Here is a 72,089-nt window from a genome sequence, read left to right on the forward strand (position 1 = left end):
TATTCATTTTATTGTGTAGTTAAAGAATGTTACTTATGCGATGGTTAGAGAATGGAACTCTATATTGAATATGAATGGTAATGGGAAGCTCAAGTGTATTTTGTGGTAAATGATTCCATGTAGTTATCTTGTATTATACGATTCCAATGAAAAAGAGTTTAGCACTTTCTATTATTGTACTTTTATAAGTATGATAGTAGTAATCTTGATGGGATGTATTAGATTCATGATGTATTAAATGGATAATGTAGAAGTGGGGTTTAGGAATATTTGGATTTGGTGTTCTAAAATGAAATTAGAAGTTTGAGATTAATTAGGAAAATGAATGTAGTTAGATACATTGGTTATTTATGGAATCATATTATGGATGTGTGCAAGTGTTAGTAATAGCTAAGTAATAGCATGGAAGTACCCTAAAGAAATGATAGTTGTGTAATGTTATTCCCCTTGTGTAAATGATGTTAAGAATATGGTTATGCTTCAATAGTTTATGCTTTCATGTTATATCATGGTTAATGCATATGAGAAATGTTAGTTGTACTATGTTTTTTTTTCTTTTAAGCAAGTTCTGCCTAGGGGGCACTACCCATTATATTTCCAAGAGAAATTTTTTTTCAAACGGTGAAGGAGATGCCACTCCTTATACTAACATCCATATTGGATCAGTTATAAAGATACTTGATCCCATTACCTATGACCACCGGCCTATCTCCTACTTCTTCTGGAAAGAGATCATCATTTTCCTAAAGGAAAGCTCCAAACCTATCGATAATGTTTTCCTTCATTATGCCAACCTTCTTGTTTTTCCCAATTGATTGCAGATTGAAATATCCCATCATACGCCCATTTGCGGGAATGGAGACTATCCCATCCAAAGCTCTCATCACCTCCAGGTAAATCCCTTCCTCCACCGTCCTGCACAGAATACCATTTGCCGACAGAGCATCGCCCAACACCTGAATGATCGGCTGGAAAAAATATTCCATCAACCTTCCATCATGGACATGACCCCCAGACCAGTAATCTCATTGCATAATGTCAACCATGGTCTTTTTCTCCTATTCATTGGCTTTTTTGAAAAGTCACTCTGCCTACTCCTCTGGCAATTACTCCAAACCAACCACCTTGCTGCACTTACAGGCGATGCCTAAATGCTTTGCCATTTTCTTTTGTGCTAAAACAAGACCAAATAAGAGCCCATAAATAGACCTCCCCTTTGCACCCGAGTGTCAACAACACCCAAATCTATAATGCTTGGGATAATCTGATTGTCAATCTCCTTGTTCCCAAGCATACTTCCTTATGGAAATGATTTCCTCGCTCACGAGAGAACACCACTCTAGGATTCCATCACCTTTTGTCTATTACTGTCGAAAAGAGCTAATCTTATCCAATTCCAGACTTTGAGATTGAAAGCAAATCAAAGGATATGATCTCCCTTAGTCCAATTGGCATCATGTCCTCTTTGCCAAAATCTCTGGTAAGATCCTCCTCAATCCCCATGTTCGCCAGAAAGTCTGCTTCTTTGTTCCCTTCTCGATACATATGTTGAATATGGTAATCTCCTAGTGAATACAGATTTGATCACTCCATTAAGGATGACCTAAGAGTCTCCTTCAATTACGAGTTTCATGATAGTCTTTCGCCGTCTCTGCAATCAACCAGAATCCCAATAACTAGAGAAGTTAGTTGTACTATGCTGCTTAGTATATGTTAAAACAAATTATCTCTATTTGTTAGTTAGTTTGGTTATTTTCTCTAGGGTATTTTGGTGGGAATTACATACTTTCCATGAGTACAGACACCTACAAAGTAATTGTCAAACAAAACTTTTTCTAATGGATATTTTAAAAACAAATATGACATTCTTGAAAATTTAAAAGAAATTGACACAATACAGAAAAATCGTTGTATTGGAGGTTACGATATTCAAGGCATCAGTTCAATAAATCATATTCCTTTGGTTTCTTACTAAGAGATGGATATTTTAGAGGTTCCCAAGAGATGGCTTACTTCTTCATTAGTTCTAGGTGAGACAAAGTTTAATCATGATGAATTAGCTGAGGACCTATAGGTAAATATTTATTGTATGATCTTGATATGGGTCGGGCTTTTAACAAGAGTTAAGGGGAAACTAAAATCCAAAGAACTATATCTCAAATAGGTCCTAGTGCAGTATTTATACTTCAAAGAACACAATAAAAGAAATAAGAAGTTATAACAATAAATTTGAGTAATATGATACACATGCCTCAATAATTTACAAATACGATTATAACATAGATAACTTGATGAATAATAGCATTGTGTAATTATATTTCTCAATCTATCACTAGATATACATCCTACCATATATCTCCTCTAGATCTCTGCTATTTTTTAATATTTAATACAATGATATTATATACACTTCCTAAGTTGGGATATTACTCTACATAATTTGACTAAAGGTTTATTTCTATAACAAAGACCATATATAGTAGCCTAGGTCAGCTCTAGTTTTGGTCTTCTCATACTAACATAATGCTTCCTTTTGGAATAATATCTTGTCCTCAAGACATGAGGCTCAAGATAAGATTTTTAAATATCCTATCTTTAATTGCTTCAAACTACTCTACAAGCTACTCTTGGATTCTTGCATCATTGAAATATGAGCCTCTATCTAGATTATAGTTTCTTCAACCATTTTCAATATTGTTGAGGTTTGGGGTTTATGTTTCATTCCTTGTGTAGCAGCCAAAGCGCCTTATAGATGTCGTATGTGTGAATGAAAAATCCCTCAAAGCTCCTTGTTTTGATTCCTTAATTGATCCCTCTAGACTTATTGTTGTTTCTTATTAAGTGCTTCTATTTTCATTTAATTTGATCCATCCATATCCACTAAAGGATTGTATGTTATCATAGTCTAGGTGATCTAGTGCTTTAGCTAAAAAAATTATTCCTTAAAGCTATTTGTTGTTGTTGTTGTCACCCATTGTATACAAATTTGGTAGATAAAGCTCTAGTTTCTAGAGTACTTTGTCTTCAGAAATCTGAACTTCTAAATCCAACTTTGATTATGTTATGGTACTCCTCTGTGATGGGAAAAAATTAGGGTTTTCACCATTGGATGTATGAAAAGCACTAATTTACCATTACATTCAAAAGAGGGGTGGATTCAATAGATTCAATCAAAAATCAATAATGATAAGGACTGAATACTAAATGTATTCAAGGGGCTATCAATTTATTTGACCTCTTTTGTGAGTTGAAATATTGAAATTAGGTTAAACTGCTAAAAATGAAGGTAAAAGTATGGAAACACTGAGCTACAATAATCAAATTGAGACACACACCTAAATATGAGCAGTATATGCAGATTCAGACCTGATCCTCCAAAAATCCAAAAATGTCTGGATCAGATCTCCTATTACTCTTGTCCTCCTAACTTTTCACACACCAAAAAGGGTTGATCTATCTCTATAAATAATACCCATTCTGAAGATCGCAACTCCGTAACTGTTTCCTACACAGAAAAAGAAAGGGAAATAGGCTATGAATAGGGGTTTGCTTAAGTGAAACCTCGGGTTAGGAATCAACCTTCATTGAAATATTGCAAATACTGAAATAAATAATGAAAGGATATACCTAATATCTGGGATGACTGGTAATGATGCTTTGGTTCTTGAATGTAATCACATATGTTGTGTGAAATGACATGAACATAACAAAACCCTAATCACACACACATGCTTACATATGAAAGATGTAATATTTATCCATAATTGATGAATGAAGAATGTATCCTTGAAGACCTCTAGAGTGTTGGATATTGGTTGATATGTTGTCATAGATGTGTTGTCATTGATGTCAACATAATCTTCTATGTATTCCAATGTTGTAGTTTGGTTGGATGAGTTAGTTTAGCCTTTATGTTATAGATGAGGTGATGTAGATTAAAATATTTATAGTATTTTATCAGTAGATGGTTAATTCCCATTTGCAGAGGTCGGCATGATGTTTTGATTGAGTTTCATGATCCAGGATTGAGGATGTTATTCAATTGTTTGTGTTATTTGGTATTCTCGTTTACGCTCCATATTGCTCCAGAATTGCTATATATTTTGTTGTGGATATGTGGGATGTGTTCTAGATGTTGATGTTTATTCTTAGTTCGATTAGTTAATGATTTGGATATCCACAAGAAAATTTTTCAGGTTGATAGTTAGTTATGATGGTGTTCTTGAGCTCTGGTAGAGACATGATAATGATTCTTCTAATCTGAGTTGTTGTAGTTGTTGTGGTGCAATTCAAGTTGCTTGTGAATTTCTCTAGATCATGTTCTATGCGTATTGGTAGTCAGCATTGATTTTTATGCGCTTTATTGAAAATTTTCTTTGTCTGGTGGTGTTTTTCATGTTATATGACATTCTTGGTGGTTGTAGCGTGTTGTCAAAGATCGACGGTAATTGTTGGAGCTTTTGAATGTTTTCGGTATTAATTTGGGTCTAGACTATGTCTTAGCCGATATCATTTTAGTCTTCATGTATTGTTGTAGCATGTGAGGTTATTATTTAATAATTTGTATTGAGGGTTTAGCTGACCTTAAAATAAAGGTTTAGCATTTGTATAAATAAATGTAATGATCATGTAAGATGTATGTTTGCATTGTATATGTGAGTGTGTGATCAAGTAAGTGTGCAAAAAAGTGATTTGATCTTTCAGAAGTGTGAAGGAGAAGATAAGTGTTGCAGTGCAAACTGCGTGCTTAACCGAAACTGTACTTGGGCAAATGGAGATACTATTTCCATAGTTCATGTAATTTGAATTGTTGTTCGAATATTTTTGTAAGTCAATGAGACTTCCCTTAAGGTTGTAGACTTTCTGGATTTCTTATTTTGAGAAGTGAGCTCTAGGCAGTGTGCCTGAATGCATGTTCATTGCCCATTGTAACATTTTTATTTACTCCTAGCAAGGTATTATCTCATTGTGGGTAGGTTCCCACCTTGGATTTTCCCTTAATTAGGTTTTCCATGTCAAAAATCTTGGTGTTATGTTTGTTATCGATGTAGAGTTGTTTCATGCTCTAATTGTTAATTACCAGATTTGTTTCATCCTTTAAGTTGCAGTGAGTTTTGTGCAAACTGATTCACCCCCTCTCTTAGTTTTCTGCATTGTTGCCAACAATTGGTATCAGAGCTAGAGCCTCTGGAAGAAGCCTGAACGCTTGTAGTGATCCAAGATGCCAACCTTTTCTTTCAAGAAGGATAGTCCAAGATTTGATGAAATAGACTACACTCTCTGGAAAATTCAGATGCAATGTCTTTTGAGATGCATTGGAGAAGAGTACTAGAAGATTACTAAGAATGTATATAATGTTCCACAGAATGGTCCTAATACTATGGATGACATAAAGGAAGCAAAATATAATATTACAACTAAGGAAGCATTGTTGAGTGCCTTGTCAGATTCTGAGATGACTAATGTGATCAACGTAGAGATTTCTCATGAGATCAGGATAAAGTAGGAGACCTTGCATGAAGGTGATAGCGATGTGAATATTGCTAGGTTGCAAAGCTTGAAGGGTAAATATGAGAACTTAAAGATGGGTGAAGATGAGAATATTACTTCTTTTATGCAGAAAGTGAATGAGATTGTATGTGGAATCAGATATGTTGATGGAGTATAAGAATAATCTAAAATTTTTGCTAAAGTATTCAGATCCTCGCCTCCTGCTTACAAACATAAAGCTGCTACTATTGATGAGATCTGGATTGTGACAAGAGTCATGCTGATTGGTAAGTCTGCTCCTTTTGAGCTGAGTGAGTTTGGAGACTCTCTTCCTAAGACTGAATATGCATTCAAAGCTATTGTTTTTTTGGAATTAGAGATATGATTTGGGAGAAATTTATATAAGAGTATCTAGATATGATAAAGATATGGAAGATGAAGAAAGAGAGATTCAGGATCTTGAAGAACTTATTGCTAGAAGATTGCCTAAAGGTGCATAAGTATGAAGGAAACTTACCTCTTAAATTTTTTTCATGTAATATGATACGACATTTTGCATCAAGGTGTCTGAAAACTGATAGAAATCCTAGGAAGCCATTTAAGCCATATAAGCTTAAGTATTAGAAGAAGGGTTATTATGCTACTGATGAAGGTGTAATAGATGATGAGTCAGATAAGGAAAATTTAGGAGATGAATTTGTGTTCACTTCTATCAAGGAAGGTGATCCTGCAGCTATAGATTCCACAAGCTTCATCAACGAGGAGAAAGATTTGGCTACTAAATTTGAGGAGAAATATGAATGAGTAATTGATAGTGGTTACTCTTAACACATGACAGGTGATAAGAGTAAATTTGTAAATTTGAAAAAGTATAATTGTGGTATCATAAGATTTGGTGATAACAAAACTTATGTAATCACTGGTAGAGGCTCTATTTTTCTTGATGGTAATAACAATACAAATGATGTATTATATGTCGAATGTTTAAAGCATATTATTTTGAGTGTTTCTTAGATGGTTAATAAGGGATATAACATGTAATTCAAAAATGGCAAATGCGAGATCTTGAGTAGCTCTAGAAATGAGATTGCATCAAGAAAATAGACTAAAGGTAATATCTTTCACTTAAATGTTGGTGGTAAAAGTTGTTTGATTGCTTATATTGATGAAAGTTGGTTATGGCATAAAAGGATGTGTAATCTAAATTTTGATTGCATGGTTAATATAAGTTCGACTCAAGCAGTGAGAGATCTACCAAAGTTAGTAAACCCTTCTAAACTATTATGTAAGGAACGCCAGTTAGGGAAGTAGATAAGAGTTAATTATAAGAGAAAATAGTATAATTCTAATGGATTGTTGAATCTTGTGCATACCGATCTGTGTGGTCCTTCTGGAGTGAGAAACTTACAGGGTGATAGGTATTTCATGTTGTTGATTTATTATTATTCAAGAATGATGTGGGTTACTTTCTTAAGGGATAAATATGAAGCATTGGAGAACATCAAGATTTTGAAATATAGAGTTGAAAATGAGACTGGATTGAAGTTGAAAATGAGACTGGATTGAAGTTGAAAAGTCTAAGGTTTGATAGACATGGAGAATTCACTTCCAGTGAGTTTAATGCACATTGTGAAGAGCATGAAGTTAAGAGACAATTATCTGCTCCTAGGACACCACATCAGAATGGTGTTGTAGAGAGGAAGAATAGAACTGCTCAAGAAGTTGCTAGAACCATGATGATTGAAGGAAATGTTCTGCATATGTTTTGGATAGAAGTTGTGAGTACTACAGTATACACTCTTAGCTAGGTAAATGTCAAAGGTGATATTGGTATGACTCATTATGAGTTATGGTTTGGTCATCGTCCTATTGTTATATATTTCAGAATTTTTTGGTAGTAAATTCAATATCAAAAGAGATGAAGATCTTGAAAAGTTTGATGCTAGATGTGATGAAGGAATCTTTCTTGGTTATTCTACTAAAAGCAAGGCCTATTGGTGTTATAACAAAAAATTGAGAAATATTGTTGAAAGTGCTAATGTGAAGGTTGATGAAGGTAATGTAAGATAGATTAAATGTTGTGGATATGATTCTAATGGTCGGGAAGCTAGTTCAGATAAAGGAAAGCAAGTGCAAACCCAAAGTCAAGTTCAGATTGCTCTGAAAAAGCCTGAGAATGAAAGTGCAGATGTAAAAGAAAGAATTAAAGAGCTTGGAATTATAGAAAATCCTAAAACTCCTAGGTATGTGAGGTTGAATCATTTAGAAAGTCAAATTATTGGTGATAAGAATAAAGGTGTGATGACTAGAAGAAGACTAGCTAAATAAATTTGTTTGATTTCTAAGATTGAGCCCAAGAATTTTGATGAAGCTTGTAAATATGAAAATTGAATCAAGGCCATGGAAGAAGAATTGAATAAGATTGAGTAAAATAATACATGGATTCTTGCTCCTAGATAAGGATATAAATGCAATTGGAACTAAATGGGTATTTCGGAATAAGTTTAATGAACAGGGTAAAGTTGTTCGAAATAAAGATAGGATTGTGTGTAAGGGTTATTCTCAATTAGAAGAAATTGATTATGAGGAGACCTTTTATCCAGTAGCTAGAATTGAAGCTTTTAGATTATTTCTTGCCTATGATACTCAAAAATATTTCAAGATTTAGCAGATGGATGCCAAATTAACTTTTGTTAATGGTGAATTAGAAGAAGAAGTCTACATTGAGAAACCAGATGGATTTCAATTGAGAGATGAAAATGACATGGTTTTCTGGTTGAAGAAAGAATTGTATGGATTGAAGCAAGCCCCTAGAGTTTGCTATGCCAATTTGGATAAGTATTTGATGAATCTTGGATTCAATAAAGGTACTATTGATAGTAATCTGTATTTCAAGACTGATCAAAATAACATTTTGATTGTTGAAGTTTTTGTTGATGACATTATCTTTGGAGGAAATGATTGCATATGTAAGAGATTTGTTGAAAAGATGCAGAATGAATTTGAGATGTCAATGATTGGTGAACTGAAATCCTTTTTGGGATTAAATATTCCTCAGTTGGATAAAAGAATTTTTATATCTCAATATAAGTATGTGAAGGAATTGTTGAAGAAATTTTGTTTTCAAGACTCTAAACTTGTTGGTACACTGATGGTGACTATGTATAAGTTGACAAACAATGATGATTCATCGAAAGCTAATTAGATCAGATATAGATCTAAGATTGGTGGTTTGTTGTATGAATCAGACTAGACCTGATATAATGAATATTGTGTGTCTTGTTGCTAGATTTCAAGACGATCCTAAGGAATTTCATGTTATTGCTATAAAAAGAATATTCAGATATTTGAAAGGGATAATTGATTTTGGATTGTGGTATTCTAAGAATGATGACTTTACATTAAGTGTCTTTACAGATGCTGATTGGGTAAGTGATGTTGATGACCAGAAGAGTACTACTTGTGGTGCATTCTGTTCGGGTAAGAAGTTGGTTTCCTGGGTGAGTAAGAAGAAGAAAGTTATTTCCTTATCTACTGTAGAGGCTGAATACATTGTTGCTGCTAGCAATTATACTCATGTAATTTGGATGAAGCAGATGTTGAAGGATATAGGAGTTATTTATGATGAGCCTATTTCTATATACATAAGAAAATATTTTAGGTTAACAATCAATTATAATGGTGTTCTTGAGGTCCAGTAGAGAGCTGATTATGATTCTTATAATCCGAGTTGTTGCGGTTGTTATGGTATAATTCACATTTCTTGTGAATGTCTCTATTTCATGTTCTTTGCATATTGGTGGTCCGCAATTTCTTTCTATGTGCATTATTGAAGATTTTATTTGTCTGGTGGAGTTCTTCGGGTTATGTGGCATTCTTGGTGGTTGTAGCATGTTGCAGAAGATAAAGGGTAATTGTTGGATATGTTGTGTGTTTGTGGATTTGATTTTGGTCCAGACTATGTCTTAGCCGACATCATTTTGCTCCACATGTATTGTTGTAGCATGTGAGGTTATTATTTTACAATTTGTATTGAGGGTTTAGCTGACCTTGAAATAGAGGTTGAGGATTTGATTAAATAAATGTAACAATCATGTAAGATATATGTCAGTGTTGTATCTATGAGTGTGTGATCAGGTAAGTGTGCGAACAAGTGATTTAATCTTTTCAAAGTGTGAAGGAGAAGCGAAGTGTTGTAGAGAAGACTATGTGCTTAACCAAAACTCTACTCAGGCATATGGAGATGCTATTTCCATATTTCATGTAATCGGGATTGTTGTTAAAATACTTTTGTAAGTTAGTGAGACTTCATGTGAGGTAGTGAGTCTTCCCTAAAGGTTTTAGCCTTTCTGGGTTTCTTATTTTGATCAGTGAGCTCTAGGTAGTATGATTGAATGCATGTGCATTCCCCATTGTCATATTTTCATTTACTTCTAATAGGGTATTATCTCATTGTGGGTAGGTTCCCATCATGGTTTTTCCCTCAACCGGGTTTTATACATCAAAAATCTTGGTGTTATGTGTGTTATTGATGTCGAGTTGTTTCATTCTTTAACTGTTAATTATTAGATCTATTTTCTGGTTTAAGTTGCAGTGAGTTTTTGTGCTAACTGATTCACCCCACCTCTCAATTTGTTTCATTGTCACCAACATAGAGATGCTTGATGATGAGAACTTCAATTCTTGAATTCTTGGAGAGATTGATAGCTTAGAGTCCTAGAATTGCCTATGTGAAAATGAGTTGAGAGAGATGCCTTATATAGGGATTTCATAATTGAGATCACCTTTAGGCCAACCTAGAATTGATATATTTTTTGCACAAAGATGGATTTAAATATTATAATACTGCCAAAACATGATCTCAAAATTTGGGGAGAAAATGTTGGGACTAGAATGCCATGCTCTGGATCGGTCAACTTTTAAAATTTTTTTTAGGGATGCATGGTATTGTCATTACAATGTCAATCCTAGATGAGGGCGATAATTCAAGGTATTTAGATATGTGAAATCGAGCCTTGAAGGTTGAAATAGTACCTAATTAGGGCTTTAATGAATTAATTGATTAAAATGATACAATAAAAAGGGGAATGCTTAGGGTTAAGGGCCCAATTTTATGATATGTGGAGTGATAAAAGAGGACTTTGGATTTAATTAAATTAATTATTTAAATGATTAAAGGGAATTTAAAATGCAGAACGCAACTCACTAAGCCAGGTGCTATCCTAAGCATGAAATTGTATCACCCAATAAAGGTTGTACAATTTACGATGCTACATTTAGCCCCCACTTTATCGAAGTATGAGATTATGATCATACACTCGGTAAAGTAGAAAGGTGAGAGAGAGGGGAAAAATCACAAGGAGTATAAGACATCAGTAATTTTTAGGGACCAAGTCCCCAATCTTTGGATCTTAACTCACTCAAACATATGCAAGGACACACAAAAGAAAGACAAAAATAAAAGTCCAAAAATAGACAAAAATGCAAATACAGAAAAAGACACATAACAAAAGCTAAAGAACACAAAAAGACATCATGTCAAGTAGCTGAAGAGACCTCAAAAATAAAATGTCTCAACAACTAATATGATTCTTGATAAATACCATCTCACAAACATAATTGATCACATAAAAGAGAAAAGCAATAATCATCCATGAACTACAAACAGCTAAGCTATGAGCTCATGTGAAGAAGACGAGGGAGCATGGATACACACTAGATGTGCCTTTCCAAACAATCCATGAGAATAATAATGATAGAGGACATAGATACCTCACCCTTAGATGTTTAAATCTATGTGATTCATGTTTGGGAGGTGAGTGGGAATAGATGTTTGTTTTCAAGTATGAAGCACCCCATTTTTTAGTGTGCATCGGCCTATTTATGACATGTAATATAAATATAAAATGCCAAGAGGTGACTATGTGTGAAAATTACAAGGGGTGAATGTTTGAATTCCAAGAGGAAAATGTGTAAATGCCAAGAGGTGAATGACAAATACATTCTTGATTTTGAGGACATCTCATGTAAGTGTTTTTTTCCTTGAGTTTTGGTGATGTGTAACCTTGTTTAAGACATATATCAAATGTCATGTCTCGTTTAAAGTGTGAAGCATCTCATGTAAGAGTTTGTGTCCTCTAGTTTGGAGAATGAACACTCCATTTAAGACATGCAAAAATATCCCTAAGTTGATTTCTTAAGAAAGCTTAGAGACAACGATACCCAACCTTCAACACCAAGGAGATATACTTTAGGTAAAAGTGTCATAAATCAAAGATAAAGAGGGAATACTCTTATAAGAAAACATAAGATAGTTGAAAAAGAGATATCTTCCAAGAAGTGTAATGGAGATCCTTGGAGGAGAAGAGATATTTTCTCAAAAGGCATCTTCTACCAAAAGAAAGGAAGGTGAACAAAACTACATACCTTCCTCCTATTGCTAAGAGAAAGAGATTCTTGATGAAGAATGACACACTTTTGAATAAATGAGAGGGAGTCAGTCTATAGTAGATATGCATTCTAAGGACTTACACCTCTTACATAAGAGATAATCCTTGAACAAAAAATAACTTTACATAAGGAACAACATCAAATCATGAACAAACAACACTCAACAAAGGAAAAGTAGATCCTTAGAAAGGAGAGAGAAAGAGAAATCATTTCCCCTCAAGTGCAGGGACAATAAGAAGAATTACACAACTTCTAAAGAGAGATTATTCATAGAAGATGTACCATTTCAAATAAAGAATATATCCTCCAAGGGACAGACATGTACTTGCATGAAGGATATTTATTATGCAAGAAAAGAAATAAAGCTATCAACAATGAAACAAAAAAGAAGTGACAATCTTCGAAGAGAAAGAGGGAGAAGAAGAATGATAGAATCCTCTAAGAAGAGTATAGACATAAGAAAATTCACAATATACTTAGATGAAGAAATATTCAATGCAAGAAAGGCCATTAATATATGTAAAATACAACTCCAAAGAAGAGGTAATCTTCAAAGAGAGAAAGAAAGAAAGAAAGATTGTGGATTCCCCCTAAGGAGGGATTACTCATAAGATACATACCATTCCATGCAAGAAAGGATATCAAAACATTAAAAATGCAACCACTAAAGAGAATAGTGACACATGAGAGAAGAAAGAGAGAATACATTTTTCCCCCCAAGCATGGAGACAACAATAAATAAACTATTATGTTTCTCACTAAGTATGGTTGCAGCTAGAATTGTACCACCATGAATGACAATGATCCCCTAATATGTAAGCTAACAATGTAGGCTAATGCTAAAGATTTAATGCATAGTACTATGAGAGCTCACTTTGTTGATGCTAGCAAAGAGATGGTTAAGGGTACTTCAGCTTGTGTTTTATGGACTGGAAGTGAAAAATAGGTAATGGCAGGTTGTTTTGCCAAGAATATGGAGGATACTCAATGTGTTAAGGAAATATCTGACAAAAAAATTATGGACATGGAGGCCAGAATTACAAAGTGTTAGAATACCCTTAGGAGAATTATGAAACTAGTCAAAACATTGTGAAGGCTTCTGCAGACACTATGTTTACCATGGTCAGCAAGTTGGAGAAAGCTCACATGGAAAGGGTTGTTGTGGATGTGGATAAGGAGATGGCTGCTGGTGTTGATTATCTGGGTCCTTTGGGAAAGCGTACTCATTCTAGTATGAAGAACAAAGCCATTGAACTACCTCAGGACATTCTGGACTTGAAGAATGTCTCCAAGAAGATGCACCAGCTTAGTGCTAATGTTGAGGAGAACCTTAAAAATATGGATTAATCTTTTTCTATTGTTGTTTCTATGTTATAATTTTGTTGGCCTTTTGGTATTTTTGTAGGCTGAGCGGTCTTTTGTTAGTCTTCTGCTATCTCTTAGTCCTATTTGGTTGTTTTTACTATAATTTTGTTATGATTGGACTTTATTTGATATATCTTTTGTAATCTGACGTAAAGGGTTTCAGGGTCCCTTCAAAACCTGTTTAAATAGTAATAAAAAACTATGTTACATAATGAGGAGCAACATAATAGCAACTCAAATTCTATTTGAATGATCATGAACAATATTTCATGCATCATCAGTTATTACTTTTATGTTATTGTGATGATCTTCAGAGCTACAAACTTAGATTCTAGATTTTGAGACAGTCTAGAAGGAAATCTAAAAAATTGGTTATGAAGTGGGAACATCGGGATGTTGGGTACCTTGGTCCTGAGGACCGGGGTGATGGCTACCTTGGTCCTGAGGACCAAGGTTTTGGGCACCCTAGTCCTAAGGAGGACCAGAGTGTTGGGCACCCTGGCCTTGGGACAATGGTGCTAGGCACCTCAGTCCCTAGGTACTAGGCTTAAATTTATAGCTGAGAAGTGAAATGGAGTTTTCATGAAAAGGATTGTATAAGAAGTTTGTTTGTTAGTATGTCATATGAGAATGATAAGATGTAAATCCACTAGACAATGGAGGAGGGGATATTGACAAAGCAAGAGGTTGAAAATCTGGCTTTTTATGATTTTGTTTCAAACATCCTAAAACTTGTCCATTGTATCCATATGTAGGATTAGTAGAGTATTTTCTCTTAGGTGGAATTAGATTGAATTTTAAAGAGGCCCAATCAATGTCTAGTCATGTGTTAGGATAATAGTTTTGAGTATCAAATCTAGTCATCTTAGATTTTCTACAAAATGAAGGTGTGAAATCTAATGACCCCCAATCATCCTTCAAGAGTTCATCTCTAAGAATTTCTTTAGTAGGACATGGTGTATTTGTCTCAATTAAAGAGAGGATTGTAGGAACTAACAAATTATATTGTGGTTCCATTTCTATATTCTTGTCAAATTCCAAAAATTTAGGCATTTCATTTTATATATGTAAGGAACTACATGAGAATCAGGTTGACAAGTCAGCCCATCTTTAACAACAATTTTAGGTTATTCAAAAACATGAATAACATTGATTGGCTCTTTGTTAGTTTCTTCATCTTTAGGAGAGAGAGAATTGAAAACATAATGAGAAATGGTATTATCTTCTTGTTCTAAAGTATCTTCATGGAAAACCTTAGGAAAGGGACAATCATGTCTTATTAATGCTTCATCTCTAGGGGGGAGGTTATTAAAATGAATAGAAGGTAAAGTTTAATCAAGAGAATTCCCACTTATTTCAACTTCTTTTACCATAATATCATCCTCTTTCACCAAGGTATTCTCATGGGGGAGGAACATATTAAGGGAATAATCCACACCATCCTCTAATGGTTAATCCCAAATAGGGAGATCATTAATATAAGTGTTAAAAATATCATCTTGCATCAATATGTCCTCTTTAGGGAGAGAAACTTTGGGAGAGGAATCATTGAAAATCTCATAAAGGGGATTTTCATATATCTTAAATCCGTTCAACTTAAGAGCCTCTTCTTTGAAAATAAATTTGACATTTTTCCATATTAAGAAAAGGAAACTTGCAATTAAAGAAGTGAATACAATGAAATAGATTTGGAAAACACAATTGAAGAATTATGCAATCCACAAGTTAACTTTAGAATTATAAATTAAGATTTTTGTAAATTCAACCACTAAATTTATGCAATTCAAATGAGATGAAGGAGAGAAAATTAGAAATTTGAAATTTGAAATAATTAAACAATGATTTTTTTTGTAAAAATAATTGTTTAATTATTTAAGAAAATTGGTTTGTGATTCTGAAAACAAATTCATAAATAGCATGCAATCCACTTAGTAAATTTAAATTTAAAAAATAGTGTTTTGTGAAAATAACCTCTTAATTTTTAAAATTAAATTGAAATTGTAACTAAGATTGCAATTTTGAATTTGAATTAACATCAACAATCTGATCTGAAATAATTAATCCATAAATTAGACAACCCAAAAGATCAATTTTAAATTTTAAAAATTAGGGTTTTTGAAATTAACCTCTAAATTTTTTAAATTTGTTTGGAAATTAAACTTGTAAATGAAAATTTGTATTACGAAATGGGAAAACACTTAGATATGGAATAATCAATCTAAATTAAGCAATTCCCAAGCTCAATTTTAAACTTAAAAATTAGGGATTTGTTGAATTTAACCTCAAAATTTTTAAATTCACTTGGAAATTAAACTTCTAAATGAAAATTTAAATTTTAAATTTCATAAAAACTTAGATATGAGAACATAAATCAAAATTTAAGGCGTAAGGGGTTGGGTTTGATGAATACTAAGAGGGGGGGGGGGTGAATTAGTATGCCAAAAATCTTTGCACTTAAACACTTTGCTAGACTAACAGTAAATTGGTAAAACAGTTTAGCAGACAAAACAATTAGCACACATGCAAACCAAATAGCAAATAATGCATTCACCCACAAAAGCACAAACACCAGAACACAAGAGATTTTGATGTGGAAACCCAAATGGGAAAAATCACGGTGAGATGGAACTCACAAGTAACTATCTGCAGAATAGGAACCAGACCAGTTAAGGTCAGACTGGTTAAGGTCTTACAATGTTCTTTACCAGAACAGATCCTGTTAGGAATCTCAATCTCTGTTAGGAGATAAGTCTGATTAAAGACTACCTTGCTAGAGGATTTTAGATCCACAGATGTGAACCACCTTTTTAGAGGATTTACAAAAGGATTTTTGGGCCTACCCGGTTAAGGGCTACAGACTTGTTGAAGATGTGAGTAATCAACAAGTGAGTGATCTAGCTAATAGCATAGATTGCTTGGTTAGATCCTTGATAGCTCATTCCTAATGCTTTCCAGCATTACTTCAGTCTTCTACACATTTAGACTCTCTCTAACTCATCAACCACCTTAAACCCTAGCAACAACATCAACCACAACAACAACCTAAAACCCTAGACATGATGTCCTTATAAAGGAATCTGATTTCATGTCGGTCCAATAGGATTGCAATACAATTTCCTAGGTTCAATGTATCTGGACACTTTCTGGTAACATGACACAAAAAGTGTTGGCATTTTTGATGTTTATGTTGTGATTGTCATTGATGGACACACACTTGCATTGAGATCTTGTTTATATATGTATGAGTTAGTGCAAAACCGGTATTTGTTCCAACCGGTATGATGCATTATAGTCTTTAGACTATTGATATTTTGTAGAATGTGTTTACCGATCTGAAGCAGCATGTTGACCCCAAGTGGTTCGTGGATTCCAAGCAGTATGAGGGATCAAAGTGACATAACACATTTTTACCAGTTTTCATTTTTGTCAAACTTGCAACCAGCATTTTGTATGAATCGGTAATACTTTGTGATGAGTTAGCAACCAACATTTTGTGATGAGTTACCATCCACCGATTGTTTGACGGTGCCGACACTTAAATGATGCTTTTGTGTCGTGTTACCAGAACATGTCTAGATGCATTGAACCTAGGAAATTGTACTGTAATCCTATTGGACCGACATGAAATCAGATTCCTTTTATAAGGACATCATGTCTAGGGTTTTAGGTGGTTGATGATATAGTTGAAGATACAGTTGAAGGGTTTAAAAGGTGATTGATGAGATAGAGAAAGTCTGAATGGGTAGAAGACTGGAGTAATGTTGGTATGAATTAGGAACGAGCTATCAAGGATCTAACCAAGCATGCTGTGCTATTTGATAGATCATATACTTGTTGATTACTCACATCTTTGACAAGTCTATAGCCCTTAACTGGGTAGGCCCAGAAGCCTTTTGTAAATCCTCTAACAAGGTGGTTCACATCTGTGGATCTAAAATCCTCTAGCAAGGTAGTCTTTAATTGGACTTATCTCCTAATGGAGATTGAGATTCCTAATAGGATCTATTCTGGTAAAGAACATTGTAAGACCTTAACCGGTTTGACCTTAACTAGTTTGGTTCCTATTTTGCAGATAGTTACTTGTGATTTCCATCTCACCGTGGTTTTTCCCATAAATGGGTTTCCATATCAAAATCTCTTATGTTATGGTGTTTGTGCTTCTATGGGTGAATGCATTGTTTGTTATTTGGTTTGCATGTGTGCTAACTAGTTTGTCTATTAGACTATTTTACCGGTTTACTGTTAGACTAGCAAAGTGTTTTAGTGCAAATATTTTTGGCATACTAATTCACCCCCCCTCTTAGTATTCATCAAAAAGCACCGTTAAAGTGTCGGCATCGTCAAACAATCAGTGGATGGTAACTCATCATAAAATGCCGGTTGGTAACTCATCACAAAGTATTGCCAGTTCATACAAAATACCGGTTCAAGCAGAATACTGGTTGCCGGTTTGACAAAATGAAGAATGGGAAATATGTGTTCTACCTCTTTGATCCTTGTACCATTTGAGATCCTCGAACTGCTTGGGGTCAACATATCGCTTCAGATCAGTAATCACTTTTTGCAAAACACTAGTAGTCTAGGGACTATAATGCATCATACCAGTTGGAACAAGTACCGGTTGAGCTTTAACTTATACATACAAAAGGTGATCTCAAGAGAAGTTTGTGACCATCAATGACAATCACAACAACAAACATAAAAAATGCCAACAGGGTTCACCAAAATGTAATGGGTAAAATTTAGGGTTTCCACCATTAGATGTATAAAAACCACTAATTTACCATTATATTCAAAAGAGGAGTGGATCCAATAGGTTCAATAACAAAATAATATTGACAAGTACTAAATACTAATTGGATTCAAGGGGGTGTGAATTGATTTACCCTCATTTGTGGGTTGAATTACTGAAATTAGGTTCAAGTGCTGAAAATGAAGGTAAACCTGGAGAAATAGTGAGTTATAGTCATCAAATTGGGGTACACACCTGGATCTAAGAAGTATATGCATATTTAGACCTCATCCTCGAAAATGCTCGAAAAATATTGGGATCGAAGTGCATGTCGCTCTATTCCTCCAAACTTTTTACGCACTATTTTGATTCATCTCTGTAAATAATGCTATTCTAAGTATAACAACTTCGGGTATGTTTCGTGCACACAGAAAGAAAGGGAAATAGGTTGGGAATAGAGGTGTTCCTAAGTCAAACCCTAGTTTAAGAATTACATTGACTAAATATTCCAAATACTAAAATAAATATTGGAAGGATATACCTCAGTTTTGCAATGACTAATAATGATGCTTTGCTTCTTGAATGTGATCATATGTGTTATATGAAATGGCATGAAAATGACGAAACCCTAATCACACACACAAGATTGTATATGAAAGATGTAATGTTTCTCCACAATTGATGGATGAAGAATGCAACCTTGCAGACCTCTAGAGATGCTTGATGGTGAGCACTTCAATTCTTGAATGCTGGGAGAGATTGATTGCTTAGAGTTTTAGAATTTCTTAGATGAAAATGAGTTGAGAGGGATTCTTTATATAGTGATTTCATAATTCAGATAACTTTTAGGCAAACCTATAATTGATATATTTTCACACAAAGCAAAATTTAAACATTATAATACTAGAATACTCCCAAAACATGATCACGCAATTCAAAGAGAAAAAGTTGGGACAAAATGTCACGCTTTGGTCTAGCTGACTTTTTTCCAAATTTTAAGGGATGCATGGTATTGTGATTAAAAATTGAATCCTAGCTCAGTGTGACAATTTGAGGTGTTTAGATATGAAAATTCAGACCTAATTGGTGCTTTAATGAATTAATTGATTAAAAGGATAAAATAAAAGGGGGCACACTTAGGGTTAAGGGCCAAATTTATAATATGTGAAGTGATAAAAAGAAAACTTTAGATTTAATTAAATTGATTAATTAAATGCTTAAAGGGACTTTAATATGTAGAATGCAACTCACTAAGGCGGGTGCTAACCTGAGCGTGAAATTGTACCACCCAATTAAGGGTACACAATTTACAACGCTACATCTTCTATATGTACTCATCCAAATTTTTTTAGGATATCCTCTTGTGCCTCCATATTTCTACTACTACCTTTCCTACAAAAAATTCCACCAAAAAACTTAATCATTCTGCTAATAGAAGAGTTGTGTCCCTATATACATATGGAATAGCACTCGCCATACTAGGCATCACATCTCCAATATTCTCTATATTATGTATATGTTCATTTAAATTTTTTTCTCATTTTATGGCATGAAAATAATTCCCCAATGGTATCTTCTAAGGTGGAGAGATTCTAGGCATGTTGACTTGCTTCCCCATCATTGGTTATTGAAATAGTTATGGTGTTACTTTTAACTATTGATCAATTCTTTGCAAAGAATGTCTTAATTGAATTGTCCTCCTCATTCAGGATAGAGAATTTATCATTTTTGTCCTCTTGTCTTGTCTCTCCTTTTATATCTTTTTACATTTCCTTTCCTATGTACTATTCCTTCTCCTTATCTTTTGGTTTCTTCATTCTAACATCTGGATATTTTTCTTTCTATTCTATTGCCCTCTCTTTCCCCATGGCATCATTATTCTTCCCTTCTTCTGTTCCAAAGGGCATTTATTCCTTTTTAATTACCTTGTCTTCTCCTTGGGTTTTCTCTCGTGGAATATTTTGTGTTTAATTACTGGTATAATCTATCTTTATTCCTTCATTTCCTTTGTACAAATCACTAGTTTCTAGTGTTGGCCTAGTGGTGCTATCTCGTAGTGGTGGTTGGGATTCCTCATCTCTCATATCTCTAGTTCACATCATTTCTTCTTAGAGAATCCATGTAACTTCCAATGCTTCCTCCTAAATTTTTTCTTCCTCTTTTGGTTTCCCTTTCATAAATCTATCCATAATTTATTTTGATATTAGCTCTTGTGCTTGTGCCATAGAAAGTTCTCTCTTTTTCTCCTCTTTCATGTCCCAATTAATCTTTGTAATCATCTCATCTTTTATTTCTTCTTTCCTCTCGAGTGCCTTAGGCCTTTAAAATCTGATTGCTACTTCTACCTCTAGTACGAAATATTCTATTGCAACATCAATTGGCTTTGTCAAGTAATTCACATACCTTACTAGGCATTGTATGAATTTGTTTTTATTCAACTCACTCATATAATTGTATGATAAAAATAATTGTTGGATTTGTATGAATGTTTTCATTGATGTCAAACCCGGTGATCTAGTTAGGATCGGATGTGGCATAAGAAATTTTAGTATAGCAAGTTGAAAAACAGTGGAATTTAAGTATGTATATGATCGACTGGATTCATATCAATTATATCAGTCATATCAGTTGTATCGATTATATTGATATTCATATTCATCTATGGTATTTCTATCTTGAATTTTGGGAATTGTTGTGCTTGAATTTTGTTCTTACTGGTCTGTATCCCCTATTTCATCCTAGTAATTATTATTAAGGTTTATGCATAGACAAGTGAACTATGTGAAGGAAGTGTGTAGGAGTTCAAGGCCGACTTGTTTATCCTATGGGCTTCACTGACATATTATCTTAGTGTATGAGGTATACAAACACACACACACACACACACACATATATACATGCATACATAAAAGGTGTGTGATTTTATGTAAAAAACAACAAATGGAATGAAGTGTGTATGAGAAAAAAAAATAGAAAGAACAGTGTGTGTGGTATTCCTGAGTAAGAGAAGTAGGGTACGAGTGAAGGAGTGTATAGCAATGCCAAAATGTGGATACTATTGCAATAATCCTTTATGAAATTTTCTACAAGTGATTGGTTCAGTAGAGTAGTATAATAATCCTTTATTGGATCTACTGCAATTGATTGGTTCAAAAGAATGGTGCAGTAATCCCTTGTCAAACTTGCTGGAGGTGACTATGGATAGTGGTACTATGGTCCTTTACTAGATCTGCTATGATTTTTGTGAATTGTTATCTAAGCTTAATCTGGAACTGATCCCATGCATTAGGAGATTGTTGGGTGAAAATTTTTTCAACTCAAGAGAGCTTACAAAATGTGGATTTTCACCATAGTGTGCGAGACAATACTTTTCACAAGGCAAGGTATAATCTCTCCTATTTATAAGGGAAGGCTTCTCCTATTTATTACTACTAAAAACCACTAACACTTAACTAGGATCTAAAATTATGTACATTAAGATAATCAATAAGGTGTTACTTTCACCATATTCTCTTTTTTAAGAATAGGTATTCTTCCTTCATCATATCATCTTCATTCACAATAGAGGATCATTTCTTACAATAAATTTTCAAGTACAACCAAGCAGAATTAAACAAGAAGCTCATGAAATCTCAGAGACTTTCCATGACTTCCTATAAAGCTTCAAAAACAAATATGAAATATGTGTAGCTCAAAGACTTCAACATACACTTCACCTTCAATGCACAAATGTAGAAGGTAAAAGCAGCACAACGACTGTAAGTTATCTTTTTGCTTCAGTGTGACACATTAGCATCAAATGTGATAAGTAGCTCAAAGACTACAAGATCAAGATTGACAATATAAAATTGATTCTAAATACAAGAAGCAACTCAAAGACAACAAGATTGGTTTTAAATCTCTTTCAAATAGCATTGCAATACTCACAATCAACTCCGAATAATGTCATCACAATACAACTTGTTTTAACACAAATATTGAAAGAAAATTTTCTCTCTTATTGATTGCAATTTGATTTACATCTAAAAACAAAGTTTTAGAGTGCTTCCCAAATAAAGAGAGCTTTATTGCATTTTTAAAAGATTCATCAAAAAGATCAAAATAAATGATCCTTATTAAAATGAGGATCCTCATATATATAGAGGAGAGCTACAATGTGAAACTAGGAAAGTTACAACTAATTTGTGACCGAGTCAAAGGTAGAGTCTTATTTGACTTAAGACACATGCAATCCTACATGTGTACTAGTGCATACATAGAAAATCTTCATGTTGTTTCCAAGTAGCCTATATTTTAGAATCATCTGGTGTTCACAATGTTTGATGCCACTGAGGATGGTAGGAAGAATGGATATGAGTCTTTCTTTTTGGATTTCATTGTCTTTTCCCTAAACATGGATCTGACATTTGAATAGCATTGTAGCATTGGGGAAAACATCAATACTTGTAAGGGACAATTTGTCAACCATCTTGATCATTTATATTGAAGAGGATTATGCATGTGCTAAATTTGGTGCCATCAAGGTTACGAAAACCCTGATGGTGACAAATCATATATTTTAAAACATGTACATTCAACTCAATTGAAATCTCTCATATGTCCTAGACTAGGTCTTGTACAAGACTATGGCTTTTTGAGTGTAAAATTTTAGTACCACTATATAATTATTAAATAGAAAATTTGTGGCAATTTATTTTTCATAGAATTAATTTCACATGTACTTTTCTTCTAACTTGAACCTTCCTATCTTTGAAGACCAAATAGTTTTTCTCAATAATGTCATTTCTTGTGGTATTTATTATGCAATAAGTTACATTTTGAATTCATTAGTAAAAGATATATTAAATTATTGTTTAGTGAATTCTCCTCCATAATCAATCCTAGAGTTTTTAATAAAATAGAGCCTTTATTCCAACCTAAACATCAAACTTGACAAGTTGTCAAGGTTACTCTAGATTCGATCACTCTAGTCTCTAGGAAATATTCTAACAAAAAGTTAACATTTTTCTAAAAAAATTAAAGTTATTTTCCAGTAATGGTAGGGTGATAATTCCCCCACTAAGAAGATCATTATTTCACTTCTTTGGTGTGTTATTAGATGTTCTGTATGTTTTTTGTTATGTATTTAGTGGTATTGTCCTTGTCATCTATTGGGTTTTAGCGTGTTTTTCTCTTCTATGCTTTTTGGCTACGTGTGCACTCTTGATGTGCCTTGGATAGTTGATCTTTGGTGGATGTGCAAAGCTTTAGGCATATCCCATTTAAATTAATTAGAAATTTAAACTTGATAAAAAGGAAAACAATTGACGTTTTTTTATAAAATTGAATCTGGTGTTTCAAACAATCATGTACAAGTGTTGAGAAATAAAAAATAAAATGAATTATCAAATTTATTTAGTCAATATCCATACTCCCTTAATTAATAAAATTTCAATAGGGTGTTTGTATAACACTAGTATTAGAAAAATGAGGAAATTATGGAGCATTGCATTACTTAACCCTAATGACATTTTCTCCCTAAATGTTGACTCAAATTACATTTATATAAATATGTTTCATTTCATTTTCATGTTTCCATGTTCCTAAATTTGAACTACATTGGCCCCATAGAGCTATAATTTGTTGTATATCACACTATTTATGTTAGATTGTCCTTTAATATTTAATTTTGATTTTCTTGGGTTTTAGATGTAATTAGAATTTCATGTCTTATTTGTCCACTTCAAAATCCATAGTAACTTATTAACCAAATTTGAGACATAAATCAAGTTTGAACTACGATTTGTGTGCCATGTCGAACTCACTAACCTTGTCTAAATACTCAAGACTTTGAATTTTACTCAAGGATCCAACTTAATTAGATTTTGACCTAAAAATATAGTTAAACATAATATTATTAATTTATTGAGCCAACAAGTTGTAAAATTAAAGAATTGTTTAAATTTCAAATTATCTTTCAAAATCTTCTTTGGTGCAAATAACATTCAACCTTGTAGGTCCAAACTATACATAAAAATTGGGACTATGCTAATTTGTAAAAACAAGTATCATCTTCTCTTTCACATTTGTAATGAGTGCAAACCAAATAAATTTATTACCAATCACTAAAAATAAAAAATACAAAAATTATGTACATAGTAATGACCATTAAATTGTGTTTCAAGGTACATTTAATTTGAAACTATCAAACATAACTTATATTTAAATCTTATTATCTTAAGAAGAACTTGGCTAGACTCATTTAATGTCTTACTAAGAAGAAAGCTCTCTACAAAATCAAGATTTTAGGGAGCTTAATTAGGGATATAAAAACTTAAGTATTCAAGTTGCAAGAAAATTAATTTTGAGAAACATAAGGAAAAAGTAAGATAAGTGCAAGTAAATACATTACTAATAAGAGTTAGCTTAAAAAAAGTTTAAATTTTTTTTTTAATTCTAGTTGGATTGGAGTAGCATAATCATCTTGTAGTATTTGATAAGAATTTCGCAACAATGAGACTTTAGCCATTATATTTTTAAGTTGAAAAATACATAAAAATATTTATGATATTCATAAATGAACATATATTTTTCCTGTGCTTTTTATTAGAAAAAGACAGATTTATAAGCGAAAAAAAGAACACCCAAAACACAGAGATTTGTTTAAACTTTCATTCTTTTAAATTAGATCTTGATTAATACTATGCACCATATAGACAATACTATCAATAGAAGTTATGCCCTTGTCACTGCTACGAAGCCTCGTATGAAGACCAAGAAAATAACCAGAAACCATTTCATTAAACATATATTTCCATTTGTTTGTGACTGTTTCCTTGCACGATATCCTGATTGAGAAAAGTAGTAGATTTAACATTAAGAAGTTTAATTTAGGTATTTTACAAAATAACCAATCAACGCGGCATGGGGGTCGGCCACCCAAAAGCGCGTTCCATAGGTATTTCCCCGTGATCTCTAATCACTTTAGATATTAACGCTAAAAATCATTTCATATTTATGTGGTATCACCGTACATTTAAGTACTCCAAAAGAATATTTAAATCGGTTGAATATAACAATAAAGAAACAAAATTGCGCGGAACACACGAAGGAGAAGATTGTGTTGGAGCTACATAAGCAAGAAATCTTTCTCCCTTGGGATACATTTACATTAAACACCTTTGTAGATAATAGATTGCAGTTTACATTGCATAAATGGCGAAGGGCATTTATGTGTTTATGCTGTTTTTGTTGCTCACGGCTTCTTTTTCTTTTGCTGGTATTGATAATATTTATTAATACATCGTTTTATTTGTTAATATTGTGAACAACTATGTACTAATTGATTTGTAAGACGGTGATACTGATGATTACAGAGATGTGTAGAAACCTGAGTGGTGGATTTCATGGGGCATGCGTGGTGTGGAGGTGGAATGAGTGCAGTGAAGTGTGCGTAGATGTAGACCATCAACTCTTTGGAGAGTGCGACTGGTGGAATCCACATGGATTGGCTTGTTGGTGTTATCATCAATGTTAAACAAGCTGTGTATTTATTCCACTAAGTTTGTGTATTTCTTCTACGGTGGAAGATTGCTGACCCAATAAAGCTTTTATAAGCATGGTCAATAAATATGTGTTTATAATTAAAATATATTATTGTTGTGTGCTAAATACGTATTCTTAGTCTATAGACTATATATTGTGGACAGGCTTTATACAAGAGAGCATTGCCCACAGGAATTCAATGTTCTCATGCCGGCAAAATTGGTGGAAATCTCGACCATTTCGTGTGTGCATTGCTTGGCGCCCGCAAAGTTTCAATGATAATCCACATGTCAAACTGTGGAATTACCTTTGTTCTATACTGTCATAGCTGTCATAATAATGAGGCCTTTTTTAAAGACCCAAGATTTCGTTTAAAGTGTGCTCTTGCCTGTGTCCCCTCTTACAGCTGCAATTCTGGAATTCAAATCATTTCTTTATTTTTTTTTATGGAAGTTTAGATCCGTCAACACGACAGTCCAGCAAGAACATGGAGCCCTCGAACTGCTAACCCAGCAAAGACCTTCACATTTAAAAAGCTTCCAGTGACTTCTTTGTAGAGTACCATCCTTCGTGCTCAGGGGCGGCAACAGATAACAGAGTAAATTTGTTCCATTTTGGTTTAAATTTAATCCCTTGCTAGAGGTCAATTTCTTTCTTTAAAAAAAACCTCTCATTGTCACTTATTAAGAATGAACATAATTGAAAAAAACTCTTTTAGAACTGGTGGGAGCTCACCTCCAACTTAAGATCGAATCAGTTCACCCCAAGTTTGGGGAAAACATAATGAACAATTACTTAGCAACAAACTAGCACGCAACCGTTACATAGAACAGCAAATCACCAACACACATTACACAGAACAGTAAATCACCAACAGAATTCACAACAGTATCATCATATTCAACCACATAAATTCATATTTTATCTTTATTGGGTACTATCAGTTTTCTTTTTCTATTCAGGGACATCATAGTTTTATATGAACAAGTTATGGATGCAATAATGCTTGTTTTTCCTTGATTGTCATACATGTGATTATTTCCTAATAAAACATGAGAATCAGCAAGTCTTGACCAAGATTGATCTTGGTTATAGTATTTATATATTTCCTATTTTCAATAGTATGATAGTAGGGTAGTATATTTTTTTATGTATCTTGAAAGAAGCACAACGTTACAGGAGTTCATAAATGATACAATGGAAATTTCTTTCATTTTCAAGAACAAAAGAGTATTTTGATACTTAACTGAAAATTTAAGTTGCTCTCTAGTATTATCTTTATTTGGCAAAGATCTTAAATATTGTCTGATGTATTTGACTAAGTTTTAAAATAAGATCAATAGGGAAGATGGTTGCAAAAACTCAAAACTATTATTTCTATTTAAATTGGTACAATCTAAAGAAAAGTTTAAAAATCGCCCACTTTAATTTGTTTATTTTGTTATATTAATGATTGCAATAAGTGTTCCATTTTACTAATAGAAACAAACAAATTTAATATTGGGGATGTGAAATAAATAGTATATTTTTAAATGAAAATATGAACATATGAATTTATATATAAATATAAAGTATAAACATATATATTAGTATATAGGAAGGTACATTTAAATGTTAACAATATATTATTCACATTATTAAAATATAAAGATACAAACATATGAAGGACATGTTACTATATTAGAAAAATAAAAATGTAGATCACGCAAAGGATAAGAAACCACCCATAAAAAGACTTGCTTGACGGAAATTCTAGAGTGACCTATTCACCTTAAGGATTCTACAAAGCAAGACCAGTTAACATTCCCCATCTAGATGGCAAAGTACAACAACTCAAGTTAATTCCATCATGGGTTGAAGGCGCCCACCTTTTTGCTCTATGCACTTCATGAATGATAAATCTAAAAGGTCATGCATATTTAATTCTAGATTTTAATATAGTTTTACCTATTTTTATCCAGCTTTGTTGAATTCATTGAACTTTCTCAATTACTGGCATGAGTTTTCTATGAACATTAATTTCTCATTCCTTCCACTATTTATATAAAATATATATTTTTTATTTTATTTTGTGCTTATAAATTTTTGAGAATGTATCTTAATATATTTATAATGATCACTAGTTTATAATTGAATTAATTATTAAACATCTTTAAAAGATTTGAAAGTGATTTTTTTGAGTGTTAATATATAGGTTAATTAATTAAATAAAACAATTAGAACAAATCAATCTAGTTGAAATGACATTTCATATTTGTGTTGATAATATTAGGCAAATATCAAATAGAAATTATACTCATGAAATAAATAGTATGAAAATGTTGACTATCAAATATGTATGAGTGGGTATGTATTAAGTTCTTTCCATGGAATAGTATGTTCTATGAGAAAAAGTTATGAAGTTCTTGAATTATTTGTAATAGATATATAGTACATAGGAAATACTCATGTATAAAAGGAAGTAAATGACTATGACATTTATGCATACAAGTTGGCTTGGTATAAATATAGTATGGATCCATTATGATAGTTAAAGTGATCAAGAATATTCGTTCTCATGTTTAATCAAATGATATTGGAATGTAGTACCACTTTGTCAGACAAATGATTAAAAATAGATGGATATTTTAAGAAAAAAATGATAAAGAAAATAATGTTATTGATTCATTAATAAAAGATAAGAATACTAATATTTTCTTTATTTATAAAATTAATGAGCACAAGTGGCCTTAGTAATTCATAATTTGAGAGTGGTCATATTGGAAAGTAGGGCATAACCATAACTAAGTATTATATATTTTCCATGTGAAATATTTGGATGATATTAATCTTACATGTTGATTAGAATATTGTTTTGATTAAGTAAACTATCAATTTTAAAAAATGAATTAGAATTTTAGAAATTGATGGTATTTTAGGTTTTCTTCATTTTCTTGAGGTCTCTACTTAGAATCATTTTCTTAACTAAATATATTATATATTATATTTGTTTGAATCTATTATTATATTTTTGTTCAGATTTGGTATATGCACTACTTCATAAAATGTGTTACTATGCCATAAATACAATCCAATATCTTTCTTATATTTTTTAATAAATTATAGTCAATTTAAACTTAAAAAAAAAAAAGGGCTATTTTGAAGCTAAAATTCCAACCAAAGTATGCAATATTAAAATAAAAGAGATGTTATATGATATAGACAAGAATATAATATGTATATGTATGTTCTTGTGTACTTAGATATGTTTATGTCTATTTAAATATGAAACATAAATAACATTATTTTTAAAATTAGTTTTTTAATTTGTTTAAATTCAATCTTTACAGCCTCTTAAGAATCCTTAGTTGAAGAAAATAGCTCAAGAGGGAAATAGAGATAGTCAAATTTTCCTTTCATGGATTGTGTTTATTATTTTGTGCATCTAGTGCCTCTATAAACCATATTTTAAATAATATAATTAATTTTTAAAGATGAATATCCTAAAGTGTTGAAAGTAAATAGTTATCAAAGAATTTGTTAAAAATTTGTAGCTATTAATTAAAATGTCATCGAAAATCCATTTTGTTTGAAAAAAGATTCTTAATAGATTACATGTACATGAAGACAATTGTTATGAAACTACGAATTCATATTTTCTTTCAAATAAGAAAATTGCATTACCATAATAATTTTTTACTAGAATAGTTGAGAGTTTTTCTTGTTTTGCTAGAATTGCACAATGGTGGATGCTTAACATTGTTAATGAATATTATCATCTATCAACATTGATAACAATCACTTAATAGCTAAGAGTAGAATGAATGAAACACTTTAAATATTTTATACAATTATAAATTTTAATATAATTTAAAATTTACAAGCATTGAACTCTTCTATTTGAAATCATGAAACTATTTCAAAATTATATATAAATTTCACAAGATGTTTCCGTTGTATATTAATAATATAAAAAATACATATAAAACACAAAATAAAACATTGTATCCTATAATGCACGTAATATTTAGCTCCTAATACATGATATTGATTTCTCATATTATATATTTCACCCATATAATCTAAATTTCATAATTAAAATGTTGTATACAAAAAGACAAGGATGCATATATCTGTTATAATTTATAATATCAATATATGAGTTAAAATATGCTTGAAAGACAACATTTTATTCTTGACAACTAATGAAAATTTATTACACAAATTGAAGGTTATATCATTCCCACTACTAACCATCTAATAATTTTAGAAACACCAAAAAATATATGTGTTTTAAATGAAATTTTAGTTTCTAGCCAATGTTTAGCTTGAATATGCCTATTTATTAATGAACAAGAAGATGGATCCTACAAATAATGGTGAACTTTATTCAATTTTCCTCATATTATGTAAATTTTTTTGGTTTAATTTTCATTGTAGTATGGGAAATTATAACTTCTATGGAGGTTACAAATATGATCGATTGCGTGATTCTTTAGTCCATATTCTAGTGAGTTGTAGAAAATGATAGATATCGGTTATAGAAGACTAGTCAAATTATACTTGGTAGCTTCTTTTTTGAGTTGGATGTATCGCAATTCCATGAAACAATTAAGTATAATTTATAACTAGAGTTAATATATGACATAAAGCTATATGGAAATAAAAAGGTGAAAAAATATTTAAATACAATATGAAAGGAGAAATGAAGAGTATGTCTTTAGAACTAATTATTTTTCTTCAAGTTTCCATGCGGCGTGATAGACCATCTTACTTTTTTTCAAGTTTCAACATCTTATAAATGAATTTAAATTATAGGAAGTATATAATCCCTCAACCGAATTAAAACCAGCTCATGTTTGTAACTTACAATGAAATATTCCTTGCAAAAGTTCTATAAATGTAGGTGATTTTTCATTGATAGGTTTAGTTTAAGAAGAATCCTTCTTGTCCTTCATAGAATTGAAACCATAAAATAGGGTATGGAAATCTATCATTGTATATATCCAAATTACATTTCTATTATATGTGTTGGTTACAAGTCTCTTAGTTGTTAAATGATTAAGTATATACAACATATAAATTGCTATATAAAACTTTCAAATAAAAAATGGTGTGTTCAAACTATAATAGCACATATAGAGGTTGTGAAGATATGATTTACATCTATTACTTTAATTTCTATCAATTATTTTTTTCCATGAGAATACATCTCTACTTCAGGTTGTTAGCTTAAATCTTCTTTAATGTTTTCAAAAAAACCCATTTTATATGTGTTCAATAATCATTTATTCCTTTGAGAATGCATTTCTGCAATTACTAGTCTAGATACACTATATTTTCTTTTGTATTTTACATACATTATCTTGTACATATTCTCCAATCCGTGTACTCCATCGGGATACATTATTTTGAGTAATTCTGTCGAATAAGTAACTAATTACACTTAAAGAAAAAACAAACAGCAAAATATACTAATTATAGTTTAGTTTTAGAGAAAACTTTATTTTTTTCCTTTTTTACGAGTTGACATAGTCTTAAAAAATATTTGTAAGTTAAGGTACAATGGCGAAGACGAGTGGCTTTGACAGGATGAGTAGATTGGCAAGAGATCTTGGTGATTGATTATAGGGAGGTGTGGAGGTCTCAGAGCTTCAGAAAGAAGAAAAGATAGCAGAAGAGAATTGTGGAAAAAGATTACTTATTTTGCAATGGGTGTATGAAGGAGACAGGTGGGTTGATAAATGTCCGCCTATTCATCGTGTGAAAACTTGGGATGTCAAGAGGATGAGAAAAAATGTTAGGACAATTTGGTGGGGTCATGGTAGGATGGCCTCTTATTTCCCTCATATATACAACTTTTGGAAACATAGGCCCTCTAGAATGGAAAAGAAGAAGATCTTTGGAAAAAGGATGGAATGGAGAAATTTCAAATTTGGGAGAATCCCTATATATCATGGTGGTGAAAATCAGTCCAAGTTTGGTCTGCTCTGGCATAAAAATGGGCCAACGCTAAAAACTGAGAATAATGAGAGTGAACAAGACCATTGGAGAGTTGAAAAGAAGAAATACATTATGAGGGATAAAGGAATGGCCCGCAAGTCAAATTGGGAATTTCAAAAAGGTAAGCAAATCACCCCTGAATCTTAAGAAACATCTCAATCTTTCTGGTTAGAAATCAAATAAACATGTTGTAGATCAAGTAAAAGAAGTAGGATTGTTTGTATCAAATGGAGAGGGGATGGCTTCCATTTGATAAAATGGAAGTTTGGATTGTCTGAAATTATGGAAGTCGTCTCCAAATAAGGGCTTTAACCAATGGATATTTTCTCATTGAATTTTTATATAAAGAAGAAAGATGGACAATCGTCACTCATGGACCTTATATGATGGATGGATCTAATATATACATGACTGAATGGTCTGCAAAATTTGATCCATGGGAACATAAGATGGATGCTCAACCAGTTTGGATTGGGCTTTATAATTTTCCTTCAGAATATTGGGAGGAAGATATTTTCAAGGGGATTGGGAAAAAACTTTGGATTCTTATTTAGGTAGACAGAAAAATGGAATATAGAAGATTTGGAACCTATACCATATTGTGCCTTAGTATAATGCCATTTTCCCCTCTTCCTCAGGGGATTAAAATTTATACGGACTGGGGTGTCTAGAATCAAAGGGTGGAAAGGGAGGATATAATTATTGTCTATCCTACTTACAAATCAAAAGGCCATGACAAATTAAAATGTTGATCTAGAGTTAAAGTTAACTAGGTGGAAAAATACATAGAAGTAACAGATTTGCATTAAGAAAATTTCCTTTAGTGAGGATAAAGAAAACTGTCTAGATAAAGGATTGGAAGAAGATCTAGATCAGAGTCGAAAACATCTTTCTCTGAGGGAGGGAAAATCCTTTGACGGAAATATTTTAGAGCCTCACAAGAGAGGTGTCATAGATCAAGACTTGAACATATTGAAAGATCCTAAATCAAGGGAGGATTAGGCCATCAAAACTCAAGATCTCCATATAGATGTCATAAGTGAGGAAAAATAGGAAGTAATAGGAAAAAGAATAGATTGAACAACAGATGAATATGAAAGGAAGGAAGGAGGTTATGAGAATAACATTCTCTGGTCACAATCGAATTTGAAGGCTAATAATGAAAACACTTCTCTAGATTTTTAAGTGGATATGGATCTTGAGATTACTCTAGATCAAGCTATGAGAAGACTGTTAAAGATGATAGAGACTAAACCACTTGAAGAAGATACAGTTCTAGAATCTAAAATGGAAGAATTGGGCGGAGAAGAATCTAATGAAACTATGGCCTAAGAGGAAAGATTGCTATTATAGAGAGAATCTAGAATTGAAGAGCCCATAATCATAGAAAAATGGAAAAGAGGAGTAAAATCAAATAAAACAAAGCTGGCATGGTTGCTAGTGCCTCTAGATATAGGAAACTAAGATCTGTGAAGGATTTTTCCTTACCTACATGTAATGAAAATCATAACATGGAATGTTAGGGAAATCAATGCCCCTAACAAATGGTTCTTGATCAACTGTCCAATTGACTAAACTAAAGTGAATATTTTCTTGCTATGTAGGAGAAAAAAATAAAACTGGAAGAAAGCAATAACATGTTAAGTTATTGGAAATCATGGAGGGGGTATTTTTTTCGCCCTAAAGGAGCATCTAGATGACTAAGAATTATATGGAACCCACTTAAAGTGGAAGGTGTAGTGATTGGAGGTAATAGATGATGTATTATGATGGAATGTAGACTTCTACAAAGTAACATTTGATATTTTTTATCTCATCAATTTTTATGTCCTATATCAATAGTTTAGAAAAGAGAGTTGTTGATGTAGTTGTCTAAGAATATTGAGCGTTATAGATGAGAAAAGGCAGTATTGGTGGGAGACATTAATGCCATACTAAACATTCAATAAAAAATGGAAGGTTTAAGTAGAATTAAAAATGAGCATGTTGACTTCCAAACCTTCATAGATAGCAATAAACTTATGGATTTTTAGGCCAAGAATGGGACTTTCACAAAGACCAATATGAGAAAAGGTTTCACTAATATAGAAAAAATGTTAGATAGGTTTATGAGTGTGGGATGTTGTGAAAACCTAATGGAATGCAACGAAGTGCTAATTCTACTTCTTATAGGATTTAACCATTACCCTATTTAGCTAATTATTTCATAGGGGACTCCACTAGTTGGAAGCCCATTAAAGTTCAAAAGTATGTGTTTGAGGGACTCCAATTTCAAGGCTCTAGTTTCCACTTGATGGAGGGAGATTACATTTCATAATCATTGCAATATTTTCTAGCTAAAGAAGAAACTAAATTATGTCAAAAGAGAATTGAAAGAATGGAACAAAATTCACTTTAAGGATATTTTTCAAGAAAATCATAGAGTGGAGAGAAATTTAACAACTCTCAATGAATGACAGTAGAGTAGTGTGAGATGGAGAAGGCTTTGAAAGTAGAGTTGAATGAAATATTGGCAAGAGACGAATGCTGTTTGAGACCAAAATCTTGAGAGATTTGACTAAAAGAAGTGTACCTTAACACAAAGTTTTTCCACAAGTTAACAATAGCCAATAAATAAAGAGGGTATGTGCAAGATCATGGTGAGGGAAACAGGCCTATAAGTGGCAATGAAAATCAGAAAAAAAGAGTTAGGCAACTTGACGCAAAAAAATGAATAAGTTACCAACATTATTTTAAAAATATGTAAGAATAGAATCTATAAAAAAATTAATGTAGTTTCTAAGCTACTAGTTGTTTTTTAAAAATAAATAAAAAGTATATTTGATGAAAATTTAAAATTTCAATGCAATAGTATTAAAATTTCAGGAAGAAGATAAGAAGCGGGTGATCATCTGGCCATCATAACTTGATCAAAACTTTATGAAATTCACCCTATCAATTAGGCCATTAGTTAGGATATCACCACTTTTTGGCCCCTTGTGATTATGTACAATCCCAAGAAACACATTTTTTTACATTAAAAGAGAAGATGGATCAATGACTCTTTCCATGGAGGAAGTGAATACAGAGGTGGTCATGTATTTTGAGACAACATCAAATAGAGAGATTCTTCTACATAGGAGGAACAAGCATGATCTTTTGGGTGCAATATATTCTATTATCATAGAAGATCAGAACAAGATGCATAAGAAATTTTCAAAGGAAGAGGTTAAAAGGGCATTTTTTTAGATGAACTTAAATAAGGCCCATGGACCAGATGGTTTCCCAACCATTTTATTCCATTATATTTTGTAAATAATGGGAGATGACATTCACAAGGTAGTGGAAGAATTAAGAAAGATTAAGATAATTCCAAGGGCTTTAAATCACACTTTTAAAGCCTTGATCCCAAAGAGGAGGGAATTCCAATCAATGAATGATTTCATACCACTAGCTCTATGTAGTATGATGTATAAAATTATCACCAATATTATTAATAATACATTGAATAAAGATATCAAAGCAATCATATCTCAGGAAAAAATTGGTTTTGTTGGGGAGATCACTTGTGGAAGGCATTATATTAGCCCATGAAACCATCCACTGGGCAAGGAAAACAAGAGAGGCACATATAATATTGAAAATCAATATTCTTAAAGCATATTATCTAGTAGATAGGGGATTTATTATATAAGTATTAAGAAAAAATATTTTTGTGGAGATTGGATTGAATGGGTAAATAGTTGTATTTCTACTCCTAGATTCTCAATCTTTCTAAATGGTGTAGTAGGATGACATATATTAGTGGAAATGGATTAAGTATTTAGCTGGATGACATATATTAGTGGAAATGGAGATCCTTAGAGGAAATCAACAACCCAAGAGATAAAAAAGATAGATTAATGAAATTATTGAAAGATATGAGATTTATACCCACTAATATGGAAGATCCAGTAAGATGGTGTGGGTCTAAATCTAGAAATTAAAAAGTTAAATTTGTCCATGAAATTAATGAGGCATCTATAATCAAGGAAGGGAGGCCATGTAAATTATTATGAAATAAAAATTATCTTCCAAAAGCTATGGTTTTTGCTTGGCTTCCCATCCAAGACAAATTTCTTATAGATGATTGATTGAAGAAAATGAGAATTTATGGGATTGGGAGATGTATCATATCAAAAGAAGAGAGTGAATCAATAGATCATTTTTTGTTCAAATGATCTTATGATCATAAGTGTTGGAAATATTGTATAACTAAAATAAATTTCTTATTTTCTCTTCCTGAAAGTCTACTAGAATGGTTTACTATTTTGTCTACAATGTGAATAGAGGGCATCTTTAAATGTTTGTGGAAGATAATTTTGTCTATAATAATTTGAGAAATTTGGAAAGATAGAAAGTGTAGAATATTTTAGGATAAAGAGATTACAATGGAGATTATTTATTGAAAGATTAAAGACTAGATTGTGGAATTAGTGAATGAAATAGCCAAGAATCAACTAATTAATAAGAAACTATTTACTCGATAGGATAAGGAAATTGTGCTTAAATAATTTCATGGCCTTGTGGTTCCACTTATTAAAGGGGTTGGGGTAGTTAATAGCCATTCTTCCTCCAAAATGAATATCAAATGGAAAGCTCCATAGCCTAGGTGGATACAAATAAATTTTGATGGGCACCCAAAGATAATCCATGTTTGAGCAGAATGGGTTGTATTGCTAGGGATGAGAATGGCAAGTTGATTGCTGAAAAGGCGATGGCCCTAAGGGAAGATACAATAATGTGGAAAAATTTAAAGTTTCTCTTCTTAAATAGCAAATGGGGTTAGAGATGGGAGCTAAGAAATATCACTTACAAGGTGACTCTATGATAGCAATAAATGCTATTCAAAGAATCAAACACCCATTTCAAGGCTACCATATTATCTACACTCGATTAAATAAGTAATTAATAAATTTCAAGACTTTAACATATGTCAACTTAATAGGGAAGAAAATGACTCGGTACATAGTTTAGCTAAGAATGAATTTGAAATTGAAAGTAATTGAACTTTTAATTTGAAAATAGGGTGGTGAAAGCATGTCATCCTTTATCAGGATGGTCTTCTAAGGTGGCACAATTTACTTTTTGTTGTGATGAGGTGTATGGTTGGGTGACATCTTTTATTTATCCTTTTGGTCACTGAGTTGGATGAGGTAGCGATAGAAATCCTATCTTTTTGGGTGGTCGATAGGAATGATTAATTGGCATAGATACTTGAATTCATTAATGTTTGAATTTAAAATAGAAATGATAAATTTAAACCTAAAAGATGGGATATGATTTTGGTGGCATGAGATTTGCAATTAGATGAGTTGAGGGGATAGCATAGGACAGTTACGTGTCTCAAAAATCCTAAATCATTAATGGCACATCTCGTCAGGATTTCCCTTCAATAATATGGGAAGCAAGAAATATATTTTAAAATTGGCAAGATATTGTAGTAGTTTATCCATGTAAAATAATAAATTATCCTTTAAAGTAATTAGGATACAATCCTGTTAAACAACCAACCCGTGGAGAGTTGTGGGGGAGGGGGATGTGTTGGTAAGAGACATTTCTTAGGTAGTTAGATGTTGTCATTGATAGCAACTGAAGTCAGATATTCTATCCATGGTTCATGATTTTATTTTATCAGAAGTCAGATAGAGTCTTTGATAGGTTTGGTGAGATAGAATTGAGTATCTGACAATATGCAATATTTTGGTTGGTGTATCATTTCTGGTGAATATGTTCTATTGTGGTTCTAGAGGAAGATTGGCAGATGTAAGGAGTACCTTATTCCAAAGTCTCAGCCTATGGTGATGTTTGTCGTGCGACTTGGAAGATCCGGTGTCCAGATTTTCAGGATATACAGTGTGGTATAGCCAACATATTTGAGAAATCATTGTGCGGATTATATGGATCGATTTTGTTGATTATTTTTGTGATCCAGGATGTTTTTCCAACATATGGCTAGCATGTGGACAATTCTTTTTCGTCCACATATGCATTGGAGTTCGGATTGAGTTGACTTGGTATACATGTTTCATTATTTTGATAGTGTTCTTGAAGCCAATATGCAAAAGACATAATTTCATATTGCGGATATATAAGATCGATAGATATCATCATTTTATGTATTTGTGTGTATGTGAAAAGAGTGTGTGATCAATTGTGCATGGTTTCATGTGTGCAAGTGAAGGATTTCTACTCTAGAATATTGGAGAATAACACAACATAGCAGTATAGCAAAGAAGTGTGAGATCAAGAGTTTTGTGCTTAACCGGAATTGTAACTTGGCATTTGTAGATGTTATTTTTTAGTTTAGACATTCCAATTATCTTTTAAAAGATATTGTAAGGCAGTGAGCCTTCCGGGGTTGTAGCCCTTATTGGTTTGAGTAGTGATCTCTAGGTAGTGTGCCTCAATGCATGTGCATTCCTCTATTTAATATTTTTATACTTCTATAGAGTATATTGATATTGTAGGTCTCATCCCGACCATTTTTTTCCCTTAACCAGGTTCTCCACGTATAAAATCTAGTGTTATGGCGTTGATGTTAATTGCATTGTGTTTATGCATCTTTCTTTTGTTCAATTGCATTAAATCATTGAAATAACAAGTTAATAAGGTTAAAGATTGTAGAACATTGATTCACCCCCCCTCTTAGTGTTCCTTGGTTCCAACAATTGGTATGAGAGCTTAGTCCCTTAGAAGAATCCTAATAGCTTGAGGATGATTCGGGAAGGTGAATCAATGGATTATGGTATTCTTGAAAATTAACTTATTGTGGCACTTGAGGATCTTGATCAATCCCAAGCAGAGGTTCGACAAATGAAAGAAAATCTTAACGATGCTGAGAACTTCATCTATTAATTGAAGGACCAGTTAAATAGGTCTAGGGAGAAGAGAAAGGAACTTCTTGACAAGTTGAAGGAGAAAGAAAGCCAAAGCATTGATGACCAAGCCTATAAAGAGAAGACATAAGAATGTGAGAAACTCGCCAGAGATAATGAAGTCTAGAAGAATGATATGGAATATATTGTCATGAGGTTGACAAAGGAGATTGAAATAAGAAAGAAGAATGAGGAGAACCATAATCATTCCTTGAAGGAAAGATCTAGTGAATGTTGGAGACTCGACTGCAAAAATGATCAGCTGAAGCTTGAGTACTTCAATCCAAGAACAATGAGAAAGATCTCAACAAATAGATTAGCATTCTTAGGGATGCACTTGCCACTACAAATGAGTACAAAGATAAATTCAAGGGTATCTTAGCTAAGCTTGATGAGATGCTTGGAAGTCAAAAGAGAGAAAATGACAAGAAATGACTTGGATTTGAGAAAGGTGAAAGTTTGGATTTGGTCAAGGAAATCCTAAGTCACAACATCGGAAAAACGAAGCTAAAAGGTCTCTAGTATGACAATCTAATGATCATAAGTTCAATTGTAACTATTTTGTTTGCAATAAATTTGGTCATATGGATAGTCAATGCAAAATATAATGAATCAGAATGGTCCATCTTTCTTTGGTCAATGTTTCAAATGCAACAAGTATGTGCATAAGGAAAATGAATGAAAAAGTATGATGAATAACTTTCCAATTAGGAGAAATATCAGATGTTATGCATGTGGTAGATTTGGACATGGTTCTAACCAGTACAGATTAAGAGAAAATCAAGGAAACTTCAGGCCTATTCAGAGAAATGTTGTTTGTTATAATTGCAACAAATTTGGTCACATTGCAAGGTTCTGTAGAAGCAGAAATATGAATAAGAAGGGTCAAGTAGACAAGAACAAGAATGTTCAGGAAGATGTTAATGGGAAGGCTAAAGTAGAGGAGATCAAACATCAAATGAAGAATACATGGATTAAGAAGACTGATTCAAATAGTAGAAACGGGTCCGCACCTGATTTTGGTGTTGCAAATTCCTTCGTGAATTACATTGAGGCCTTTGGATTAAGGGGAGTCTTCATGTAGATATTTTCTCCCCTACCAGATGTTAGTGTCGGAAGATTGGCAGATTGTATGAAGCTATATTATGGTGGTGCATATATTTTTGAAGGATTTTTAGAAGAGTATGAGCAGATTTAAAGGTCTGCAAAAGATTTTTGTCAAGCAAGTCTGTGTATGCAGGGTATCCAAAAGTATTAGGGAAAAGTGAATTTATTACATCTAAAAGTTAGGTATGTGGAAGATAAAATGTGACTTAACCACTTCATTTCTCACTTTGTATTCAAAGAAAAGTAGAGAAGAACACTCAACAAGCATAATATTTAGAGATCAAAGAATAAAGGCGATTTCCCAAGCGAAAACCTAATTTGGTGGTTAAGGTATTTATTAGTGAACTTTGTAAAGTTTAAAACTTATAAAATGGCTGCTCTAGTATGGCAACCCTATTAGTTGTAGATATTAGTAAGTGAGATCGATTAGACTTTAAGAAACATCCATTTATATCCATGGAGGATGATCCAAAGAGTGCACTTTCATCTGTTCCACATGGTTTTTTGCATATTGAAGATATTATGGTTTACATGCACTATAACATTGAGGAGTTAGGAAGCTCTCACCTATTGAATCTCTACAACAAGTATATAATTGATAGCAATTTCAAGCTGAGACTGAAATTTCAAGTATTAGAAGAAAATGGTTTTGTTGACTTTGCAAAATTTATGATGTTTGATGAACCAAAATGGGTCTGGTATGTTCTTAGTGATGAATTCATGTGGCTAAGAAAGACTTTAAAGATCACTAAGAATGTGATTAGGGTTGTAACCGGTATGTGCTCATCCAATGAGCTAACTTCATTGAAGTCGATAAAGAACCAGATTGTCACAAATGCAACTGGATCAAAGTTCAACAAAAGAGCCATGACAATCAATGATATATTGGAGCATGATGTCATATTTACTTCACTTGTGATCAGGTACAAGATATATTATTCTAGCAAAGAGAATTTTATATCTGAAACATTAATATATGTTGTTTATGAGATAATCTGGGAGAAAAAGAAGTATGATCTTTGTGAATTCCTTCAGAGTGAGTTGATGAAGAACTTGGAAAAGATCAAGGAGGACAAGAAGATCCCATTCAAGTATGGCACCTTGATCCTGTGTTTTTTTTTCTATTTCACAAATGAAGTTTCGAGATGAGTTGGTTGACTCTAAGGGGCTTATGATAGACCCGTGGGAGTACCAAATAGAGAATTGTTATACAATGTTGGTAACACTAAGGCCCAGAAAGATTTTTTATGGGGCTATTTCAAGAATTTTTAGAGTGAAATGGATGACAGAGAAATAATCCCTAAGTCAGTGGTAGAGAAGTATCAAGATGTACCATTTGCTTCATGGTGGATACTAACCAATGTTTGATGGAGGTCGTAGAACCCAGGATGATATAGATCATGCCGATGGCTTGTGAGGTTGAGGAGAATATTCTTGAACTATATTCACAACACTTATTAAGAAAGCTAGTGGACTCCAATGAGGAGAGGTTCAAAACCTATGCTGAAAAGACCTTGAAATTAAACAAGCAATTGAAGAGGTCAAATATTTAGGGGAAAGTAACGAAGGAAGTAGAGGCCTATGCAGAGAGCATAGGGATAACCAATGATGTGGTTCGGGAAGTGAGAAAGAGAAACATTTTATCTGTAGAAGATCCTTTTAAGGAAAAGAAGGCTAAACCAAAAGTCTTTGCCCCCAAGTGCAAGAGGAAAATGAGGTCTACACACTCCTTCAGTCATTAGAAGCTTGCAAGAATAGTCAAATATCCATCGAAACTATTCAACAAGGGTGAGAAAAGGAAGAAAGAGAAGAGCACAAGAGTATATGTCTCTATGGATGATAAGGAGATAAATTCAAATGAAATTGTGAAGTAAATGAAGCAAAATGGACTAAATCTACTAAAGTTACCAAGGACAATCCCTCTGGTGATGAGAAGCCAAGAAAGAGAGGTAATCAAGAATAGACAAGGTAATCAAGCTGTATACACCTAAAAATGGTTTGAAAATAATTAATTTAATAAGCAATTATTTAATTAATCTCCCTTCCCAATTTGATTGAATTCACTAAACAATTTGATTAAATCTCTCATTCATCTACTTATTAATAAATCTAAGGATTTATTAAATGGGTTCATTTCACCCCTTTAATTAATTAATTCAAATTAATTAATTCCCTCCATCCAAAATCATTTCTTCAAATCCTTTAATTAATGAAAAAAAATCAAATTTATGAGTTGTTGATATTAATTATCCTTTTCCTACTATTTGAATTTTTAAATTCAAATTCTCCTAACTTCTACCACTCCTAAACCTAACCATTCCTAAACCTAGCCCATTCTACCTACCACCTTGTCCCCTTTCATCCAACATCTTCTATAACCTTTGTGACACTTGTCACTAAGTGTTCCCTTTCATCTAACTCCTTCTAGAAGCCTCTTGACACTTGTCGCCATAGAGATGATAGATGTTCCCTTTAATCCAACCCCCTTTCCCATCTTCCTCCAATTTAACCATTGATATCTTCAGATCAATCTTGACCGTTGATTCTTGCCACATCACCCCTAGCCTTGGAAAATCGTATAAATAGACCTCATTTTGAGCAATATGGATCCCATCTCATTCGTAGCTTAAGCATTGTTACTATAGGCATCTAGCTTCTAGTTTATCATTTCTTAGTATTGTTATCATGCTCAATCTTAGCTTAATTGCATCGTAATCTGAGTTCATTTTCTAGATCAATCATGAACTCACATAGCTTAATCATGCTATTCTTGCTAGATCATGCATTTTCAACATTCAAATCCTCCATCTAAGTGTAGTCAAGTCACTGGAATTTGCATAATCAGATCTGAGAGCATTTTTCATACTCACATTTACTAGGAGGCAATAAGTTGATTGGCTATGGTTTTTTCTTTCATTGTTTCAATTTACTAACCATTTCTTATAATGATTTATTGACTGCATTGTGTTTGCAGGTACAGGTACACTTCATAGAGCACGACGCAAGCAAGTAAGATTCATAGTTAAACCTCCTACATCATTAGATGAAATTGTGAATAAGGTTGTCAATAATGGAAATTTGAAGCCAATGTTTTATGGTATGACAATTTTGATGATAATGGAAAAATGTCTTTAAAGGAAGCTACTATTAAATATTTAAATGTGTACAGTAAAGCTCTAATAGAAATAATGTTAGAGATACCAAAAGATTTATATGATATTTTGGAAATTATAAGATAGACTGCTAAAGCTAAAACTGAAAGACTTAAGGAATATATAATAGTTAACATATGTCAAGTGATAGTAGTAGATAAAATAAAAAGGGTACTTAGGGATGCTCATCCAATTTTTAGAAGAAAAACTAGAATAAATAAGGTTATGATTGGGAAAGTAGAAGAGGTGATGAAGGACATTAAGGAAATCCTAAAGCCATTTTTGGAGAGAAATCAATATGATGTTGTCTCATCTGCCACCGCATCACAACTAGAGCAGCCCAAAGATAATCATCCTGATGTAAGTGCTTCGGTAAAGGAAGATGATAAGAAGGGAGGAAAAGGTGAAGATAAAATAGGTGATGATAATGTGAGTGAGGATACATAGAATCGTCCAGATCAACCCATGGATGCAACACCCTTAGTTGAGAATCAAGCTCTAGTGGTTGATGATGTTGGCTTTAGATGATGTAGATGATAAAAATGATGCAACAAGAGAAACTACAGATGATGTAAAAGTTTTTCTTGAAAAGGAAAAGCAAATTTTTGATGATCCAACATTGTCCCAAGGTCTGATTGACTTAGATTCTCTATATGTGAATCAAAATATAAAGCTAGAATCACTGGTACAAGCTAAGGCAAGAGAAGAGATCTTAAAATCACACATTTAGGATAGTGATATTATACGTCTTGCATTCGATATCCTAGAGAAAATAATACCTACATTTTAGAAGGATACATTTTATTCTCCTTCCGGCAAGCTAAAAATTCTAATAAATTCTGTGAGTACTCATTTTGACTCTTTAGAGAAGTCAGCTGAAGTAAAGGTCCGTAATGACTTTAATGCAAAGAGGCTTAGCACATTAAAGAGGATGCTTGATAATGATAGAGTTATATTTGATACATGTGTAAAGAGCATTCAAGATGCAATATCTAAAGGTGACAACATTTGTAAATCTTGTTTATTCTTTCAAAATTCATTGAGCATATTAAGAAGAAGTCCAAGGAGTGTGAAAATCAATTAGACAGAATATCTCAATCTGTTGATCCCTTGTAAGTTTTGGTGAGTAGTCATGACGCTCAAGTAATATCTTTACTTGAAAAAATCAAAAGTTTGAGCTATTAAAGGGAGAGGACTATTGGTAGAGTTGGTGATCTTTAGAGTCATATATCTCCTAGGTTGCACACAATTCTTAATGCATTGAAGGATGCTCAAGATGCTCAGGCCACTAGTGAACCCTTGGATATGAAGTTGGTAGAAATACAAGCTTACCTATTCAGTGGCCTCATCTCAGTGCTTGAAGGTCTTAAGAAGGGTTGGGACAATAATTTGAACTCATTGAAAAACAACTTTGTTGATATCTTGATTTTTTTGTAAGGTAGTTAGGTCTATGTATATATTCGGTCTGATAGAACTTTATCTTGAAGTTTTGGCATCTAGATCCCTACATTTTCCATTGATGTCAAAGGGGGAGTGTGGAGTAGTGACAAATATTGTATTCATCCCAATGGGAGCTCTGAAATTTTAGAATTTTGATTTTTTGAGTTTTTTAGTAGAATATTCATATTTGGGCCAACACTTAGCCATTTTTCAGCATGTTTTTCCATTAATGCCAAAGGGGGAGATTGTGGACAAAACAAACTACTCAGGTAGTCAAATTTTATCATTGATGAAAACCAAAGTTATATATTCCATCCGCAGTTCATGATTTTCTTTTATTGGAAGTCAGGTTGAGTCTTGGATAGGTCCAGTGAGATAGAATAGAGTATCTGACAACATGTAGTATTTTGTTTGGTGTTTCATTTCTAATGAATATTTTGTATTATGGAGCTAGAGGAACATTAGTAGATGTCTAGAGTACCTTATTCCAGAGTCTTATCCTCTGGAGTGATGTTTTCTAGGTGAGTTGGAAGATCTGGTGTAGAGGTTTTCAAGATGAATAGTGGTGTATAGCCGACATGTGTGAGAAATCATTGTGTGGATTATGTGGATCGATTTTGGTGATTGCTTTTTTGATCAAGGATGTTTTTCCAACATATGGGTAGTCCATGGAAAATTCTTTCTGGTACATAAATGTATTAGATTTTAGATTGAGTTGACTTGGTATACATGTTTCATTATTTGGATAGTGTACTTGAAGCCGACATGTAGAAGACATAATTTCATGTTGTGGATATATAAGACTGATGGATATGATCATTTTTGGTATCCATGTGTATGTGAAAAGAATTTGTGATTGATTGTGCCTGAATGCATGTGAATTCCCCTATGTAATATTTTTTATACTTATACATAGTATATTGATATTGTAGGTCTCATCCCCACCATGTTTTTCCCCTTAATTGGGCTTTCCATGTATAAAATATGGTGTTATGGTGCTTTTGCTAATTTCTTTGTGTTTCTATGTCTTTATTTTGTTCATTTGCATTGAGTGGTTGAAAGAACAATTTAATAAGGTTAAAAATTGCAAAACTCTGATTCAGCCCCCCCTCTTTGTGTTCCTTAATTCCAACAGGATGTAAGGGTGGGACAAGCAATATCAAGTTAAACTAATCTTAGAAAACCATAATATCTGTACAGAAAGATTGGTCCACATTGTCTAGGTCATGGGTGGGTGATACCACCTAATGACTATATAAGTTATCATGTTAAGTAAGAAACTAGTTCCAAGTGTTGGATAAAAAAGAAAAAGAAATAGCTAATATATTATGTCATATTAGCACTTTGCGCATTACATCAACACAAAATAGAAAGCAAGATTCTAAGAGTTTTTTTAATGATTACAATTCTTTCTTACATCATATTTAAAATGTTTTAAAAAAAGCCTTATGGGAGGAGAGAATTATATATATTTATCTTAGAGAGAAGTTAGAGGTAATTGCCCCTCCTAATGAGAACTAAGGTTCATGGATTTGCATTAGTCCGGTGAACTTAACAAAGATATCTTTTTACTCTGGATTGATGAGTGCAGATTCTACTCATGTGGAGTAGTCAGTGTCAATGTTGGTGGTTCAAATGTTTAGACTTTTCAGAAGAGAATCCCGATTCCTGAGCCTTTGTCATTGATGTCAAAGGGGGAGAGAAGCATGTGTTGTCATATGTGCAGAGTATGATGACATGATGATATTATATGTTGTCATTGATGTCAATATGCTAAAAAGTGAACCGGTATATTGAATTAAGCAACTTGCAAGAGAACTGGTATATGTGATGCAGGAAGAACCCATATGATGTTGTGAACTAGTATATGTGAAAAAGTGAAGTGGCATGTCTATCCTAGTGAACCAGTATGTTGGAATGTGAACTTGTATATTGAATGTTTTGTATCAAGGCTTCATATGGTATGACTACCGGCTGGTAGTCTTAGCTTCAGGATTTCTAGTTGAAGTGTTCTATGCCTATGTGATTCAACCAATGACATCGCGTGATGAGTTATCATTGTAATGAAGAACATATTGTGTTGCCATGTCAGTCTTGTGCTCGTGAAGGATCTTACATGAAGGAGATTGATCCTATCTACCTCGAGAATGTGTGAAGTCTCTGTAAATGGTGGAGAACGTGTGATGGGTTATCAGCCTCCAAGAAGCGGTGAAGAATGAATGATCGAGAATGTCTTGAGATCTATTCAAGACTATTGTAATCAATGCAACATGTTCAACAGTTAGGATTGAACTGATTGAATTGCTTAACCTAAATGTTTAGGGTTTAGGGTTTATGCTACTGACTTATCTGTTTCCTATAAGGTCGATGTTGTTTTTCATGTTGAGGTTGTTGGAAAATGTTGTGTTTGTATCTAAGTGCACAGATACATGATTCTTGCTAGACCAGATAAGAGAATACATACTTGTAGAGTGTGATTGCAGAAGGAAGGAACTAAAGCGGATCTGCATTGGAATTGAAGTATTGTTACCAGATCATTGTAATACCCATTGACCTCTAACCACTTTAACAATTGGAAAATCCCTTAACACGGTAGCTGTAACTGACTTACTGTAAAATCCTTTAACAGGGTGACTCAAAATCATTGAGTTCTTAAAATCCTCTAACCATATAACCTTTAACAAGGTTTAACCCTTAACTGGGTATTTTAGCCATCCCTTAACTAGGTGATCCCTAGCAAGATCAGTTCCTAACAGAACCTATTGTAAAAGTCTCTAACCAGACTAGGCTCCCAACAGAGCGGACTTCAAAAGGGTTCAAAGAACAGCTTATGGGTATTCATCCCCACTGTGGGTTTTCCCAGTTGGGTTTCCATGTGAAAAAATATGTGTGTTATGTGTGATGGCTTTTCATGTGATGCTTTGCTATTTTTTGTCAAGCGGTAAAGCATGTTGAACTAGTAAGTCTTTCCATTTATGTTGATATTTCACTAGTGTATGTGTATGGGTGAAGTGGAAATAAGATGTTAGATTGTGTGGAAAGCTAAGTGTTACTGGTTTAGATCCTTCATCATCTCACTGTGTTTACCCTATAGTAATCTGGTTTAGACTGGTGTTAGTGATTGTCGGTCAAGTGCACTATTTGCAGTCAAACCGGTTTAAGTAAAAGTGGTTTTTCTCCTATACTAATTCACCCCCCCTCTCAGTACTAGTTTGGTACAAAATATTCATCATATATTCATCAATCAGTATTAGAGAATCTTCCAGGTCCTCTGTGCTGTAAACTTAACCACTTGAGGTAAAGATCCTACTCTAATGATGAAGAGGGAAGGTCCAAAGCTTAATAGAGACAACTTTAAAATATGGAAGGACAGAATGAAGATATACATCAGAAGCATGGGTGCTCAACACCAGAGCTATGTTGAGAATGCATATATTATCCCCAATGGTACTCTCACCGATGATAAAAAGAGAGAGATTCGGGAGAATGGGCAAGTCATGGAAGCCCTAATCGGTAGCTTATCTGACATTGAGTTTATTGATGTTCAGGATAAAGAGAATCCTAAAGAAGTATGGGATGCCCTTGAGAATATCTATGGCGATGATGAGCATGTGAAACAAGCTAAGGAATAAAGCCTTAAGGGAAAGTTTGAAGACATGTAGATGGTTGAAGGAGAGACCATTCAACAATATGGAATAAGAATCAAAACTGTTGTTGGAGATATCAAGAGTGTAGGTGGTAAAATGGAAGAATCCACCATTGTTAGCAAAGTTTTGAGATCCTTATTACCGATCTATGCAATAATGGTTGCTGGTATTCAGGAGTTGAGGTCTATAGAAAAGACAAAGGTATCTCTAGACTCCATCATTGTAAAGTTAACAACTTATGAGCTAAATAATTATGATGGCAATATTCAGAAGACCGAATCAGCCTTTAGAGCATCTATTGCACCATCTAGAAAATTCAAAGAAGCTAGTACTCGTGGTGAACCAAGACAATGTAGAGAAATAGATGATGAGGAGATCTTGATGGAATTCGAAGCTCTTCTTGCCAAGAAATTTCCCAAGGGAACTGGTAAATACAGAGGTAAGCTTCCTTTGAAATGATTTTCTTGTATCGTAACCAGATAGGACACATTATTATAAACTGCCCTAATGGTGACAACAAGGACAAACCAGAGGGGTTCAAGAAGTTGAAAGGAGGAAACCAGAGAAACTATTTTGTAGCAGTTGATGAAGATGTCACTGATGAGGAATCAGAAGATGAAGAAAATGAAGATATTATGTTTGTAGCAGTCAAGGAAGATGTGTCAGACAAGAAGGCTCTTGTCTCCTGCTTTGATAATTCCAATGAGTGGATTATTGATAGTGGCTATTCTCACCATCTGACTGGTGATGGGAGTAAGTTTCTATCTCTAGAAGAGTATGATGGTGGTGTGGTTCGGTTTGGTAATGATGCAACATGTATGGTGAAAGGCAGAGGGTCCATCTCTCTGAATGGAAGAAGCACGCTGACAATGTGTATTGGGTAGAAGGTCTCAGACAAAACATTTTTAGTGTTGCTCAGCTGAATGATAATGGACTCACTCTAGAATTAAAAAATGGAGTGTGCAAAATCAAAGAAAAGAATCGTGAACTGATGGCTACCGATATGCAGACCAAAGGTAACCTATTTCAGCTAAATGCTAATGTCAATACATGTCTAATGGATAAGTTTGAGGATAGCTGGATATGGCATAGGAGACTTTGCCATGTAAACTTTGACAATATTGTGAAGGCCAGTAAGATCAAGGTAGTTAGAGGATGGATAAGTTTGAGGATAGCTGGATATGGCATAGGAGACTTTGCCATGTAAACTTTGACAATATTGTGAAGGCCAGTAAGATCAAGGTAGTTAGAGGATTGCCTATGCTGAGCAAACTGAAAAATCCTTTTTGCAGAGAGTGTCAGCTAGGGAAAATGTCTTCCTCAACCTTCAAAGGTAAACCTTTCACTGTAGACAATTTACTTGATCTTGTGCATATTGATTTGTGTGGTCCTATGAAAACTAGGAGTGTGCAGGGAGATAGGTATTTTATGATTCTTACTAATGATTGCTCAAAGATGATGTGGGTCACATTCTTGAAAGACAAATTTGAGGCTTTTGAAAAGTTCAAAGCCTTCAGAGCACTGGTTGAAAGAGAAAGCGGTAAGACGATTAAGTGCTTAAGAACTAATCAAGGAGGAGAATTCACTTCTGGTGAATTCAACAAATTCTGTGAAGAGAATGACATCAAGAAGAAATTGTCTGCCCCCCAGACTCCATAGCAGAATGGCCTAGCAAAGAGGAATAATCAGACTATGGTTCAAGTAGCTAGAACTATGTTGATCCAGGGGAAGGTTGTTCACACCTTTTGGAAAGAAGCAGTGAGCACTGTAGTCTACATAATGAACTGGGTACTCATAAAAAAGGGTAAGGATAAAACACCTTATGAGTATTGAACCGGTAGGACACCAGTGGTAAGCTACTTCAGAGTGTTTGGTAGTAAATGTTATATCAAGAGGAGTGAACATTAGAGCAAGTTTGATGCTAAATGTGACGAGGGAATATTCCTAGGGTATTCCACAAAGAGAAAAGCTCTCAAATGTTTCAACAATAGGACTCAGAGAATTGTTGAAAGCATCAATGATAGAGTTGATGAAACCTCTCAGAAATCTGAGGAAACCATGAGCAAGTAGGAGATGAACAGGTAGTAACCTTCTAGGAACCGGTTGCAAAATAGCCAAGCACTAGTAACAGTGCTCCTACACTGGTAGATGCTGATGCTGATGAAGATGAGGATGAAGAAGAAAAGAAAGAGGAAACAACTAAGATCATTCCTAGGTATGTAAAGTTGAATCATAATCCAAAGTAGATCATAGGAGACAGCGATGCAAGAATTATTACAAGAAGAAAAGTCAAAGAAAAATCTTGCATGATCTCTAAATTCAAGCCTAAAACATTTAGAGAGTCACATAAAGATGAAGACAGGATCAAGGCAATGGAAGAGGAACTTGACCAGATAGAAAATAATGGTACATGGTCTTTGGTACCCAGACCGGAGCATAAAAATGTCATTGGGACCAGATCAGTTTTTAGAAATAGGCTGAATGAAGATGGCTTAGTGGTTAGAAACAAAGCTAGACTAGTGTGTAAAGGATATGCTCAAGAAGAAGGAGAAGACTATGGAGAAACCTTTGCTCCAGTAGCCAGATTGGAAGGAGTTCATATGCTTCTTGCATATGCAGCATTGAAGGGATTCAAAGTATATCAAATGGATGTAAAGTCTGCATTCCTGAATGGAATACTAGAAGAGGAGGTGTACATAGAGCAACCAAATGGGTTTGCCCTATCAGAAGACAGTGACATGGTGTGTAGGCTACATAAGGCCTTGTATGGACTAAAGAAGGCACCTAGAGCATGGTATGAATGCTTGCACTCCCATCTTGTGAAGATTAGATTTGAGAGAACAAGTGAGGATAGTAATATCTACCTGAAGTCAGAAGGAGATCAGATTCTAATCTATGAGGTATTTGTTGATGACATAATTTTTGGAGGAGATGACAAGATGAGTCATGACTTTGCAGATGAGATGAAAAAAGAATTTGAGATGTCACTTATAGGGGAGATTAAGTTCTTCATTGGAATACACATTCAAAAAATGAAGGATGGAATTTTTATCACTCAGTCCAAATATGTCAAAGAGGTGTTGAAGACCTTTGGCATGGAAGATAGCAAACTGGTTGGTACACCGATGGTGACCGGTTGTAAACTATCAAAGGAGGATGACTCAGTGTTGGTAAATGAGAAAGAATACCAATCAATGATTGGTGAATTGCACTATGTAGTACATAGCAGACCAAACATTGCACATGCAGTGGGCATTACTGCACGGTTCCATAAAAGCCCACGAGAATCCCACTTGGTAGCAGTCAAGTGAATTCTGAGATATCTGAAGGGAACTATTGACTAGGGATTATGGTATCCATACAGTAATGATTTCAACATGAAAGTGTTTACAAATGCTGACTGGGCTGGTAATGTGGATGACCGGAAGAGCACAATCGGTGGTGCATTTTTTCTTGGTGGTAGACTAGTCCCATGGATGAGTAAGAAGCAGAGCTGTATCTCTTAGTCTACAACACAAGCGGAGTATGTTGTAGCATTTATGAATTGCACCCAGACAATCTGGATGAAGCATATAGTAAATGGCTTCAAAGTTCTTGTATCTGAACTGGTAATTATATTTTGTGACAACACAAGTTCCATTAACATCTCCAAGAATCTGGTTCTACATTCTAGAACCAAGTAATTTGAGCTTAAGTATCATTTCTTAAGGGAAAAGGTTCAGAACAAAGAAGTTGTATTGGAACATGTTTCTACTAAGGAGCAGTTAGTAGACATATTCACCAAGCCTCTACCGAAGCCTACCTTTACCTATTTGAGAGGTGAATTAGGGGTGCTACCCCTTCAAGAGGTGAACTAAAGGTGTGTGCTCCACATCAGTTAGGACTTACATTGATATATATTTTTCAGGATTGGTATGATGAAGGATGCTACTCCTTAGGAGGAGCAGCATACTAGAACATAAATGTATCTACCTTCACTTTGGCATTGTTTTCAAAGAGGGAGAAGATGTGAAGTGGAAAAGATATCTAAAACATTGGGGGAGAAGATGTGAAGTGGACAAATATCTTTGTATATTGCCATCAATGCCAAAGGGAGAGATTGTTGGCATATGTGCAGAGTATGATGACACGATGATATTATATGTTGTCATTGATGTCAATATGTTGAAGATTGAAGCGGTATATTAAAGTAAGGAACTTGCAAGAAAACCAATATGTGTGATGCAAGAAGAACCGATATGATGTTGTGAACCGGTATATGTGAAAAAGGGAAGCGGTATGTTGGAATGTCACCCGGTATATGGAATGTTTTGTATCAAGGCTTCATATGGTATGACTACCGGTTGGTAGTCTTAGCTTTAGGGTTTCTGGTTGAAGTGTTCTATGCCTATGTGATTCAACTAATGACATCATGTGATGAGTTAGCATTGTACTAAAGAATAGATTGTGTTGCCACGTCAGCCTTGTGCACGTGAAGGATCTTGCATGAAGGAGATTGATCCTCTCTACCTCGGTAATGTGTGAACTCTCTGTAAATGGTGGAGAACGCATTATGGGTTATCAGCCTCCAAGAAGCGGTGAAGAATGAACGATGGAGAACATCTTGAGATCTGTTCAAGACTGTTGTAATCAATGCAATATGTTCAATGGTTAGGATTGAATTGACTAAATTGCTTAACCTAAATGTTTAGGGTTTAGGGTTTATGCTACTGAGCTATCTGTTTCCTATAAGGTCGATGTTGTTTTTCATGTTGAGGTTGTTGGCAAATGTTGTATGTGTATCTAAGTGTAGAGATACGTGATTCTTGCTAACCAGATAAGAGAATAGATACCTGTAGAGTGTGATTACAGAAGGAAGGAACTAAAGCAAATCTCCATTGGCATTGAAGTGTTGTTACCAGATCATTGTAATGCCAATTGACCTCTAACCACTTCAACAGTTGGAAAATCCCTTAACAGGGTAGATTTAACTGGCTTGTTGTAAAATACTTTAACAGGGTGATGCAAAATTATTGAGTTCTTAAAATCCTCTAACTAGGTAACCTTTAACAGGGTTTAACCCCTAACTAGGTATTTTAGCCATCCCTTAACCGGGTGATCCCTAGTAGAATCGGTTCCTAACATAACCTACTATAAATGTCTCTAACCGGACTAGGCTCCCAACAGAGCGTACTTGAAAAGGGTTCAAAGAATAGATTTTGGGTATTCATCCCCATCGTGGTTTTTCCTAGTTGGGTTTCCACGTGAAAAAATATGTGTGTTATGTATGATGCCTTTTCATGTGATGCTTTTCTATTTTCTGTCAAGCAGTAAAGCATGTTGAACCAGTAAGTCTTTACATTTCTGGTGATATTTCACTAGTGTATGCATATGGGTGAAGTGGAAATAAGATGTTAGACTATATAGAAATCTTTGTGTTACTGGTTTAGATCCTTCAGCGTCTCACTGTGTTTAACTGGTAGTAATTTGGTTTAGACCATTGTTAGTGATTTCCAGTCAAGTGCACTATTTGCAGTCAAACCGATATAAGTAAAAGTGGTTTTTGCCTATATTGATTCATCCCCCCCTCTTAATACCGGTTTGGTACTAACTGTTCATCATTTATTCATCAACATGTGAAAAAACCTTGAAACATTTTGAGATTTGAGTTGTTTGTGAAAGGTGGAGCTGTTCCTTATGATTTTGAGGGAGATTGCTATGACTTGATTTATTTCTTTGCATCGATTCTTTTTTCCCAATTATATGTTATCATCAATGCCAAAGGGGGAGATTGTTGGATAATGGTTGATATGTTGTCAATGACATTTGATGTCAACTTATGTGACATATGTGGAGATTATTGATTCCCATTATTGCAGTTTGATTGGATGACTTGGTTTATCCTATGTATTTTAGATGAGTTGATGCGGTTTAAAGGGTTTCTAGTATGTTGTTTGTAGATGGTTCATTCCAATTTGCAAAGTTTTGCATGATGATTTAATCAAGTTATGAGATACAGTATTGAGGGTGTTATGTAGTTGTTCGTGTTATTTGGTATTTTGGTTTCTGCTCTGCATTGCTCTAGAATTGCTATATATTTGGTTGTGAATGTGTGGAATGTGTTCTAGATGTTTATATGTGTTCTCAGTTATCTTGGTTTATGATTTGGATATCCACAAGAGAATCTTTCAAGTTGACAGTCAGTTATGTTGATGTTCTTGAGCTCTGGTAGAGAGATGATTATGATTCTTATAATCCAATTTGTTTTGATTGTTTTGATGCAATTCACCCTTCTTGTGAATGTCTTTTGATCATTTTTTGTGCGTGCTTGTGGTCTGCATTGATTATTGTGTGTGTTTTTGAAGATTTTCCTTTCCAGTGATGTTCTCCATGTTATGTGATATTCTTGGTGGTTGTAGCATGTTGTAGTTGATCAAGGCATAATTGTTGAAGGTGTTTCATGTTTGCAAAAATGACTTGTGTCCAGACTATATCTTAGTCGACATTGTTTTGATCTACATATATTGTTTTATCATGTGAGGATATTATTTTGTAATTTTTACTGAGGGTTTAGCCAACCTTAAAATATAGGTTGAAGGGGTTGTATACATATATGTAATAATCATGTAAGATATATGTCTATGAGGTTCTTTGTTGTATATGTGAGTGAATGATCGATTTGGATGTGCAAACAAGTGATTTAATCTTTCAAAAAGAGTGGAGAAGAGAAGTGTTGTAGAGCAGTCTGTGTAGTTAACCAAAACTTTACTTAAGCATATGGAGATGCTATTTTCACATTTCATGTAATCTGTATTGTAGGCCAAATATTTTTGTAAGGCACTGAGACTTCATGTTGTTAGGGTTTCAAGCAGATCCGAAGCAAAAATGAACTAACAATTATATGCATATTTAAATACAAAAGATAAAGAAATAAAAATAGGACACAGATAACACAGATATTCAACGTGGTTCACCCAGAATGGGTTACGTCCACCATACACAGCCATCCAATCTTTCTTATTATCCAGCAAAAATAGTACATCAACCTTACAATGCCTTAAGCATCCCAGCCGCTTATAACATGCATTTTTAGGGTAACAAACAAAGTCAGCCTTTTTTAGGGTTTTATTACAATGTCGGTTTTCATCAACAAAAAATGGCAAAAAAATTTTTCTCGGGGGCTGCCGCCCCCGAACCCCTGCCCGGGGCCTGGCCCGGCCCCAGACCCCGGTGAGGATACGTGCTGAGTGTACAGTACTTTGTTGATCAGTCACCACATTTCAACAATCTCCCACTTGGAGACTGATCAGGCTCCACACCGAACAATCTCCCACTTGGAGACTCATACTAGATGACACCACTATACATGCAACATCTGTTGGATAAATCACTAGGACTTGACTGGTATAAATTCCACAATTATTAATCAAGAAGACCAATAGAAACTGATGAATAAATCAGCTTCCCTATGGAACTGCCTTTGTGAACATATCGGCAGGATTCTCACTTGTGTGAATCTTCTCAAGCCGTAACTGACCCTCCTCCAAAATAGTCTAGATGAAGTGGTACCTGAGTTGAATGTGCTTTGTCCTTGAATGAAAAGCAGAGTTCTTCGCAAGATGAATGACACTCTAGCTATCAGTATACAATGGGCTATCCTCTTGTGTCTGACCCAATTCCTTCAGAAAACATTGCAACCAAATCATCTCTTTGCTGGCTTCTGTAGCAGCAACATACTCAGCTTCAGTGGTTGAAAGTGCAACAACCTTTTGTAGCCTAGAAATCCAACTGACTGCAGTTCCCCCTACAGTAAAAACATACCCTGTAGTACTCCTCCATGAATCAATATCACCCGCCAGATCAGAGTCAACAAATCCACTTAGAGCAGCATTAGATCCTTTGAAACATAATGCCTTCATAGTAGTTCCTTTCAAATACCGAAGAATCCATTTCACGACATTCCAATGTTCCATACCCGGATTACTCATAAACTTGCTCACAACTCCCACTGCATGTGCAATATCTGGCCTTGTGCATAACATTGCATACATCAGACTGCCAACAGCTGATGAATACGGGATGTTAGATATTTTATTAACCTCTTCCTGTGCCTTTGGACACATCTGCTTAGTCAATTTGAAATGACTAGCCAAAGGTGTACTAACTGCTTTTGCATCTTGCATGTTAAATCTTTTCAACACCTTCTTTATATACTCACTTTGGGACAAATTTAAGGTTCTATTTTTCCTATCCCGTGTAATCCTCATACCGAGAATTTGCTTAGCTGCACCCAAATCCTTCATAGAAAATGACTTGGCTAATTTCTGTTTAAGATCTTTTATATGTTGCATGTTAGACCCAGCAACAAGCATGCCATCAACATAAAGCAACAGGATAATATAACTGCCATTATGAAATCTCTTAAAGTATACACAATGATCAGAATGACATCTATGATAACCGTGTTCAGCCATGAAACTATCAAATTTTAAATACCATTGTCTGGGTGCTTGCTTTAGGCCATACAGACTTTTCTTCAACCTGCACACCAAGTTCTCCTTACCTTTGACCTCATATCCCTGTGGTTGCAACATGTAAATTTCCTCCTCCAAATCTCCATGGAGAAAAGCTGTTTTGACATCTAATTGTTCAAGATGTAAATTATCTGTAGCCACAAGACTAAGTACAGTTCTAATTGAAGTCATTTTTACAATTGGAGAAAATATTTCATCATAATCTATACCCTTTTTCTGTGCAAAACCTTTTACCACAAGTCTGGCCTTATATCTTTTCTGACCTCCTTCCTCCTCCTTCAGTGGATAAACCCATTTGTTAGGCAAGGCTCTTTTTTCTGCAGGTAAAGGAACTAAGTCCCAAGTCTTATTTTTCATCAGGGAGTCCATCTCCTCTTTCATGCCTAGCTGCCACTGTTGTTTGGCATCCACCTGCATTGCTTCTTCTGGTTCACCAGAATCTGTTAATAAAATAGAATACAAAGAAGGAGAAAATATTTTAGGGGGTCTACTTGTCCTTGTAGAATGTCTAACACTTGCAGGAGTTTGTGGGACAATCTGTTGTTGCTGAGCATCAGGTACTTGTGGCATTTCATTTTCAGGAATCTCATCCAACACCACATATTCTTGTTTGTCCTATTCATGCTTCTTTTCCTGCATCTGTTCTTTATACATAACCTTCTCATTGAATATAACATCTCTACTTCTAATTATTTTTTTATTTTCAAAATCCCATAACTGATAGCCATATTCATCTATCCCATATCCAATGAAGGTACATTTCTGAGATTTAGCATCAAACTTGGTTTTGTTTTCTTTATCAACATGGACAAAAGCTTCATAACCAAAAGTTTTTAGAAAAGAATAATTTACCTTTTTACCAGTCCATGCCTCCTCTGGGATACCACCATCCAAAGGGGTTGAAGGTCCTCTATTTATCAAATAGATAGCAGTATGTACAACATCTGCCCAAAAATGTAAGGGCAATCCAGCATGCAATCTCATGCTCCTCGCACGTTCCATGATGGTCCTATTCATTCTCTCTGACACACCATTTTCCTGTGGAGTTCCTGGAACTGTCTTCTGCTTTCGAATCCCATTTAAGGAACAGTAATCTTCAAATGCTTTGTTGCAATACTCACCTCCATTATCCGATCTGAGACACTTCAACTTTTTTCCTATCTCATTCTCAACCAAAGCTTTCCATTTCTTAAAAGTTTCAAAAACATCTGATTTTTGTTTTAGGAAATATACCCATGTTTCTCTGGTTGAGTCATCAATAAAAATAACATAGTAACAAGAGCCACCAAGAGATGATACCTGAGCCGGTCCCCATTCATCTGAATGTACAAGCTCTAACTTCTCACTCTTCTTCTCTTTCCCAACCTTGAGAAATCTGACTCTTTTCTGTTTACCATAAACATAGTTTTCACAGAACTCTAAATCAATCTTCTTTAGTCCTGGCAATAGATTTTTGGAGTGAAGGATTTTCATCCCTTTCTCACTCATGTGCCCAAGCCTATGGTGCCACATTATCGAATCTGTTCTTGCAACATTTATTGTTGTTGTCCCTGCAGCAACTTTATCTGTAGCAGCTAAGGTAGAGTAAGTGTTACCAGTACACAAATATAATGTGCCTACCTTCGCACCTTTAGCTACTACTAATGATCCTTTAGTGACCTTCCACATACTGTTTGAGAAGGTAACTATGCAACCTTCACTACCTAGTTGCCCTGCAGAAATTAAATTTCTTCTTAAATTAGGAACATGTCTTACCTCCTGCAGAAACCAGTTATTACCATTCTGCAACTTGATCTTTATCTTTCCTTTTCCAACAATTTGACAGGGCTCATCATTACCCAAATATACCTATCCAAAATCACCTTGAACATAATCTAGAAAATATTTTCTATGGGGTGTAGCATGAAATGAAGCCCCAGAATCTATTACCCAGGAATCATTAACATTATCCAAACGTAAGATTAAAGCATCTTGTAAAGTATTACTTGCAATATTAGCTTCCTTACTGTCATTTTCATTTTTGTCTCCTTCTTTGTTTTTTCGAGACCAACAGTCTTTCTTTAGATGACCAGGCTTTCCGCAGTACCAGCAATCTTTCTTTCCTCTAGATTGAGAGCGTCCTTTCTTTGACTTCCCTCGTGACTTCTCATTCCTAGGGCCTTTTCCTCTTTCTTTTGATCTTCCTCTGTTATCCACATTCAAAACACTACCCGATGATGTTGGAGTCTCACCTGTGCTTTTCCTTCGCATTTCCTCACTTAGGATAACACCAACAATATCATCAAATACCAAAGTATTTTTACCAGAGATAGAGTTACTTACAGCCATAACCAAGCTATTCCAGCTTTCTAGCAAAGAACATAAAATCAAGAGAGCCCTAACCTCTTCTGCAAAGGTAATTTTTACTGAAGACAATTGACTGGTAATTGTATTAAATTCATTTAAGTGCTCCGCTACAGATCCTCCCTCACTCATTTTCAAATTAAACAAACGCTTCATAAGAAATACCTTATTCGAAGCTGAGGGTTTCTCATACAGCTTAGCCAATGTTGCCATCAAATCTACAGTCATTTTTGCTTCTGTTATATTGAATGCTATAGACGACGCAAGGCACAATCGAATGGATCCCAGTGCCTTTCTATCTAAAATGTCCCACTCTTCATCTGATATTGTGGTCGGTTTCTTTGCCTTTCCTTCCAATGGCCGCCACAAATCCTTTTGATACGGGTAATCCTCCATCTGCATTTTCCATAACTGATAATTCTGGCAATTAAACTTTTCAACCTTGAATTTGGAATCCTCCATTGCTCCCACTCAAATCTAAAAGTCCTGTCAATTTACAGAAAACCTCGCTCTGATACACCAATTGTTAGGGTTTCAAGCAGATCTGAAGCAAAAATGAACTAACAATTATATGCAGATTTAAATACAAAAGATAAAGAAATAAAAACAGGACACAGATAACACAGATATTTAACGTGGTTCACCCAAAATGGGTTATGTCCACCATACACAGCCCTCCAATCTTTCTTATTATCCAGCAAAAATAGTACATCAACCTTACAATGCCTTAAGCATCCCAGCCACTTATAACATGCGTTTTTAGGGCAACAAACAAAGTCAGCCTTTTTTAGGGTTTTATTACAATGTCGGTTTTCATCAACAAAAAACGGCAAAAAAAATTTTCTCAGGGGCTGCCGCCCCCGAACCCCTGTCCAGGGCCCGGCCCGGCCCTGGACCCCAGCGAGGATACGTGCTAAGTGTACAGTACTTTGTTGATCAGTCACCACATTTCAACACATGTAAGGTAGTGACCCTTCTCTTAAGGTTGTAGCCTTTTTGGGTTTCTTATTTTGAGTAGTGTGTGTGAATGCATGTGCATTCCCATTATAATATTCACATTATTCCTAAATGGGTATTATCTCATTGTGGGTAGGTTCTCACCATGTTTTTTCAATTAACTAGGTTTTCCATGTCAAAAATCTTGGTGTTATGTGTGTTATTGATGTGGTGTTGTTTCAAGCTTTAATGGTTAATCATCAAATCTATTTTGTAGTTGAAGTTGTTGAAGTTTTGGTGCAAACTAATTCACCCCCCCCCCTCTTAGATTGTTGCATTGTTGCCAACAAAGTACACTAACCAATCAAAATATTCCTATAAACCATATATCATACCTACCATGTATAAATCAAGGTAAGTAATATTTAATAATATTATTTACTTACCTCCACAAAATCAACCAATAGAGTAAAGGGTAGGTAAACTATATAATATATTATATTTAATATTTTAATCACTCAAACAAAAGTGAAAGAGGATTAATGCATCAAAAGCATAAAATAGGCTTTATGGGCAAATAAAATAAAAAATCCCAATAATATAATTACAATTAAATATCAAAACCTCAACTATATAAATTAAATAAGATAATCCAAGAGGCCCAATCAAATAAATAATAGATAGTAAATCAAAACTAATTAATAAATAGCAAATTAAATAAATAAATGCTAACACAATAAAATCTAATTAAATATAAAATCAACCAACATTAGAAACATTAATAAATAATAAATAATTAATAATAACCAATAAACAATAAATGAATTAATTAAATAAATCAAGATCAATTAATCACAACAATAGAAATAATATTAAATAATCATACAAATAATCAAATTATCACATAAATCAACTATAGTATTAATACTATATTAATCAAATGCCAACTAAATATTAATTACATGCTCACAACATCTCAAGCAACTTGACATAGGGTAGAACATCGACACAATATTCTAATCACCAACTTACACCACGACACAACTGACAAGGTGAACAACTTAAGCCTAGAGTGTAAGAGGGAAACACATGCCATCTTCAACAACTTTCCATTGGGATAAGAAACACTCAGACTTGTGAGACTAAGTGGATTTGATGTTTGGTACCTACAATTCTGCATCCACCACTCAATACATCACAACATTTATACAAAACTTATACATCATAAATGATCATACACGTGATAGAGAATTACAGCTTCATATCATGCTCATAATGAGTGGTATGCCATCGTCCTTATCATGAAGACACTAGAAGGAAATCACAATCATCGTAGCATCAACTTAGTCATCATAATCATAGAGTAGGGTTAGTGTAATTATAATATTATCAAAATCTCATAAGGAATATGATATATCATGAATAATGAACACCTATAAATCATCAAATATAGGTCCATTATCAATATATTCTAAGGTATGTCAATCATCCACATAAAAATCATCAATATCATCAGAGATAGAAATAGAGTCCTAAGTAATCATCAAAACATCAACCATGTCTAAATAATGTTGGCAAGAGACACTGCATCTATATACATATGTTATCATTGATGGTAACTCGAGTCAGATATTCAATCTATAGTTCATGATTAATTCATACTGTAAGATTGATTCAGGTCAACTCAGTGTTGACATCCAAGAACACTAAGAGTTGGGGGTGAAATAGTGTTCTGCTGGTATGAACGATTTTCATCCTTTTATACCATACACATATAAATTGGTAAACAAATAAACATATAACAAGAAGCAAATAAACCATGCACATAAGTGAACACCATAACACACAAAATTTATACCTGAAAAACCTCAAAGAGGAAAAACCACGGTGGGATTTGTGACCTACAATGTCAGTTCATTGGCCATATGAAAAGATATTACATATAATAGGGGGCTGGACATGTAGGAAGGCACATTGGCTAGAGCATACTGCTCATCACTAAAGAGCCTCACTGACTACAAGCTTTCTCCTAAAGTAAATTACTGAAAAATGAACTCAAGAATGCATCTGCTATGCCAAATAGACTTCTGGTTCTAGCTCTGCTCCATACCAGTTCATAAAACCTGAACTACAACCGATATCTCTTCTCCTCCAAGAATTCTTTCTAAGATATCTATAGATCATTGTATGATATAATATTCGCATATAAAATGATCTTCATACATATATTTCGCATATAGTTCTGCTATATTCTCCTATATCCACATATTCCATACCACTCAAAATAACCTAGCAGACTGACCTATATACCCATTACAAATAATATGCCTTATGTCACCTTACAATACATTTACAAAAGATATTCAATTTCAGTCTTGACACTAATTACAAAATGATTTATTAAATAAATCCTCCTTGATGTCAGTGCCTGTGTAGCCCTAAACACTCCAAAGTTGGTATATGCCTCCTAGTGCTGGTATATGACTTCCATTTGATCTTGTTGCCATCAATGACAACAAAATGAATCCAATGAGTGTCAATTACCAACAATCTCCCCCTTTGGAATTGATGGCAACACTCATATGAAAAATGGGTTCCATGTCCGTATGCTCCCCCTGAGCAATACATTCCATCTGATATCCTAATATCCTTCCCATGTGTTTTTATCTGGTATTCTCTGATATTTTCCACATATATATGCATACCCCCCCTTTGACATTAATGCCAAAGACCAGTGAAAGAATTGAAAGAATATCAGAAAAAGAATAAATGAATACTGTTAGTTTCATTGGAGCTTAATCATCTTCAAGATTTCTGGGTATGCCTTTTGCAATAACCGAAGATATTTATCCCAGCCAGTTTGAAAGTATCAGAAATGGATGCTATTCCACTTAGTTATTGGGCAAGTGTTTCCTTCTATTGGACATCTGTTGGTATGGGTTTAGCTATCATGTTCATGCACTCTCTCTTATGAACACCCAGTGAGTCTAATCTAGGACTTACCAGTCCTCTTAGACTTCTTGCTCTTCGCATGATTTTATCTCTCCTGCTCAAAAGAAAAAATTTGGTTCTCCAAGGACAAAATTTGTCCATCAATAGATGTGGTCAGTGCAATCAATCCATCAAAAGAATTAGCAATTTTAACTATCTTATTATATAACTCCTTTAATCTGCTATATGCATTAGCTGTAAGAATTTCTATGTCACAACACAATCTGTAGATATTTGTACATTGTTTTAAAGAAACCTCAATAGGAATAAGTTTGTCAATTTTTTTCTGCTCTGTTTCTATAATCTGATCAAAAGCTATTCTTTTAGATGCTGTGAATTTTTCCAAAGCTTATCGGTTTGCAATCTACCTCAAAGATTGAAAATTGTTAGAGATATGCTCTGTTAGAGTCTTGAGATTGCCGGAAGGGCTTGATCCATCTTCAATCTATCAGTTATGTATTATGTCATGCCCAAACTTTTGGGCACAAACAGAATAAATTTTTTTAAAAAAAAACAACCTAACAAAACTAAATCTGCTAAAATAAAAATGCAATGATAAGTCTTGTCTTAACTATGTTTGAATTCTTTTCAACTAAAGTTAGACTATACAACTAAATCAAGTATGCAAAAAATAAAATAAATTAAATTAAATGTGGAATATTATCTCTCCAAAAGAATCATTATTTTAACACTAATTAATAATCTACAACTTATGGTCATGGGATAAGGTCATCCTCAATTAATCTCTTAATTGCCCTAAGAATTAATTAGATTAATTTTAATACTTAGATTATTAGATTTTAATAATCAATTGGGCGTTAGTTATAAAGTGCCTAAAAATTCATCTAAAGGGGTTAAATAATAACATAAGTATTTATTAATACTCACCCATAAAATTAAACCCCAAAAGAATTTTAAAATCAACTTTTAATTAATCCCGTAGAACTTTTCTCAAATTAAGATATAACCATTTATGGGAAATAAACCAAACGGAATTTTAACTTATGAATCATAAATATATATATATATATATATATATATATATATATATATATATATATATATATATATATATATATATATATATATATATATATATATATATATAAGAGATATTGACTCTTGTTACAAAAAAATATTTTCTTAAAGTTTTTCTCAAAAGTATATGGGGATACCCTATTCAAAATTCGAATAGGGTTTCCCCCCTTTTCATTTTCAAAAAAATAATAATAAAATAACAAAATCAAAACCCTAAAAAATAAATAGAAGTTATAAAATATACTACAAACTAATATTTTTAACCATCTTATCTATCTACCCTAACCCGAACCAGGTTAGGGTTTTATTTTTGTGTTATGCAAGAAAAGAGAGGCAATGGAAATGTCTTTGTTCTCAGATGGCAATTTGACCCCACGTAGGCCACAATTTTTTTTTATAGGGCGTAGAGTTTATGGAGGGGCGTGGGAGGTGGGTTGCGCCATCTGCAGCACCACTGTGGGCACCACCGCATGTCAATTTTTACAATATGTCAACTTTTACAAATGGGTGAAATACCCAACTAGTCTCTCATTCCTAACAAATGAGGACCTTAAATAAAATAAATACATTTATGTTTGCAAAACAAATACAACATAGAACTCTTCCTTTACATTTCGACAACTGAAATACAATATTACATCTCCTATTCCTTTCCTGCAATTTAAATAAAATCAGCAACTCCTAGCTTTCCTCTTTTTTTTCTTTTCCAAGCAACTCGCATACAAATCTTAAGGCTATGACCATGGAGAGCTCACCTCCCAGCCTAGGCTTACTAGAAGCCACCCCCGAGCTTGGAGAACCAAGCCCTAGATGGGACACACTCAAGCAAACACAAACAAGCAAGGGAAACAAAACTCACCAAACACTTTCCCATCCAAGGCTAAACTTCATCATAAAATGTGATGTTTTACAAGGGTGGAAGTGGACCAAATACCTTGAGGAGACTGCAAGAATGGTAGATCACAAGCCATCTCATGGCAACCAAAAATACAACATAAGTCCATTAACCCCACATCCTTATTGCCCCCCCAAGGCATACATGCCATACTTTCTCCCCTTATGACCCCCGAATGCATAAAAAAGGCTATGCAGCAACGGTCATATAAACAAACCCTTGAGATCACTCTCATAATGAGAGCCTCTCACTCTAAGGCTATCAAACTCCTTCCACCCCCAAGACCATCCTACTCTCCCAAGAGTAGAAGGCCTTGGATACTCCCAAATCACAAGAAAAATGCATAAAAGAAATAAAAGGAAGATCACATAATATTTTCACAAAGGAAATACAAGAAAACAACATTTACATACAAGCAATCTTTTAAACATAAATATTCAACATGCAAGGACGAAGATGAACCAACCTTCAATCTACCCAAAGGTTTGCTAGAACTAGTTTGAGGAAGAGCAGCCCAATTCCACAATTATTTTCCTCCAACACTTAGCCAAAATTCTATCTTAAAACTATTCTTCTCAAAATTGCAAGATCTCCAAAGATGGAGAGTGGGTGATTAACTCTCTAAGTCCCTAATCCTTGCCTAAGAAGGCTTCTCTCACTCTTCCCAACCTCTTGGATAGAGTGAGAGTTCCCATTGGTTGGTTTTCCCAACCTCTTACAGATTACTAGACTTGGAAAGAGAAAAGGTAAGAGAAGGTGGGGAAGAGAAACTGACACAAGAAAGGAAGGTTATCTAACCTAGGAGGAACCTTCTAAGTTGAATTTTTGCTCATCTTGGGAGAACCAATTTTTGAGGTGACTAAATAGTCACATGGGAGTAGCCACATGTTTAAAAATACCCCTAACCCATAGGTATACCCTATGGACCCTTGGAAAATCCCTTAAACTAACCCTAGGAGTCCATTTGACCTCTTAGAAACCCATATGAAGTTAACCTACGGGTCAAACTTGAGTTGACCATTCCCAAGACTCTCTACCCAAGGCAAATTTGGGACCACACTCAAATATTTGAAAAGGGCTTTGGTTGAAACAATCTCCCTCCAAGAGACAAGTCAAAATGAAGACACTAATCAACACATGTGTCAAGTGACACAATAAAATACATTACATTATTACACATGGAAATTGTCTCTTGTTGGATTTAAGCAAATTGATAAATACACTTTAACACACATGCAACATTTACTTTCACGAATAAAATATGATACATACAGAGTGTTGTCTCTCCAAATAGACAACCCCTAGTTTTACGAACGTACATAGGTCTAGGTTTGGTTCTCCATAATGTTTCCATGGTCACATGGATAATTTTCCTGCACATCTCAATTACACATTAGTATTTCCCAATAGTCTCATATAATATTAAACACATGAATAAGGATACACATAAAACACTTTGCATACAATTGACATTAAATAATTCAATATATCATATATCCCAATAAATCCACATAAGCAATTATCATAATCCTCATAATTTTGATCCATACATAAGATATGCATCCTTTTTCTAGCATCATAATAAAATCCTGCAAATCCAATTATGACGTACATCATCTCAAGGTTATCATATTCTAAAATCATATAGAGTTATATATCTATAATGCATAGAAACGAAGCATCAATATACATCAATGTTATCCAAATCATGGGATCATATAAGTTCTAAATCCATAATGCATAAAAATAAAGCATCCATAATAGTCTCAACATGAAAAAAATCACTGAAATGCTAGGGTGAGTTGGGGTAGGGCCTCACATATTAATCTGTGCAACATTGTGACTGATTGATCAATTATTCCTTTATATGTAGTACCTTCCTTCAGTAATTTCTAAGTAGCCATCATCATCAATTTAGTTGGACTCAACTCAGAGAGTTATTTCTTCTCTACCTGAGAAGTGTCAATTGCCAAAACCTTTGCTGGGGAATCAGTTGGTTACCTTGTCCTTCTCAACCTCTTTTGCACCAGTGGCTTCACCACTTGGTGTAGTGCCAGTTACTATCGGTGGAGTATTATCCACAATATTTACAGTGTCTTGTACATTGCCTTGCTAAAAAATGGTCTGTGTCAATATAGTCTTTACACTCTCCTTTATTGTTGGTTATGTCAAAATATCTATAGTTACTACCAGTTGTGTCAAAATTGGAGTTGAACTGCCCAAAATACCTTTCCCCTTGTATTTGTCAAGAATAGTGGAAGTTGTTGTCGTTGCAAATTCTTCTTGAAATGTGAGAAAATTTGGGCTTTTGTGAAAGAATTTGGTCCATCTCTTACTAGTCTCATTTACTCTCCCCATCATAAGGCTTATGTGTTGGGGTTTACTACTGAAAACTGACCTATTTGCAACATTTATGCATATTTTCATTTCATCATTATTTACAGCATCACATATTTCCAAAAGTGCTACTTCCTTAATCTCCCTATCTCTCTTGACAATGTCAAGTCTTCTGGCCTCAAGTTTATTATACAAGGATAAAGGTATCTCCTTCAAAATTTCAACTAAGGATTTCTTATAAATGTCTATATACAACAAAATAGCCACTTCTATTTCATTTTGCTCATTCTCTTCTAAATATTCATAATAATTTGATACATTTTTCAATATTCCATCTTTTGTTATTTCATCAATAAGTTCAGCACAGGTCATTGTGGTCTTACTGGTTTCAGTATCATCACCTTTCTTCTTTTTTCTTGTGGTTGTTGGTATAGATGTGACTGGTTTCCTCTTTTGCATAGGCTTCCTTGTCGGTGGTGGAGGTGCAGTAGGCTTAGTTTCCTTTCTAACAAGTCTCCTCCTAGGCTATGCTTTCTTCTACTCTATTGGTGGTTGTACCACTTTCTTCCTTTGTACCCTTCTAAAAGCCAAAGGTTCATTATCCTTAGGGTTATAATCAAAAGTGATAGGGGTAATGAGAGCTTCATGCTTCTTCACTTCTGCAGTACTAGCCTCTGTCGGGTTAGCTACTTGTTTGGATCCTGAACCCAGTTGAGTGTTTATCTTATGAATTATATCTTGTACATATGCAGACATCTTTTCTATTTTCTTCTCTCTTCTCTTTCTATTAAAACTATTTTTCACTTCAGGAGCATTCTCTCCCGCCATACCAAAATACTCTATTTTGTCATCTAATGGGTCTTCTAGCAACATTTTTTCATAGAGTTCAAAAATGCTATCATCTACCTTATATCCAAGCTCTGTAACCCATATTGTTCTTTGTTCAACCGCTTCCATAAAAGTTTCATCAGTTTTTACCATAAAATATATATGAGTGGAATACTTCTCCACAATGTTCTTTGATAGTCTCTCCCTTTTCCTCATGTTTTGTTGGAATATCTTGAAATACCCCCAAAGTTTCTCATCTCTATCAGTACCAATAATGGTGATTTATTCCTTGATTTGCATACCTACCGGTATGTCATGAGCCCAACACTTCTTTCTTAGATCGGGTAGCTAATTCAAGAAGTAAAGCATTAAACAAATAATCAAATTTCCATATCTAAAAGTTCCTTTCTTGATTCCTTTGATCTTACCAAGGTTCAACATCAATTCACTCCTCATCCATTCACATAAATCATACTTTATATTATTCCTCAACATCTAATATGCAACACGAATGCATGAACTAGCTACAAAATTCAATCGGTTGGATTGAGTTACCTTGAACCTATTATCATTCTTGCAAATTTTACATTGGTGTCAGTGATTGTTCTTATCCTCATTGATCTGCTATCAGAAGTTGCACCAGTGAGTTTTTTGACCTCATTGTTGGAAAATTTCTTGCCAATTTCTTGTTCGACTTTGGGTAGGTTGGTGACTACTTGAATAGCCTCCTTAATGATCATGCAAGGCCTATCCAACCAAATAAATTCATTGTGAACCCTTCTCAGAATGTATCTGATAATCTCATCTTTGAATTCTAGTATGCATAGAATATTGGTTAACCCTAGATCCTCAATTGATTTGTATTCTGATTCGATGGTTCCAGAGTCTCCTAGTATCATAGATTGATACATGCTTTTGATGTCCTTTGTGCCCAAATCCTCTAGGGTGCAGTGAATGTATTCCCTCACATCTTCAACATACATCATGCCATCAAGAACCCTAGAAAATGCTCCCGCAGAGTCTTCCTTTTTTAGCAATTTTGGGAACCTCCTTGAATACTGGCCTTAACCTATCCTTGACTTAGACAATGGTGGGATTTGCAATGAAAGTAGGAGTTGAAGATCCAGATGACATTCTGAAGAATAGCTTAAAGTGAATGCTAGTGGAAGATTGAGTGCTTCAAATAACTGCTCGAAATCCTTTCACAATGCTTTTTCTCACTATTAACTTGTCTTTTATTCGCTCTGAATGCTTGAATGCTCGGTGAGTGAAAATTATTTCACTTACCCCTTTTTATCAGCAAATAAAACCCTAATTTTTTGTAATAAATTTTTTGCCAACAACCCTACAGATGTCATTTTCACAATCTTGTGTTGGGTGAACCTTCATCGATGATGAACACAACTCTCTAGATCTCCTTAGATCTCTTCTAGGGTAATATGAAAAATTTAGCAATGAATTTGCCAACTCCTAAGGCTTATGTCTCAGTTAGCGATGAAATTTCCTACCAGTGGAGGAATACCCTATTCTACTGGTGGAGTTATCGGTGTAGACCCATCTCCACTTGGTTCTTCATATTTTCTAACCCATCTCTTGATGTGATCTTGTTGTATTTCATCTACCTTCTTCTTTTCTTTACCTCATTATCTTTGTCATTATTAACCGATTGAGTCTTGCTTTTGCAATACTTAGCAATATGACCTATTTTGTTGCATGCATAACATGTAACATTATTCTTCTGAATTTCTTTGACATATTTGGTATCATTTCTTGACCTACAATGATTATCAAAATGTCCAAAATTTCCACATGCATGACATTTAACATTCATTTTGCAATCTTTTGATCTATGACCATATTTATTGCAATTTGTGCATTGATCGGGAATAAAATTATAGTTTTGATTTGCTTTATTTCTACAATGTTTAGCCATATACCCAAATTTGTTGCAAACAAAACATCTACCATTGAATTTATAAGCATAAGATTGTCTTATCAGTTTCCTCTGTTCTGATGAGTTCTGCATACTGGTTGATCTTCATTTGCAATACCAAAGCTTTCACCTTATATAAATCCAGGTCCTCTAGAATCATCAATTTGTCTTTGTCTTTTTTATAAGTCATCCAACTATGCAGCATTAATCCTAAACTTTTCTTTATACTCATTTGTAGTAGTCAGATCATCTCTCAGAGTAGTTATTTGTCTTTCAAGTTCTTGTTCATTGTTTCGGGAGTGTGCCAAATTAGTTATCAATAGATTATTCTCATGAGTCAATTTGCCACATTCATCAAATTTGTTCTTTAGAGATATAACAAGATTACCTTCCTTATTCTACCGGTCCTCGATATCTTTTGATAATCTCATAGTCAAATCATGCATTTCATTCTTCATGAGCATGTTTACTTGACTTAGTTTCTCACATTGTTCCTTGAGTGCATTCTTCTCCTCATCCTCCGGTTCTTGCAAAAGTTCTTTTCTCTTGGCTTGAGTAGATGATAACCTTTCTTGCAGGATAAGAATGAATTCATTTGCAGAATTCAATTATTCTTGCAATTTCAAGTTCTTCATCCTTTCAACATCATAATCCTCAAGAGCCATCTCATGTTGCTTCTCCATACCCATGTTCAAAGATTTTGATTTCAGGATCTTCCTCAAGCTATTAAATGTCTCCCAAGGTACCAAGCTCTGATACCACTTGTTGGGATCCAAGAATACTAAGAGTGGGGGGTGAATCAGTGTTTTGCCAGATGGATATTTTTTATCCTTTTATACCATACACATATAAACCGGTAAACAAATAAACATATAACAAGAAGAAAACAAACCATCCATATAAATTCACAACATAACATACAAAATTTATATGTGGAAAACCTCAAAGAGGAAAAACCATGGTGGGATTTGTGACCCACAATACTAGCTCACTAACCATATGAAAAGATATTACATATAATAGGGGGTTGCACATGCAGGAAGGAACACTGCCTAGAACATACTGCTCATCACTAAAGAGCCTCACTGACTACAAGCTTTCTGCTAAAGTAAATTACTGAAAATTAACTCAAGAATGCATTTGTTATGCCAAATAGAGTTTCGGTTCTAGCTCTTCTCTATACCAGTTCATAAACCCTAAAATACAACCGATATCTCTTCTCCTCCAATAATTATTTCCAAGCTATCTATAGATCATTATATGATATAATATTCATATACAAAATTATCTTCATACATATATTTTGCATTATACAGTTCTGCTATATTCTCCTATATGCACATATTTCATATCACTCAAAATAACCTAGCATACTGACCTATTTACCCATTACAAATAATATACCTTATGTCAGCTTACAATAAATTTACAAAAGATATTCAATTTCATCCTCAACACTAATTACAGAATGGGTTATTAAATAAATCCTCCTTGATATCAGCATCCAACGAAGTATTGATGTTGATGTCGGTGTTGGTGTCGGTGACGGTGTAGCCCTGAACGCTCGAGAGCTGGTATATGTTGGTATATGCCTCCTATTTCTAGTATATGACTTCCATTTGATCTTTTTGCCATCAATGACAACAAAATGAATCCAATGAGTGTTAATTTCCAGCATTGAGGTTCAGTGAGAAGACCCAGTCATTCGACATAGTGTATGGTGTTTTGGTTGGAAATTCAATTGTGTTGAGTATTTGGTGTTGTAGATCTCATAGATGCAATATGGATGTGTAGTATGCCTTATTCCAGGTGTATGGCCTCTGATGTTAAGTGATGAGTAAACTCGAGGATCTAGTATACAATTTTTCTATTAGAATAGTGCTTATCAGCAGTAATGTGTGGAGATTCTTTGTGCAGATCCCGTAGAGTGATTTTGGTGGTTGTTTGCATGTTCAAGTATGTTGAACCGACATGTAGGAAGTTTGTGGACAATTTTATTTGGTCCACATGATTGTTTTGGATGACATTGAGCTGACCTCGGTAACACATTTCATTTGTGTGTTATGCATTTTAGGCTGACATGAAATAAACCTAAATTGATGTTGCAAATATAAATTAGAGCAATCAATTTGATCATTTTTTGATATTGATGGGTATGTGGAAAGTGTGTTTGAGATATTGTGCACAATTTCAAGTGTGAAATTGAAGGATTCATGCTCCAGAATACAACAAAATATCAGACTAGAGAAGAGTTGTAGAATAGAGTGATTTTTCTTAACCAAAACTATCTTAGACATTTGTAGATGTTGTTTGTTAGTTCAGACATTCCAATTATTATGTGTAATCATTTTTTAAGGTAGTGAGCTCTAGGAAGTGTGCCTGAATGCATGTGCATTCCCCTTATGTTTTATTTTTATACTTCTAATAGAGTGTATTAATATTGTGGGTTTGAATCCCACCATGGTTTTTCTCTTGACCGGGTTTCCACGT

The sequence above is a fragment of the Cryptomeria japonica genome, chromosome 9 (genome assembly GCF_030272615.1).
Source record: "Cryptomeria japonica chromosome 9, Sugi_1.0, whole genome shotgun sequence".
Lineage (NCBI taxonomy): Eukaryota > Viridiplantae > Streptophyta > Pinopsida > Cupressales > Cupressaceae > Cryptomeria > Cryptomeria japonica.